The sequence below is a fragment of the Varanus komodoensis genome, unplaced genomic scaffold, assembly GCF_004798865.1.
Source record: "Varanus komodoensis strain SLA01 unplaced genomic scaffold, ASM479886v1 scaffold10, whole genome shotgun sequence".
Classification (NCBI taxonomy): Eukaryota; Metazoa; Chordata; class Lepidosauria; order Squamata; family Varanidae; genus Varanus; species Varanus komodoensis.
In genome coordinates this window covers 18,541,413-18,605,172 of record NW_025335269.1, presented here as the reverse complement: position 1 = coordinate 18,605,172, position 63,760 = coordinate 18,541,413, and the positions used below count along the sequence as shown (strand labels likewise).

General features: G+C 40.7%; 1 protein-coding gene and 1 long non-coding RNA gene across 4 annotated transcripts; one reads left to right on the top strand and one right to left on the bottom strand.

Moving 5' to 3' along the window:
• Positions 1 to 3,552: 3,552 nt before the first annotated feature.
• LOC123036170 lies at positions 3,553 to 12,387 on the bottom strand. Of its 2 annotated transcripts, XR_006417102.1 has the most exons (3): positions 12,267 to 12,387; positions 7,010 to 7,102; positions 3,553 to 6,441 (listed from the first exon to the last, which is right to left on the bottom strand). It is a non-coding gene; the product is annotated as an uncharacterized LOC123036170 (long non-coding RNA). The 2 variants fall into 2 exon arrangements; XR_006417101.1 differs by having other exon boundaries at positions 3,553 to 7,102.
• A 1,894-nt stretch (positions 12,388 to 14,281) lies between these two features.
• On the top strand, positions 14,282 to 45,943 carry LOC123036153 (programmed cell death 6 interacting protein). Of its 2 annotated transcripts, none has more exons than XM_044455181.1 (18): positions 14,282 to 14,609; positions 18,328 to 18,382; positions 19,353 to 19,422; positions 21,437 to 21,564; positions 24,082 to 24,235; positions 25,696 to 25,796; positions 27,554 to 27,670; positions 30,514 to 30,733; positions 31,724 to 31,847; positions 32,607 to 32,784; positions 33,502 to 33,613; positions 35,887 to 36,056; positions 36,899 to 37,147; positions 37,326 to 37,460; positions 38,103 to 38,197; positions 38,933 to 39,065; positions 39,323 to 39,501; positions 40,999 to 45,943. In XM_044455181.1, exons 1-18 carry the CDS (start codon positions 14,401 to 14,403, stop codon positions 41,165 to 41,167), a joined length of 2,598 nt encoding a protein of 865 aa, XP_044311116.1. In that variant the 5' UTR covers positions 14,282 to 14,400; the 3' UTR covers positions 41,168 to 45,943. The 2 variants fall into 2 exon arrangements, with proteins under 2 accessions (XP_044311116.1, XP_044311108.1); XM_044455173.1 differs by having other exon boundaries at positions 27,539 to 27,670.
• The last annotated feature ends 17,817 nt before the right edge of the window (positions 45,944 to 63,760 follow it).

Sequence of the window (63,760 nt, the reverse complement as noted above, 5' to 3'; positions counted from 1 at the left end):
AACAACAACAACAACAACAACAACAACAACAATTGATGGCAAATGAAGAAGGGGATGGCAGAGGATGAGGTGGCTAGATGGAGTGACTGAAGCAGTTGGCATGAGCTTAAGTGGACTCTGGGGGATGGTGGAGGACAGGAAGTCCTGGAGGAATGTTGTCCATGGGGTCGCGATGGGCCAGACAAGACTTTGCGACTAACAACAACAACAATGTATGTTGGTTTCCAGTGGTTTCCAACCTTTTCTATGCCCTGTGTTCACATCCCCTACAAAAGTAATATTACATTTGAAGATGAAGAAGTAAATTTCTTATTTTTGAACCCCAAATTGAACTGCATGCACTACTGAGGATGAACTGAACTTGAAAAATGATTTTAACTCAGATATTCAAATATAATTGAGCAATTAGAAAAATTGCAAACAGCAAAATCAATCCCAATGGTGAACATTAAATTCAATGACTTCGTTCTTGCTTTTCATTCATAATTTTGTCAAAAAGTGGAACTTTCTTGCTGATTGCGATCTGCAAGTCTGCTGGGGGATTCAGGCAATTCCTAGATTTTGTCTTGACAAAAGAGAACTGAATCCCAATGCAAAGAAAATATTATTGGGATAATTTTTGGCAAAAAAAGTCATGATTTGCCAATGTTGGTGATTCATGATACAGCCTTCCTCTTTGTCATACCCCCAGAAATGCCATGGTGCACCCCATGGTGATGTGGACACCCTAGGTAGGGAACCCTGTATTAACATGTATTATTATTTTGTATTACCAATTTTCATAAATTGTACACATCATCAAGAATAGCATGCCAGCCACAAGTACTTTCCTCCATTCCCGCCCCAATGAATGCTCATATAACCACTGGCAATTATGATTCAGTTTTAAAAAGCATTCACTTAGGGAAACTAATACTCCAGAGAATTACTATTGCCCTGAGAATATGGAAAATATACTGGATCTCTGCACTCTGGATAACTGTTAAAACATTATGGAATCAACTAGTCCATCACTCTATTGAATGCTTGCATTGGTAACTGGTGTAGGGGGATGGGGTTCACAGGTAAATTGTATAGGTGGAAAATGAAGCTCAATGGGATGGAAATGGACAAAATGTCCTACTCAGACTGAGCATAGAGTTCTTGTAGTGGGTCTGCTATTACAGTGCAATGCCATGTGTTGGAAGTAGCCTTGATATATTTCATTGCTTTGAGAATCCTACCGGATGGGAATTAAGCACTGGTATGGCCTTGAAATCTTCCCTTCTTTGTGTAGACAGCCACCATATTGTCTGTCTTTCAGCCCAGGGCTCCTCAGAGTGAGGGCTCCTAGCACTACGAATTAGAAGCCAATGTGCACTAATCCATATTTTTATCTTTCACAGGTTTTCTATGGTAAGAAAAAAAAGTTAGAAGAAATTGTGGGAATACATATTAGGGGTTAGAACAGAACTAGAGTTCTCCCTGTAAGTAGTAACTGATGCCTGCTCCAGCTCCGTATGTGGTCATCCATCCAGTTGCAAACCCATGCCTTACCAGCTTGGCAAAAGTGATCTGACAAGCTAACTTGCTGTATAGCTATGCAGGATTACAAGAGGATGGCCAGAATGTTGCAACCAGACCACTGACTGGGGCCAGCTGTGGGGCACATGCGATCCCTTGTCACAGCAGTGGAGAGCAAAGTTCTGGTCTTCACCTATAAAGCCTCATACAGCTTGGGCCGGAAATATTTGAAAGACGACATCCTCTCAGTTGAATCTGTTTGCATTTAAGAGCTTCAGGAGAGTCCTGCCCCATCAAGGCACACTAAACGGAGACAGGAGAGCAGGTTGCCTTTGGAACTCCTGGCAAGGAAGGTCATCTCTGTTATTCCTCTGCCAGCAGGCAAAATATTTTCCCCCTGACCGGCTTTTGGCATCAAAATTGTATTTTATTTGTGTTCTGGAATTCTATTTTAATTACAATGTCATCATTTTTCTGCATTTTATTGTTACCTGTCCTGTGTGCTATTTTGGGGAATGGTGGGATCAAATGTTTTCCATCTCTGTGTCTGTGTCTCTTTAGCTAAGTAGAACTTCTCATTTATTAATAGTTACATACAGTATCACAGCATTGATCAAAGATGCTATTTCTGTAAGTCTTCCTGGAACAAAAATTCTCTTGAATTAAGTTATATTGACTTTCGCTCACTATATGAAGACTATTTAAAAGACTACTTTGCCTAGGAAGAGACATGGAAGTACAGTGCCTTGCAGAAATATTCACATACACATACACATCCCTTTGACTTTTCCACATTTTGTGGTGTTACAAACTGAAAATGAGATACTTTAAATTGGCATTGTCGCCACTTCATGTACACACGATATTCAACTCTACTAAGGTGCAAAAGATTATTGTGGCATTAAATTAAGTTCAGTAAATGAAATTTAAGTTAACAAACTGGCAAAGGCTCTCTCTCATGCACGCGCATGTGCACACGCACCCACACACGCAGAGACAGAAGGTTCAATCCTGTGATGGTTATAAAGGTCTCTGCTTACCATTGACATTCAGCCACAGATTTTCCATGAGAGAATGTAACTCTCAATTTAAAAAAAAAGGCTCTCAGCCCTGATTTAAGAACAACTACTGGATGAGGAATTGTAGTTTTCTTCTGACTAAAAATACATAGATTGCACCTTAAATAGAGGTGGACAATATTTTTTCTGTCAAGGTTCACATTTCTTCATGAGTCATCTGCAGAGGCTGCATGTGAAGAGGGATGAAATGGGCCACCCCCTTTTCTCTTTCTGCCACCATGTTCTCCTGCTTTCTCTGTTGCTGTCTGCCAGGGAAGGGACAGATGGCTGTTGCCAGAGGTCTGTACTGATTGCTTGCAGAAGAGGGCTTTTGAAATAAAGCCAAGGGCCAAATGTACTCTAGGGCCATGGATTGCTGACTCCAGCCTAAATCCCTCCTAGTAATGAATAAACAAAGGAAGGCTTAATTATTTTCCATCCAGATAAGACCATTATTAACTTGCAATTGATGCATGAGTCACAGACATGAGAACTCTGACCTTACAGCCTGGACTTCCTCTTTCTTAGATTGAAAATAACTTTTCAAAAACACACGAACATTTCTTGCAGCGACTTTTCCCAAGACATATGCACCTCTCTCTCCCTGTCATCATTTAAATAGCATTTGAAAACATTTGAAAACATAGGGCATTTGAAAACATAGGGCTTTGCAGTGGCCTGTATTTGCACTGGGACATACTAATGGGCTATGAGAGGGGCTGCAGTATGCCTTCAATACTTAAGCCACCCTGTTGGATGCATCCACCAGTCTCTATCCTATGCATCTTGAAACAGGAAGGATCTTCTTGCATCAATTCCACTTCCCACTTTGCCATTACACAGGCACCAGGATGCTGTTGATCATGTAGGAGTGGGGTGGAACTGAATCCCAGAAACATCCATGATATTACAGTTTTTGTCCTCAGACTGATGGTCTAATTGACACAGCACAAAAGCAAAAGAAATCTGTAGGAAGGATGGGGCAGAGAGCAAACATGGACTTGTGTTTATTTATTTACTTTGAAGTACGTCCAATGTGCCTTATATCAATGGCTGCCAGCACATGAGACAGCAATGGGCTATATCCAATGTTAGCTAAACTTAACTCCCATTCAGTTCAATTGTTCTATTCCAAGTAAAACAAACATCAGACATCATCCATCTATAAAACCATTCAACATCAAAACACAGATCGAAAAAGTAACCCAAGCAATCAAATGAGAACAAATCAGTTAACAAATAGCCAAGTCTTAGCATGGTATGAAATGTGGCCAGCACCCAGACCAGCTCTCCACAATGACCCTTTCTTATATCACAACATAATAAGGCTTTCACTGGTGAGCTTAATACTGGGATAGATGGATACAGGGAGTTTCTAGTTACACATATCTTTCTTAAAAGTGCTCCACCTGGCTGGGAAAAGGGAGGCAAGCTCCCTGAAGTTGCCCCTCCTCTGCCTGATGGATGGGGCCAGGTCGATCTGTCCCTTGGCATTATATTCTTCCTAGGAGGCAAGGAAAATATCCTCCCAGTGGCCCTTGGACCCCTTGCCAACAGCAGAGGCCAGAATACACTTCCTTGCAGCTACGCCTCTGGTTCCAACCCCTATTCCAGATTTGCAAGAAGGCTCATTTTCCGAGAAGTTGTTTGAGAAAACATATAGGCATATTTCAGAAGGAAAGCATGGCTTGCCTCCAATCTTAATCCACAAGAAAACTCAAGCGAGTCAATGGGAAACTAAGCTTACTAATATAATACATAGCTAGGTAAAAATAAATTGGCAAAACCTTTACAACAGCTGGTGGCATTTATTTCTCAAGACTTTTTCTCACTTTTGTTGAATCACATCATATTCTGCACCGCTGGCATTTCGAAAGTGTTTGATCATCAGATGGAATTCACTTTTAAGTGATACAAGGATTGTGTTATGCGATGAAGAAATAATATAAACACATGTAAATATGGAATTTGCATTGGATTCTGCCACAACAGAGGCATCAGTCTCTCATTAACAGTGTATATCAAACAGGTGCCCAACCCCTACTTTTTGTCCAACTGTATAGTCAACTATAAAACTTGCTTCCTTTTTGTAGCTGTGTAATGTGGGAGTTTAAAATAGGTAGCATAGGATTTTGTCCTGCACGTATATATATGGAACACCCAAGGGTATTGAAAAGGCCTCTTGCCTTAATTTGTTGTCACTTTATTGAGTCAGTTTTGTTTAATCCACATGCGAATTATCATTTTATTTTTATTTTTTATTATGTTACGGGGCATGGCTGCAATCTAATGTATCCTATCAAACCCCATGGTGCTTGCTTCTGACTACATAGCTCCAACTTGCAAAACACCTTGAGTTTAACAAAAGATCTTTAGCCAGCCAAAATGCAATCTTTAGCTTTTAGTTTAAAAAAACAACAGCAACAAAAACAATCTTGCAAAGAAATGCCCTATACAGTAAAAGAAAAGTAACGTGCCCAAGCACCTAATACAAGACGAGGTGGGGTCTGAGCACAAAACACAAACTCAACCTAGTGGTGTGCTGGAAGACACTATTTGGCTTTGCACTATGCCTATGACCCTCCCCCAGTTAAAAATAAAATGAATGTCTAAAATAAAATGAGACTCAGGTTGGCAGGCTGAATCTTGGGGTGCACCAAGAATATCCATAGTACCTATAAGCACCATGCTGGGGACCCCACAGTTGGAGAACTGCTCCTTTCTTTCATGGCCTAGCCTGTCATGTAAAACTAAAGACAGTGGGTTGGATTCAAACCAGTTAAGTCATGACCAACATGTCCCATTTCTTTGCATTGGTCCTAAGTTCAGATAAAAATTGCTGTGCTTACCTGGGACTAAGCTCCACTGAATTCATTGGAGGTTTCTTCTAAAGAGATTTGCAAAGAATTGTATAATGATTCAGGATCTAACCCAGTATCTTTTGGCTCTATGTGTGACGAGGTACAAAGGCTCTATGAACAATGAAGCATCCCTGTGCTGAGTTCTTAAGAAAGAACCACCTCCTCTGAAGAGGGCTTGTACTTCTCACACATTGTCATTTAATGACTGATCCAGTTCCAAGATACACATTCAACAAAATTGTCCCTACAGTCTACTACCATTATCCTCTTGCTTAAGAAGGGAATACCTGAATGTGCAGCAATTCATTTTTAAAACATTACTAAGCAATAAGAATTTAGTTTATACCTTTGGAATCACCATGAAAGAGGGCTAAAGAGGGCACCTATTTGCTTAAAATGCATACGTATATAAACAGTTTAGAAACAATGGCAGTTTATATAGAAATACAATATATCCCACCATTGTGTGAAGGGTGACCTTTGCACCTTCTCAGCACTGTCGATGGGAAACTTCAAGGCCCAACTCTTCTTCCTGATGACTCTTTTTATTAAAAACCAGGCTTGAAGTGGAAGGTCCTTCAAACAGAAATTGTCTTCAATATCAAGGCCCATCTTCTCACAGTCCTCCATGTGGACTTTCTGTGAAAAAAACCACATGGCTATCCTAGTTCACAATATTAAATCTTAATTGCAGATCACATGTATTTGCACACATGTTCAGCAAGGAGTACCAGAAACAGAAAATCAGGATTCTGTGCAGAGAGTAGTTTCTAAATACTCTTTAGGAGTAATGCGGGTTGTTTTAACTGAAGAGTCTCCCTTCGGTTGACTTCCCACAGCAGAGTTCATTATTACTAGCCTACATGCTTTGACACACCATCATGAGGTAGCAGTCAATAAAAGGAGCAAGCATGCATTGCAGCAGGGAAATAAATTGCTTCATTGTGATGACTCATCCAGGGCACCTTGCACACACCCTGCTGTTGTGAGAAACTCAAAGGCTTGGAGAGCCTGTGCAACTGAAAAAAACACAGAAAAGTAGACTGGTTTACAGTGCCATGTCATGGTGCTAGGACGTTGAAAACAATTCCGTGTTGTCAAAAAACTATCCTTCTAATAACAAGACGATCACTTAATTTCTACCTGTGGCTTGATTGTAATCTTATGTACCATCTTTATTTGTTCCTTTTCTGGGCTGACAGTCTCTTTAATTGTGACACACACTATGTAATTTAGCATCCTCGCTTTAACATTAGGAAACTCAAAGGCATTGAACCATCAGACAAGTTGCCAAGCAAGCCCCGATTCTGCCCTGATATACAGAGGTGCAGAACCTTGTTCAGCCAGAACATTGGATTCCATTCTTGAAAGACTCTAACAAACTGCATTCCAGAAGTGGGCAGGGCCAAAATACCAGTGCATTTTAGCTTAAAGCTCTTAATAACAATAACTAATGCCTTAGGAATGGCATTTTTATCTTTGAGGAGAGGGGGGACTACAGAAAAAAAGGTAAATAAATCAAACAGTTGGGAGTTCTGAGGCAACTCCTTAAGCCAGTAAGAACTCTGTTGAGGCAGCATCAGTTACCTGGATAACCACATCATTGACAGAAGCAGGTGACAGATACAAATGCGGTGAGTATTCAGATGTGTTGAGGAGAATGAGAGAGGAGAACAACATCTGTAAACAAAAAACCAGAAGATCTGTGGCACAATCCTACATGTTTTCTCAAAGCTGAGCACTATTAAGTTCAAAGGGGCTTATTGTTGAGTAAAATGTGCTGAAGAGCAGTATCAATGGCAGGCATGATTGGGCATTTGCTGAGGGCACTTGCTGACAGCAGTCCCCTGAATTGGCTTCTTGACCACTGCAGTCTGCTTGCTCACCTGCCTCTCACTCTGGTGGTGATGAGAAGGAATGGGGCATGCCACCTCAGACTTGCTCCATGCCTTTCAAGCAAACGTGTGGCAGCAATTATGAGAGAAAAGGATTAAAAGTAATAGCAACTGGCAACAAGTGTGATGAGAAGGTAGATGCACTGAAGGAGGGACGCATGGTGCAAAGGCCCTCACAAACCTAGAGCCAGCTCTGCAATCTCAACATGCTTGAGGACCTCCCAGTCCTAAGAGCAGGACCACTGGCTGAGAGGAACCTTGTCTTCAAAAGATGGAACAAACATTTTAATAATAATACGGATGGTGATAATAAAGGCCAGAAGTCAATACAGAGTTAGGAAAGTCAAGCCCACTGGTCCTGCCACTGTCTCCAAAATACACGCTGTCTAGCCTATCTTGCTGGAGTCCACCAGCAGGGCCTTCAGATCCATACCGCTGACCTGAGTATGTCTGAGCATCCCTGTTTACAGGGCTTGTCCAGGCTTTTGCAGAATGTAATAGTGAGGCCTCCATTTCCATGCCAGGCATTCCTTCTCGCTTTATCAGAGGGAGAGGGGTCATTGAGTTCCCCTCTGTTGGTTTGGTTGGTTGCTTCCCTCTCAGAACTTCCTTTGTTAGCATTCTAGCCTGCTGCATCAATGGGTGCACCTGTGCAACAAACTCCCTGAACTTGCCAATATAAGGAAATACGAAATTCTTATATGGTTATATGCATCTAAAGAAAATACAAAAACCTAAATTGACTTAGAGAAATCCTTTGCCAACATAGCTGGGACAGCTTCCATGTTCAGTCCTTCCAGAACTGCCTCCTGCAGTACGTATTCCACATGAGCATTCTCTAACTTCGTAATGTCACAGTATGGAGGAGTTGGCTCTTTCCTTCCTGTTCCCTTTTCTTTTCTGTTATGTTTGTTAGAGTCCAGGCTGAGCAGCCCTTGTATCCCTGAGAGTCACACGTGGCAATGAGCAGAATATTGGCCAACATATCCAGGTCTGGCAACAGACACACATTGGCCAAGTGGTGGGTGTGTCATCCCCCCATGCACAAACACACACTCAGCTGTCTCCCTATCCACAGATGTAAACACATCTTTCCATGTCCACGTGCAAGACTTCCCCACGTGAGTTGTGCTTCCACAGCCTGCCAAGCAGCCGTTTGGTGGGTTGCAAGCCATGGTGTAGTGGAAGCAGGGATGCACGGAGATGCACGGCTGCACTTTTTTGATTCACAGGGAGCCAGATGCTCCCTACTCTTGCAGGAGCTAGGAGAAAATGAATTTCTTCAACATCATCATATTGCTCCCTGTTCTAATGCCAAGTATTTTGGGTGGTCTGGCTTTAATAGGCAATGAAGAGCCATTAGCTTTACAAGGGACCTGCTCCTGGTAAGATGAAAAATTCTTGGTTGATATGGATCAATACAGGAACCTAAATGTTTGCATTCTCATTAGGGATGTGATAATGAGGACTGTCCCTATGAATGTCTGTGCTTCAACATGTGCCACTACACCATTGGTCACACAAGTGCACACTTCACAGGAAGGATGGCTTTAAAAGATGACCTTCCCAGCATGTCTTTACAACCATGCTCTCCATAGACAAAGGCAGTGACAAAATGTGAGGCTGAGGGAGCAGGAAGTAATTCAGCAGTAGCTTGTGCATATGTGTGGCTGCACTGAAGTCCCTCAAGTACTGCATATGACCCATGGGTCACCCATATAGGTAACCCATTCTTTTAAACTGTAAACTCTCTTGAGTACGTTGACAGAAAGTTGATTGAAACCAGTGGGACTTACTTCCTCACAGGAACGTGCTGCATTTTATGTTTTGTTCCTAAATAGAATTGTATAAAAATTACTTTGATTGAAAACAGTGATGCTTCTTTATGTGTTTAGGACAACTGGAGGATGATGAACATTTTTAGGACAGTGTTTCTACTGCATACCTAGATGAAGCTTCCTAAATTTCATAATGTATTTTCCAAATATAAAAGCTTAACAAGTTGAACAACACAACAAACTGTGCTTTTAGGCTATCTTGTAAAATCAGGTGTTCATGTCTTTGTTGGAAGTCTTTTTTTTTTTAAACCAAATTGTCCTTGGTTCATCTTTTTAAAGGACTACTTTGAATAAAGTGTTGTCATAGGAACTAGATTTTTCTTTTCAAAACTGCATTTCAAAGGCACTGCCACTGAGGTTGTTAAACCTTAGTTGCTTTTATGCTTAACTTGAAAATGAGAAACCTTATGAATATTAAGTGGTCTGACAGTCAGCTTCTCCCTGGAGTCACGGAAAATCTATGCTATTACAATCACATGTAGGTATACAGGAAAAAGGGTTAGGGTAAATATTTAGCACATTTATAAACAAGTTGTTCCTTTAAACTGCTAGAGCACATGTCTTGCAAGGAGAAGATCATAGGTTCAAATTACATAATCTTTTGGCAGGGCTAGAAAATAGCTCCTAATAGAAACACAGGTAGCTACAGCCATTGTATTTTATTTTATTAGATTTCTAGCCCTCCCTATTAGCCACATGGCTCTCTGGGTGGATTACAATACTGATACAATACAATACTGTATAGCATACAACACTGATCTAAATGGACCAATAAGCTGGCAGCTTCCTGTTTGCATCAGGTTGCATACACGGGATTATTATATAGGATGAGCTGAGAGTGCGTCACCCTTTTAAAGCCTTATAGTCTGGGCCTACTTTCTCCTGTACCAAACCTGCCCACACTGTGAGGTCATCAACAGAGCTCCTTCTCATCTGTCTGCCACCAAGAATGTTTAGGCTCATAACTTCCATGTAGTCTTCTCAGTGATGGTTCCACACTTCTGGAATCAACTTATATCAGACATGGGCCATGCCCCTTTCTTTGCTGGTGTTCAGGAAAGTTCCAAAGACCTGCCAGTTCTTACTGGCCTTCCCATAAATCTGGGCTATTGGTTTTTACTGGTAACTTTTGTTTTTATTTATTTAACTGATGAGCTATCTTATGGATCTTATTGAAACATTTTAATGATTTTATAAGGTATTTACTTAGTGTGGTGTTTAGCTTTCACACTTGCTTAAGAGGGTTCTACATTTTAAATGTGGCCTAGAAATAATTTTAGATATCTCAATGGGAAAGAGGGGAAATTTCATAATAGTGTAAACCATTACCTATGAGAAAACTCTAAGCATCTTGACACTTTTTGAATATGGAACTTTTCTGCAACTAAGCTTGTCTAAATTACTCTTGACTCTCAAAGTATGTAGCACCCTCACTACTACTCTACCCTCACTGGATGGATAGCTAATATAGCCTTGTTGACAAAAATAACTCTCCTGAAGAAAAGTATAATATTTAAACCTGTCTAATAAACACAAGAATCGCCATTTGGGTAGAAGAGGTTTCCTTCATTTGCACTGTGTTATTATCTTATTTCATCCTCACAACAACCCTAATAGACATGGCTAAGGCCCATTCCACCATGATCTTAGCTGAAGAGGTTTGATTCTAAGTGTCTCATGTCTAAGCCCAGCTCTCTACCCTCCATTCCATATGAGTGCTTTCTTTCAACTAAAGATTAACCATTTTAGTCCTGCTGAGTGGGAGCTGGGCTAATCCAGCTGCTAAGCTCTGTTCAGCCATAACCAAACTGGGAGGTCTCAGATAAGCCATTCTGTTTCCTTAGCTCCTGTTTTCGTATCAGTAAAATTGGAATAGCATTCATCTATCTGAGGACAAACAACAGGATAGTCTGTCTAAGGACTGCAATCTTCATCAGCAAATTACAGTTTGGGAAAGGAAGAGGAGTCAGAGGAAGAGCACATGGTCCCCTGGGAGACCTGGAGGGCCAGACTGGGAGCACAGGTGGGGAAGATTTGGCCTCCAGGCCTGTTATGCTCCCCTCCCCAATGGGAAGGGTCATAGCAGATAGAGCCTAAAGTCAGAGTGCTTCCAGATAGCAGTGTCCTAACAATACCGATCAAAAGTTGTTGTTGCAGCTGCTGGGTCTCCCCTCCCCAGTTAATGGATTGGAGATGAAAGAAGCCATGGAAAAAACACTCTGGACTACACATGGAAGTCAATTACACCAGGATCCCTGCAATCCCATGAACAAGGCCATGCAATTGCACAAAGTCCCATCTGGAAGTACTTTCAACTTCCAAATAGGGCTGGAAAAGACTCCGTTTCCTGCTGCTAGTGAAGCAATATTGAGGCTACAGTGCTAGTGGGTCCAATTGTCTAGCTTGGTGTAGAGTAGTGTTCTGTTTCAAATCTTAGAAACACACTTTATTTTTATCTGAAATGAGATGACTGCATAACAGAGTATGATTCTCTTATGCACCATGGTGAAGCTTTTGCTGGCAAATGTTGCACAGACATACTCAGGGATTCATCTGAAAAATTGTCTACCAGAGCTACAAAGACTTTTCATTTGCAGCTATTATGCAAAATGAAAAGTTAAAAATTTCCATCATATTTCTCAGCATGTCTGAATGACCACTGACTTCATTTATATGCATGTTTTATGTGTTTTATGTTCCTGCATATCTTCTATTTAGAGGATAGCTATTATCATATCTGAGAAACCACTTACAGTATTTAAAAAAATAAATTATGGCTTTACTTGGTTCATACAATATTAAAGAATTCATTTGATTAAAGACAGTGGTCTGCATTTGGCACAATAAGGGCAATTCTATAGAACAGTCATTCTTCTTATGTTTTGAAATCTACAGTAGATGGAGAATTTGACTAACAAATACTGACAAACATTACTGAAACAATATAATCATGAATCATGCTTGTCCCTGGAGGCCGCTAACACCTGGGACTAGTATTTGAAAACAGGCCAAGAAAAAAATGCAGTACTATTTCTCCACATTCCAAAAGCACAGATCAAATTAGGTGAAACACAACCAATGTTTCTAGAGGAGTATCTCATACCCACTTACCTGGCTCTAATTTCCACTTAATTTATTGAAGATTATGTCTGAGAAGACATATGTAGGATGGTGGTGTAAACCTCACTGAAGATTGTTGTTGTTGTAAGTCGCAAAGTCGTGCCCGACCCATCGCGACCCCATGGACAACATTCCTCCAGGACTTCCTGTCTTCCACCTTCCCTCAGAGTCCACTTAAGTTCACACCGACTGCTTCAGGGACTCCATCTAGCCACCTCATTCTCTGCTGTCCCCTTCTTCTTTTGCCACCTATTGTTCCCAGCATTAGGCTCTTCTCCAGAGAGTCCCTCCTTCTAATTAGGTGGCCAAAGTATTAGAGTTTCATCTTCAGTATCTGGCCTTCTAAAGAGCAGTCATGGTTGATCTCCTCTGGGACTGACCGGTTTGATTGCCTTGCAGTCCAAGGGACTCGCAGGAGTCTTCTCCAGCACCACAATTCAAAGGCCTCAATTCTTCGGCGCTCAGCCTTCCTTATGGTCCAACTTTCACAGCCATTCATTGCAACTGGGAAAACCATAGCCTTGACAAGACACACTTTTGTTGGCAGGGTGATGTCTCTGCTTTTTAGTATGCTGTCTAGATTTGCTATAGCTTTCCTCCCCAGGAGCAAGAGTCTTTTAATTTCTTGGCTGTAGTCACTGTCTGCGGTGATCTTGGAGCCCAGGAAAATAAAATCTGTCACTACCTCCATTTCTTCCCCATCTATTTGCCAGGAAGTGATAGGACCGGATGCCATGATCTTAGTTTTCTTAATGTTGAGTTTCAAGCCAACCTTTGCGCTCTCCTCCTTCACCTGCATCAAGAAGCTCTTTAGTTCCTCTTCACTTTCTGCCATTAGAGTGGTATCATCTGCATATCTGAGGTTGTTATTTCTCACCGGCAATATTAATTCCAACTTGTGGTTCATCTAGTCCCATGGACAGTACCAAAAGGCATTGAAGATTATAGCCCTGCAAAATAATCCTATGCATGTCAAATCAGAAGTGAGCTCCATTATGTTCAATTAGGCTTTCTCACAGGTAAATGTGCATAGGATAGCAGCCTAGGTACGCTGCCTTTCCTATTAGAAATATGTATCCTTTGTTTTCTATGATGGCAGCTAAAGCCATCACACTGCACTGGTTCTCTAGCAGAAAATATCGTGGACCAGTAAAGATTTAACAGGCTCACTATGGCATTAATCTTTTGTGATCTTGAATCCATTTCATCTCAGGTATGCCTGGAGCCCTAACGGTGTATGGTATCCTTTGCCTCAACCTGGTACCCTTCATGTATTTTGGACATGGACAAGTCACAGCATTCCTTGTCTTTGCCCATGCCAGCTGAGCCTGGTAGGAGATGGTTAGGCCATCTTAGTTTAACAAGAGAATTCTACACAATGTACACATCTCCTCAAATGTAAGCCCCATTGCCTTCAGTAGGGCACCGTTGTTATGCATTGGCAAGTTGTTGCATTTATGGCAACCCTATCAATAAACACCTTCCAAAATGCCCTGTCCCTGACAGCCCTGCTCAGTACAGCCACTTAGGCTGTGGCTTCTTTTAGTGAAAGGGGACACACTTGTTCATCTCCCTGAAGGCACAATCCTATGCATGTTTAGACAGGAAAAGTCCAGAACATGCATCGAGTTGCAGTCTAAAACCCTTTCGCTGCTTCTGATACAACAGAGGAAACACAACTACCTTCTGCAAACTTTTGTCTTGCTTCAGTTCCTAACACTCTTGGGAGGCAAGAAGGATGGCCACTGCAACGGAAAGAGTGAGGACACACGGAGCCCTCCTGAAAAAGCTGAGCCCAGTCCAGCGCAGCTAGAGCCATGCATTCTAAAGACCCAGACACCAAAGCCATTAATAAGACCACAACACCACAAACGGCAAATACATAAGCTTGGAAAAGTGGGCGGAGCCGGCTCGCTTATGACTGCAGTCGCGTGACCATGACGCAACGTTCCGAAGGCACCATAGAGAGCTGGAACTTTTACGTAAATCCCGGAAGTGAGTTGGGGAAAGCTAGTCGGGCGGTTTCTTGAGCCGCCTTGAGCCGCCGTATCGAGTAACTACCGGGGGGAGGTGGGAAGGGAAGGAGAGCACGGCCTGAAGCGGGGGCGACGAACCAGCCAAGAAGATGGCGTCCTTGTTCATTACGGTGCAGCTCAAGAAGGCCTCCGAGGTGGACTTGGCCAAGCCTCTCTGCAAGTTCATCCAGCAGACTTACCCGGGCGGCGAGTCTCAGGCCGAGCACTGCCGCGCCGCCGAGGAGCTCAACAAGCTGCGCAAGAGCGCGCTCGGGCGCTCGCTGGACAAGCACGAAAGCTCGCTCGAGACCCTCCTCAGGTGAGGAGGGAGCGAGGTGTGTCGGGGCTACGCTAAGAGGGGAGGCTGCGCGCGGGTCGCACCCCTAGGAGAGGGTGGGGCACGGAGCGAGCTGCGGAGCCTCGGCTCTGGGCGGGCCCCCACCTGGCGGAGGTGGCTGGAAGCTCTCCCTGGGCGCGGAGCGGGGTGGGGGGCGGTTAGGTTCTCGAGAGGGGCGTCTGTGCTCCGTTGTGCCCAAGGGCGGGGATGGGCCGTCTGGCGGATGTTTCGATGTTTTAAAATAGAAGTTCACCAGCGGTACAAAAGGCGCGTGTCGTTAGAGGATTCCGAGCCCCGCAATTCGTTGTGATCATCTCGTTCTACCCAAAAATCCACTTGGTTTAATCGTACTTCTATCCCACGTTTCCGCCAAAAAGGGCTCCAGGGGCACCTTACGTACTATAAGGAAAAGGAAACACTCGTTGCCCTCAAGCTTGCAATGGATCAGCGCGTGACTCACGAAAAACGGAATGGGGAGAGAAGAGGAGAAAAACTGAACTGTTTTACGAGGCTGCTGGAGTGGCCCGTTTCTCCCTGGTCTCCCGTTGTACAGCTTGCAGGAATGGTTTGCTTGCTGAAGGAGGAGGAGCCTTCATGGAGCAGGCCCTACAGCGAGGCTATCCTCATCTTGTTTATCTCAAGCTCTCAGCATTCTCTCTGTGTGTAGGGAATTCATACTGATTTTGTTGATAAATAATTGGAATCAGACACCATTATTGTTCTATTGCAAATCCTACTATTATAGCCTGTGCTCACACCTGTTTTAAGGGGGTCTTTTCCCTTCTCATTGATGCTCGTCATACACTCAAAATGGGGCATGTATAGTCTTGAGAACAGAAGACTGAAGGAAGATATGAAGTATTCAGAAGGTTACCGCAAAGAAGAAGGCCACAATCTCTTTTTGATAATCCCAGAGTTCAGGACACAAAATAACAGACTCAAATTACAGGAAGCCAGATTCCAGCTGTGAATATTAGGAAGGACTTTCTAACTTAGAGCAGTATAACAATGGGCCACTTGCCTAGAGAGATTGTGGGCTCTCCCACACTAGAGGCATTTAAGAGGCAGTGGCACAGCCATCTAAGAGGGGTAGGGTAACGGAGTCCTGAACTGGGCAGGGGGTTGGACCTGATAGCTTTCTTGGCCCTTTCTAAGTCTACTATTTTATGATTCTGTGGAAATCATGCTTATTAGAAGTGACAGCTATGTGGCATGGTTGATCCAAAGCAGCCGCCCAACTGGGTGTCTTTGGATCTGTCACAGACTCTCCTCTGTTCTAATACACTGAATGAGTGGGTCATGAGCGGAGCGCCGGCTAGAATCGGGGGTCAGACTAGATGGCCCGGGAGGGTCCTTCTGACTCATTCTGTTTCTATGTTCTGTTGAGCAGGTTTGTGCAATGTGACAACTTGCTGAGGTTTAATTTGCCCTTGAGAAGATGCAACACTTGCTGGGTGCCATTATCTGGTGTGGCTTGTCCTGCTGGGTAAACTCAGCTGGTGCACATTATTTGATGGCTGAAAATCTTTTGCTTGATCCAAGGTCTTTTGTAGGACTATGGAAGTTTGTTTAATCCTCAGTAATCTTCTCTGCCCAGGTTTGCACAATGCAGGAAGCCAGGCAATCCCCCTCTCCCGGTTTGGGTTGCATATACATCTGACATGCAGACTGTTGCTCCTGAGGGTAAAATAGTGTTCATGAATTGGCCCAGAGTCTGATGTTGTCCTCAGAGAGGTGAAAGGGTAGAAGATTGTTTTGCTGCTTTTGGAAGTCATGAGTCACCCTGTTTTAATTGTACACCTCTTGGGGAGCCCTATGGGCTATAGGGTGGTTTATAACTATAATAAATAAATGAGTCCAAAAGTTCTGAGGGAGAAGGACACCCTCAGTCATCAATATTATGGAGAATCTGGCAGATATCTGAATAGGGCAACCCAATGCATGTTTACGTTGGAATGTTAGAAACCACCTTATTGATTTTATCTAGGACCTTTTGCCTGCAAAGCAAGTGCATTACCACTGAGTTAAAACTTGCATCCTTACTTGGAAATGTCCCAACTCTCTCTAATAGAGCATAGTTTCTAGTAATTGCATTTAGGGTTTGAATCTATTATTCTTGTTACTTTTTCTTAAATCCTGGGCAAAGCATGTTCTTACAGAAGCCAGTTCAAATACCTGTTGGGATGGGTCCTGGAGAAACTAGGTAAGGTTGTGGAAGGACTGAAGGAGGGCTTTAAAAAGGGATAAGTAAGAAGAGGATGGGGTAAAAGTTGGAAATTAGAGGTATTGAAGTAAAGGCTGTTTTAGTTATTGCATAGACTCTGGAACTGGAAAGGCCGTATAATCCATATACGTATATCATTTGATTCAACTCGGTGGATTTAGATTCATTTATCTCAATCGATTTAGAGCTTCATATCAAAAGATTTTGGGTTACACAATCATGCTAGATAAGTAGCTGTCTTCAAAACTGGCCAGAAGCTTCAGCCAGCAGTTACCCAGGGCCAGTTACAGGAAGCATGCTGTTAAAGCAGCTTCACTGGCTACAGGTCTGTTTTCAGGAGGAATTCAAAGTGCTAGTTATGCTCCATAAAGTCCCATATGACTTGGAGCCATGTTGCCTTTCAGACTGCATTCTCCCATGAGCCCTGTCCAGTACATTAAACTTCTGGAGTGGCCTTTATATTGAGACTGTGGCTATCAGAGGTACATTTGATGGTGGCAGAAGAGGGTGCTGCCAAGTTGTGGAACTCCCCCTCAAGGAATGCTAGGTCTGCACCCTTTCTGGTGTCTTTTTGCTAGCAGACAACAGCAGCTTTATTCAAGAAGGCATTTGATTGTAAGTGGGTCTGTCTGAATTGGGTACTTTCTTGTATTTAAATCTGCAACTTTTATTTTTATTGCATTTTAATGCATCATTTCACTGTTAGAATAAGTTTGTTCAAGTTGTACTTCTAAGTTGACCTTCATAGGTTTTTTTTATAGAAAGGTGGGTCTTATAAATAGATGTGTCATAGCTGTGCACACTTTCTTTACTTAGAGTGATTTATTTGCCCTGCTTGAAAACACAGATTCAGAGGGCTACAGAGACATGGTTTTTCACATCTTCCTCCTCTTAGCTTTTTAAACTGATTATGTTTTAAACAATGCAAATTAATTCTGCTTCATTTTGCAAATGAAATGGCATTCCAGTTCTCTTAAACTTTCCAAGCAATTGCTCTTTTGACAACTAGATTAAACATTTTTCTTGAATGAGCTAAAAAGGCTATCACTTCTGTTGTGTCTTTATTTCCATAAGATGTTTTTAAATGAAATCTGAGTTTAGGAAGGAAATGCCATTAAAATTAAGGTGGAGTGATTTGAACTGTATTTTCCAGTTTGAAATTTGTATGCCTAAGCAGTTTTGAAATATATTTTATAAAATACATTTTGATTTGTGTAAATTGTCTCAAAAATTTGGGCTATTGTGTAATATAGAAATGTAGGAAATGAAATGGAAAAATGCATTGGAAATTTCAAAAGTATTTTACTGTAACTGATTTGGGAAGCAATCTTGTTGTTGCCAGACACTTGTCTAGGCAACCATAGGAAAGGTTGGAGCTCTGTTTTCAAGTTCAGGAACATGTGGGGACAGAGCACTGCTAACTTTATGTCTATCTGTATGTACTTACTAATTTAAGCTTGTTTTTATTAAATTCAGATACTACGATCAGCTGTGTTCCATAGAACCAAAATTCCCTTTTTCTGAAAATCAGGTAATACATTATATTTCTTAAATATTGCTTTAATATGCTATAAAAGAAAGTAGCTGAAAGATGGCAGGAGGAAGCAATTTCTGAATGGATTACTGAGTCATACTTTTATAATCATGGGGCTAATTCTATAAGTCGTATACCTTGATTCCTTGAAGAGCAATAACAACATTTTTGTATAGTTGTTGAAATGTAGACTAAGAAAGAGTGGGTATAACTCAGCCAAATATTTGATGATCATTAGTTTCACAAGATATTTAAGTATATTTTTGCATCTGTTCCACAGAAATCAGTGTGTATCCAGTGTGCTTAATTTTGCTTAATATGCCTGTAATTTTTGGTCTGGAGTAAAGGCTCAGATGTGAAAAAGTTCTGATGTGTTTGTGCTGCTAAACAGTTTGTTGTAAATGTAGTTTTTGCTGTGTTCATAGCATTCTGTTTAAAAAAGTATTGCTCTTGTCCTAATACAATTTTCTGTATTAATATATAATTATTTTCTCCATAAGAGTCACACTTTAATCTGTGAGCCAGTTTGCATGTAATGACAGTCTGCTGGTTAAACAATGCATGGGCTGTTACACATGAGCAAGAGAAAGTGGACATGCTGATTAAAAGTGGAAGTTGTAGTCATGCAAAAGGCAGCATCTTATGATCAACTACTCACTGGTTGTTGGGTGTGGCATGTATACCAGGTGCAATAGAGCCATGGTTTGTTGGAGAGTTAACAGTTTCATGCATTGTGCTCAACAACCTACAAAAAGACAAACTGGGGGTTTGTTTGGTTTTTGAAAAATCAGAAATATCATGCATGGAGGGTAGCAGTGTTCTCCCATGTTCATCCCAGATAATAAGTTGTTTAGCCCATGACCTGTTGTTGCATGCAGCCAAATTACTGTATGGCAATATATGAAAACATATTGTCAAACAACTATCTCTAAAATTTGAAATTAACATACTCTTCTTATACGTCTAGATCTGTGTAACTTTTACCTGGAAAGATGCTTTTGACAAAGGCTCACTCTTTGGAGGATCCGTCAAACTTGGTAAGTGGCTGTTACAGGAAAAAAAAAAGATAGAGTAGACTTTGTAGTGCTGAGATGCAGAAAACTAACTGAAATATAAGCAACATCCCAATTTATAATACTTTTGAGCATCCTATAATGAAAATTACATCTGAACAAAGTTTTATCTTTATATTGACAACTTAGGCTTCAGAGTTTGGTAGTAGTTATAGAATATAGTTAATAAAAATTGTTGAACCTTTAGTAAGGTTGTCTGTGGTAATCAGATGTTCTAACCTGTTCAAATCAGATTTTCTAACCTCAAACCAATCATTGATGATAATTCTGCACCCAGAAGTGTTAAAGGATATATCCTTACCCATTTGCTGTTTTATTTCCCATCTCAGTTATCTTAATAGTGTTCCTAATGTCACCGATTACTACTTTCAAAAACGTGGTGACAGAAAAGTTGTCCCAAACCTGATCACAAAAAGGCTTTTGACCTCTTGTTGCTATCTAAGCTGATCTGTGTAGAGGACAGTTAGGGTATCTGAATGGTGATGCCTTCCTGTTCTATAGATCAATGTTAATGCACAGTCTCCAGTATCTGCTCTCTAATGCACACTCTTTGACAGTTTGAATGTGGCTAAAGCCAACATAACACTGAATTGTTCCAGAATGTATAACACCAGTTTGCATCCTAGCAGCCTTATTACTCCCTTTTTATTTCTTCAGTTACCTTGCTGGCCCCAAGTGATATAAAGTGACATTAAGTAGTTAGTTGTATTCCCATAAACAAGCAGAACCTGAAAGGGAGTTTATGGGCACCCGGGGGCCCACACCCATATATGTACTTTCATAAACTTTGAAAGAAGATACCTGTCATGACAAATTGGCTATTTTTTATGCAAGTAGAATCTTTTATTAGCAGTTCAGACATGTCTAATGGAGCAGGGTCTCTGCTAATTATCTAAGAGGACAAGGAAGGCTATGTGGGGAAAGGCTGTTGTAACAAAGCTGTGCCTACAACTAATTTGTGTGGTAAGCCAGTTGTGCATCCTTCCATGTTTCTTCATTAGAAGAAGGCTAGAGCGCCAAGCCAGTTGCCTATCCATTACTGTGGGTAAAGGTAGATTGCTTTTGTTTTATGTCCTTTAGGCCAAAATGTAACTCCAAATGGCTTAGCTTGGTGGAAGGGGTAGGGAGAGTTCTTTGGCCTGCCACCAGCTTATTCAAAAATAAAACACAATGTTATTAAGAGTAAAATTAAAATAGCATTTTATTGAGAATAAAGTAAGGGATAACATGGTAATTTAAGGAAATAAACTAATGTTCAGTAGTTTGCTACATCTCACTAAATCTTTTTACACACATGCACATGGGTTGTCCAGATTGATTCATTGTACAGCATTGTAGATGGTCAGGGGAGAGTAGAAAGGGCTAAGGGGAACATAGCCTATATTATGTTTAGCCAGGGTGTCCAGGCAACGCAGGCAAAGAAGCTCTACCAGTCTGTTGTGAAAGTACTGTATTCCTGATTATGCATTGCTCATCTGTTTGACAGAACCTGTTTGCTCTGTGCCACCTGACAAAATGGTGCTAGCAGATGAAAGGCACTAAGCTGTTAATTAAAACAGACACTTCTCTGGCTGGCTTGATGCCTTCAAGACTTTCCATTTGTGGACGTGGAATTTGGACAAGACATTGGGAGCAATGAATATTAGATCTCTTAATCAAGAATACAGTTTCATTTAAAGGGGCATGCACTGGAATGGCAAGCTTCAGCAGTTCTTTAAATATCCCTATCCAAAATATTTAGGAGCTTTAAGGATGGTCATCAGTGCTGATGTGTGTTTGAAAACAGACCAGAAACCTAAGATAATTGGTTTTGCTTTTCTAAGGGAGATGTTTAATGCTAATTTTACAAAGTTCATGTGTATACAGTCTCATTGGAACATACTTGTTAATTTCTGCTTACAGTTTCCTTAATTTTTACAAACTTCATGACTGTCTCATTTGTTGTTAAGGATGCTCTTTTGTGTGTATTTTGTTTCAGCTTTGGCAAGTCTGGGCTATGAAAAGACATGTGTGTTGTTTAATTGTGGTGCATTGGCTAGCCAGATAGCATCAGAACAGAATCTTGACAATGATGAAGGATTGAAAGCTGCAGCAAAACATTATCAGGTATTACTTTTTTCTCTGTTTAATAGGTTATTGAAATTGCTAGTTATTAGATTGAAATATTGTATCTTAAGTTTGTATACTTGTAAGGTTCTAGGTGTGTTGGAGAATAAACTGTATCACCCCAGGTAGTAGTGGATGTACCGTGGATATTTTTAGATTGGAATCTGGGAAACCTGGATTTGAGTTAAGGTTTAACCATAGATTTATGTTCATTTCAAGCTTGTTTTTGTTGCTCAGATAGTGAACCAAGATACTGTGGTATGTGTTTACCAGAAAGTTCTTTGTACGTCTCATAGAAAGTATAGGGAGAATTGAATGTTCGTATTCATGTAGCAGGAGTTATGCCACAGTACTCCCACACTGTATTTGAAAATTGAGGAAATATGTAGTGGGATCAAACTTGAAATCATTTAGAGAAAGTGAAGGGGAATGTCTTGACATGTTTTTGAAAGGACCAAGCAGTGGAGACTAGTGCATATGTTCTAACATTGAAGTCATTTAGGGATAGTGGAAGAAAATATTTTTGCATCAGTTATCTGAAGTGGAAAACCTTCCAATGCTTAATTTTTCCATGGAAACAGTTCTGTTTCATAAGTTCATTAGCAACAAAGAATGGTTGCCAGTAGCAAAAATGCTATTAGGCAACTTGGCAGTCTCAGAGTTGCAATTGATTTTTTTCAGGTGATTGTTTCTAGCAAGTATTTGAGAAACTACATACATGTCATTGAAACACATATCTCAGTAAGAAATAGAACTGATCAGTAGTAGCCATGGAACTGAAGGAGTCTCAGCCTCAGTGGAAGAGGATTAAACTATATTGAAATAAATGAGTGGTTGTCAACACATCATGCACAGTTCTTTGGGCTCCTAAAATTTTTAGTGCGGAATTTCCCCTTCCTTCCCTTATAAACAATACAAGGGAAGTCCATGCTGTTGTTTTTACATTTTTACAAATACTCCAATAAGATTCCTACTTAATTATGTTTAAATCACAGTAAGTGTTGTTTACTCTCCCCCTCAAATATTTCAGGTTAAATATTTGTGGTGTATTGGGGCAAAAATAACATGGGACACTTATTTTAGCTTTGCTTACTTAAAAGCAAGTAGAATAAACATGCTAAATTATATCACTGTCTAGGCAGGGTGAGCAACATAGAGGTTATATGCAGTAAGGAAAAATTGCCTCTTTAAAAGCCAGAAGCACTGGTTTGCCATTTAAATTTGGTAAAATGGTAGCAAAAATAATATTTTAAATCAAAATGGCCCTTCCCCAGTATACTGCTTTTGGCTTTAAAAGGGAAGCTATTTTTTCTTGCTGCTGTTGCCATGCTAGTAAATGTCAGTGGACAGGGGCAATATGGCTCCGTGTCCCCTGGTAGTTGCCTACCCAGGTTCTAGGACAACAGAAACATCTTGAAACATCTTGAAGCTAATTATAAGTCTGTTGCAAATAGCGCATTGCAGATTCTCCAGTTTATAACTTTCCAGAAAGCCAGGCTCATTTATTGATGTCTTTTCTATTAAATGGTCTCCTGAAATGCTGCATAGCTTTCTTGCCCACTGATACAGACATCTATATGATTTTTAATATTTTGAGCAAACAAGCTTCAAGGATGGCATCCCTTATAAACTCAGGAACAAAAAGGTTCCATGTTAAGGAGCATTATTTTGTTGTGGTCTTTTACAGCATTCTTGGATTCTGTATGTAGCTCCCCAAACTGTAGTTTAAATATGCTGTACAAAGAAATAGTTTGCCAGTTTTCTTAAGGTGCAATCTTATTCTTATCACTAGCAATGTCTTGTTAATACCAACTGTTAAGGTACTTTTCACGTCTGTTCTATTTACATTTTAAGTAGATGCATCCTCTCTGCATGTGTATATAAATACATAAGTTTGAGGTTAACATGCCACAAGAAGTTGTGCTAGCCTTTAACTGTGCACTCCTATGCATGGTCATAGAGCAAAACATCCTACAACTCTGAGCATTCTGCAGCCAGCATTCCTCTAGGGAATTATGGAACTTTTTCCTGTCCAAACACGGAAATATGTATAGTCTTGCACCTTTAAACTATATTTTTATGTGAGGTAAGAGTTCCTTTATGCAGATCAGCTTAGTAGTAAAACAAGATACAACCAGGCCTTATTATATTGTTAAGATAAGTAGCTTGTTTAGCTTCTAACACAGGTCATTACCAAACTGCAAACCAAACGGCATGTCTGTACATAAGATTTTTATACCATTGCTTGTGCTAAACATCTGGCATGATGCACTTTTGTTTAAAACCATGTTGCATATTAAGGAATTCTTTCTCTAAGGGTGCTACCCACAAGACACATGTGATTTGAATGGGAAGTATGCAGCTTAACATGTGCAGACTGGCAGCTTTAGACGTTTATGTTAGTAACTTATTTTTCAGTGTTCAGATTTTTCAGTTATATTAAAATAGTACCAATATGTTCATGCTATTTTTCGTGGTGATATCAGATATGCATCTATAATATATTATTTTCTCAAGTTTGCTAGCGGTGCCTTCCAGCATGTAAAAGATACTGTCCTGTCTTCGCTAAACCGTGAACCTACAGTGGACATTGCCCCAGATACAGTAAGCACTCTGAGTCTAATTATGCTGGCCCAAGCTCAAGAAGTCTTTTTTCTAAAAGCTACCAGAGGTATGTCATGGAATTTACTACTTGGAAATTTTAGATTCTAAAAATTTCTTTTGCTAGTGCTATGGAATACTAATTATTTCTGCTCAAAACATCAAATTCAGCTGAAGAAGACTGGGGGAATATTTTGCAAGTTATAATTTTGTGGCACCAGAGTGAAATCTTTAAATCTAATACCTGTATATTTAATGTAGTTGCTTCTGCAGAGGAAAAATGCTTTGTCAAAACTGGATACCAAACTCCAAGCTTTCATCAGAAACACAGATGGATCCCCTTTACAATTGCCAATATATTTTTAGTAGCTAAGATGACTTAGAGAAGTACTACAGTGATTTTAAAAATGTAGTCTGAAACTGCCCTAATACAAGGTAAATACTTATTCTGTGGTTTTATCCTTAGCCTTCATATTTGAAGGGAGAGAATCATTTATAGGTAGTTTCTTAAAATATCTTAGAGCACTGTGGTTTCCAGATGTAGCCACCAGAGGCTTCTAATGCAGCTACAAAGGCACCAATTGTTTCACTGACTTTCATGGCCCACTTATGTCCAATGTGGCTACAACCATGTATAGTTTGTGGTCTTGCCTGCAGCTGCAGTTAAAAACATTTTGAGAATCACTGACTTCAGTTGTTTCTCCCCCCCCCCCCCAATTTCCTACTTATTTTATGCTTAATATAAAAATTACTTTAGCCACTTGAAATGCATGCTTTTCATTTTTTATTTTTACTTACATATTTATGGCAAGCCCCTCAAAAATAAACTTTTCACCGTGGAAATCTTCAGCTCTCTCTGAAATCCAGTGGATAAAAACAGCAAAACAGATCGATCGCTGTTCAATAATATTATGCTTTTCTGAACAATTAGCAAATTCATGAGGATTAGTAAGTTTCAAAAGCATTGACTCTTATAGCATTTGTTCATATATACATAGAAAGAGGGAAAAGCAATGGTCAGCGTAGGCCTTTCAGAGGTGTAGCTCCCATTTGGCCATCTCCCATGCATATTTGAGGCTCTAGTGCTGCAGTATTTCATTCACATAACAAAATTAGCACATGAATTTAAAGCATGGGATTCAAAACAATGATGTAACTAGAACCTGCAAATCCTCAAGACTTTTCTTCCAAGCTTGCTTTGCAAATGCAGAATGTAATCAGACTTGGGTTTGAAACAGTACTGCTTGAAGGAGATTTTAAGAGTTTTTATTTCTGTGTTTCTGAATAAAAGACATCTTTTATTCTTGACTTCAAAAAGCTTTGAATATGCTGCTTTAGACATTGTGTTCTAATAACTTTTGAAAACATAACACTGTGGCTGCTTTAGCATATAGAAAACATTCAGAACTGAAACACTATAGAATGTGTGGTCTGTCTTAATATGATTTTTTCTTTTTTTAGTTGAATATATGAAACTATCTCAGTTACTGAATAGCTTTGAAAAGTGACACCAACTTTATTTTATTTTAGATAAAATGAAAGATGCCATCATAGCCAAACTTGCAAATCAAGCTGCTGATTACTATGGAGATGCATTCAAGCAGTGTCAGTACAAGGATACCTTACCCAAGGTTGGTAATTCTATAGTAAAGACTGCATAAGAAGACTAAAAGCATGCTATGAATTGAAATGGTTAAATCTTTGAGCTTGCCAGTGGTATTATCAAGTACATGATAATCCTTGCTTGACATTTGGAGGGTGGGCAGAATGGAGACATGTAATTAAATTTTGTATGACAGGATATGAAACCAGTACTTATGGATTCATACCAAGCTTGTTTGCTTTAACAATGAAAATATATCTTTCAGATAGAATTCAATTTTATTTAACATAGGGCATTTATCTCTGTCTCTTTGTTGATTTGCTTGCTAAAAATGATTTCAAACTAACATGCTTGCTAATGAAATTTCTCTTTACTCTTTAATGTTCTCTTCCATAACCTAGGAAACTCACCTTGGGATAGACTTGATAGCAGTATGAGTGCTCTGTTGCTTCATTTCCTGACTTTCTGAAATATAGGGAATGAGAACAGAACTAGAAAAAACACTAAATTAGTAGCGTTTGCCTACTGAATTATTATTTGATAGAAACATCAGCTCTAAAACCTATTTAAGGGACATGGTTTCCCTGTGTAGAATATTCTGTGTAAACATTGTTTTTTTAACTTTGATTTACATTGTTTTTTTAAGGGATAAGATATAACTTTAGACCATACATTGCTTTGGTTAAGGATTGCTGCCAACTTTTCAAGACACACCTGAATCACCCTTGGGAGTAAGTTCTGTGGAAAGCATTATAGAGATTTTAATAACCAGTTAGTTTCTACTTGCAATATATAGCTTCTTGATAGTGTTCTGGGGCCTAGATTATATAGGATTAAGCAAGTTTTGGTTTTTGATACACAATTCAGTAATGATGACTCTTAGTCATTGTTTCTTTTTATCCTGCAATTGCCTGTATGGTAAAGTGACATGGTAATTATACTGTATCACTTTGGATTGCAGGTACAATTTGATTTTTATACAGCTTTCCATCTTGTTAAACAGTTTGATAGAAGAAAAGGCATGTAGCAGCCCATTCCTGTTGTTCTGATTTTTTTCATCAGATTTTTTTATATGTAACTTTTTAAAGAAAAAATACACATAGGGAAGTGTTCTGAAAACTGTTATCTTCCACCTGATGTGGTAGTCTTATTTTATAATCACATGTTGCTGCATATATAGATCAGGCTTAAGACTTGCTTGGAAAGAATAATGATTATGCTTAAGGTTTCAGTTCTTGAACTACAAGCATTTTCAGAAAGTTAGCAAGTGAGTATTATTGCAGGTGAAGTAATTATAAGCTGCTTCAACAATTGCACCCATCTTATTTAAAGGGCTAGTTTATATATGCATCCTATTCCATGTCACCACATACAGTATATCCAGGATGTACACTCTCACCATGCTAACTGGGAGTTCACATAGATACTCAACATGGATTCCATAATTCTTTGTACCAATTTATGTACCAAGAAGATCGCACAGTATCTTTGTGTGCCTGAGCCATTTCAGTAGTTCCATGTATAAAAATAAAGTTGCCTAAATGCAATCAAACTCATAAACTAATTAAAAATGTTTCAAATTTAAATAAACAGCACAGTACTCATACTTGCACCGAACTTAATTCAAAAAAGTCACATGGGTCTCCTTCACTCCTCATGTCTTATCTAAACTATTAATTGGGTGACTAATATCCTGTTCTTCTTCCTCTTTCTTCCTGCATCCCATGTTGTCTGTGATGGTTTATGTGGTTGGACTTTTCCCCTGGTCAGTATTTTTATTTCCAGGAAGTGTTTCCTCTTCTGGCTGCAAAACACTGCATAATGCAGGCCAATGCAGAGTATCATCAGTCCATACTGGCAAAGCAACAAAAGAAATTTGGTGAAGAAATTGCAAGATTACAGGTGGGTAACTTAAATTCCTTTCTTTAAAAAAAGTGGGGCAGGGGAGAGAGAGAGAGTTCAATGAATGTTACCTTTATCTTGAGCATGGGACAGTTTCAGTAAATTAAGAAAGACAGTTATTTTTTTCAGTTTTTTTCTTTGATTTGTTCATGTTTTGCATCAACTGACATTAGACACACATTTCACAATAAAAGCCCAATTTCACAATAAAAGCCCAACAATAGCCTAATTATACCTAATGTTAATTAGTTCATGGTTCATCATGACAGAGTGATGTCTGTAGACAGAATATTAATATTTCTGAATTAGGATTGTTATCTGAAAAATGCCCTTTTAACCTTCTAGACAGCCTTCATTTTATGACTTCTGAGGCAGTGGGTGTGTTCATCATGCTAACCCACACTGCCCATAAGCCACAATGGCTTGGCTTATTTTTTTAAACAGTGCATGGTGTGCTTGGCAGGCAATCAGGCTTACTTTGGGTTGTTCGTTCCCTCCTACCCTCTCAGTTCTCTGATTCTGAAATGTATCCTAGTGCTTTTTGCAGCAGAATCTATCTTGTCTCTCCCTCTCCAACTCTGCCCATTATCCATTTTCATTCTCCCCCATTCTGTTTTCTGTTCCTGAAAATTGTATAGCTGTGTTCATAATATTTTGTCAATCTTCCTCAAGTGTCAAATACATGCCATCTTGTAGGTTAATTTTCTTGTTTCAGCTGTCAAAGGGGACAGGGAAGAGGAGTAGGTAACGGACAAGGAAATTGACTGGGTGAGACTGCATATCGGTTAATGTATGCATAGTTGCCAAATTGCCAAAGGGATAACAGTGGTGAAAGAAATGTGCATCCAAAGGGGTTAACAATAACAATGTAATCCTCTATACTTCAAGTGTTGAAAGGTGTTCTCAGTGCCTCTACCTTTTCAACACTTTTCTGAGTCTCCAGCTAGTCCAGAAACTGGAAATATTATTTCCCTCTCCCTTTTTCTGCCTGCTAGTTGGAGAATTTATTGTGGTTTCCTGGTAGTTCTAAAAGAAAAAAGCCCAGAGGTCTAATAAGTGTAAGCCAGTAGCCAGCATTCTCTCTTCCTGGGCAAGATGCTTGAGTGGGTGGTGGTTGAACAGCTCCAGGTACTCTTCAGTGAATGGATTATCTAGATCCATTTCAATCAGGCTTCAGGTTATACAAAATGCTAGTAACAGATACGGGAAAAGCTGCAATCAGCATGACTCCAAATTGAAATGCGCAGTGGGTTCTATATACTAAGAGCAGACATGAAACAGTTTTTACTCTGGTTTGTTCCAATCACATTTCATCACTACTGTGTGGTATTTAAGCAAACATCCTAAGAATGTTTCAATTTCAAGTATAGGCTGATGGGATCTGTGCTAACTTGACTGATCAGGAAGGGATGTTGGGGTCGTCACTGACAGCTTGATGAAAGTATTGACTCAGTGTACAACTGGTGTGAAAAAGGCAAACTCCATTTTGGGCAAAATTAGGAATGAAATACTAAATAGAACTGTTAAGATCATACACCCATTATACAAATCTTTGCTGTGACTGCACCTAGAATATTGTGTACAATTTTGGTTGCCTTGAAGGAAATACTGATTTGGAAAAAGTGCAAAGGACAACTAAAATTATCAAGGGGCTGGAGCAACTCCTTTGTGAGGGGCAGCTAGAACAACTGGGAACTAGCTTAGATGAATAAGGGAGGCATGGCAGAGGTGTTTAAAATTATGCATGGTATGGAAAAAGTGGAGAAGGAGACATTTTTCTCCTTTTCCCACAGTACTAGAATCCTGGGTCATCCCATGAAGCTGACATAAAATTAAACCATGGAATTCACTGCCTCAGGAAGTGCTGATTGGACAAATTCAGGGGGGAGGAGGCTATAATTGGCTACTAGCCTTGCTGGCCATGTGCTGCCTCCTTTAACAGAGACCGCATACCTGCATACATACATCTCTGAGGTGGAGGTCTTGTACCCAGCCTGCTTGAGAGATCTTGTGGACAGCTGCTTTGCCAACGTGTGAACAAAATACTGGACTGCATGGACCTTCTGTCTGATCCAACATGGCTTTACTTATGGTCTAATGGTGTAGCAGGCAAGGCAGTGGTAACACAGTGATACCTTTTCACCACTGCTTACAGAAATTAAAAAAAATAAAATAAAATAAGCCCCTTGTTTTAAGGAGGGAGTTTTCTTCCGTAAAGTCAAGAAATAATTGCAAATAAAATATCATTGCTTAATTTAGTGGCTTCCAAACTGACAAGAAAGAAAGGCTAATGTGAATGAGTGTGTGTGTACACATACAAACATATCTGAGTATACATGTACGAGTGCATAGGCAGACACATAGACTACATACTTCACATGTAGTTCCTATTCTCATACTTTCTGTACCTTTTTGGCTTGTAGCAAAAGGTGGTGTCTGCTGCTATTTCTGCAGTAGATAATTTTCTTTTAAAAATAACTGTCTTTCCGCCTAATGAACTGTATAGTTTGGGAACAGTATGCATGCTTGAGGGTTCCAAGAAAAATATTTTGTTGAATGTTTTGAGTGGGAAATTTGATTTTGCATGAGGCAGTAATGTATCTTTCATTTCATAATTATCTATCATGTAGACATGCCTTTTAAAATGACTATCAGAATTAGATTAAGTAGATTTGCATATCAGTATTTTTTAAGATTCTTAAAACTTTTGCAAATTATTTTGTACTTGCCTAGCAAACATATTGTGTATTCTTCAGCCAGAGATGTTACCTTTAGCAGATGCTTTCACTTAAAGCAGATGTTATAGAAAGTGGGTGTTAAATTCAACTTTATTTTTCATTTAGCATGCTGCCGATCTAGTAAAAACAGTGGCATCTCGTGATGAATATATAAATGTAAAAGAATTGTCTGACAAAATCAGCCGTGCACTTACAGCTGCTAAGAAGGACAATGACTTCATCTATCATGATAGGATTCCTGATCTTAAAGATTTAGAGCCTATTGGAAAAGCCAGTCTTGTGAAAGCTACTCCAGTGGTTGTTCCTCTGAGTCAGAAATTTACTGGTAAGTGCATTTACTACCACAGTCTAACATTTTGCAGGTAACATGTTATTTCCATTATAATGTTTTGACTGTTTTTAGGCTTATCTTTTCTTTAGATAGCAGGGGGTGGGATATCTTTCCGTGTTAATCTCCTAATGTCTAGTAGGTCAGCCATTTTCCCATTTTGTAAATGGGAAACATACTTCTGATAGAATTAGGCTTGATTGCCCATCCCACTCAGATATTATCACTCAACTTAGATTTGAACCTTACAGGATGCACTTGCAGTAACCCTGTTCTAAACCACATAAGTGCTAACGTTTCCTTACACTTGAAAGGTGGGCTAGGTTCCTCTGTATCTAGAACTTTATGCTGATGGAACATGGAAGTACTGATCTATAATCTTCTCACTTCTGGTCGCCCTTTGTGGAATGAGTAGAAAGGTAAACTTTACATCTGTAGAGTGTTGATGATAACATACGCAAACCTTGCAGACTGCAAAACTTCTTATTCAGCAATAACTATGTAAGATCTAAATTTCTTACAAGTAAATTACTGTATATCTGCCTTGACAAATGTAGGATGGTAGGGTGGCATTGCTTCCATGCTAACGGTGATGAAGCAGTCTGAGTGCTGTAGGCTATGCTCATCTAATGATGTTGCAGTAGTATCATAGGAGTCAAGAAGCATAAGTGCTTCATGGTGCCCAAGTAAGACTAGGCTGTCTTTTAGCAACATATGTGATAGCTGGAGGTAGGAATGGGCTCTGTGCTGTTCTGCATTGATAGAGTCCTCTTTACATGTGCACATATATACTTGCTCTTAAACTGGAGCTCAAGAGAAGCAATAAGCTTAAATACTGATTCTTTGCCTGTGTGGAGGTTACTACTTTGAGATTAAGGCTTTCCTTTCTTGGAAGGCTATGAAGAATATGTGCTGTTGGTTTGGTATTTTTATATAAGTACCTTGGCAGGAGTTAAGGTAGTTATAAGAGTGCTTTTTTCGTTCTAGATTTGTTTGAGAAGATGGTTCCTTTGGCAGTGCAACAAGCTCTTACCCTCTACAACCAAAGAAAGGCAGATTTGGTTAACAGATCAATCGCCCAGATGAGAGAGGCCACCAATCTGGCAAACGGGTGAGATGAATATTCTGGTGTCTGACTTTGTAAAACAGTGGTTTGATTCAAGAGAGATCTTGGACAAGCAGATTTTACTTGGCAAAGGCAGCTCTGCCCAATTCCTTCCATATCTTTTAATTTGCTGTAGTCACCAATTCGACCCTTCTCTGCTGTTCCATAGGGTCTAATGACATTCAGTGCTTGAAGAGGGGCACAAGTGGGCTGCACTGGGAATGGGGACAGGAGCAGGAAAGCCGTGTTGCATGAGTGGAGTGCCACTTGATCATCTTTGGTCCACTGGGTTGGAGCTGGTCTAATTTAGTTACACTTAAATATTATTACAGTCAATGGGAAAACTTAATCACGACTGAATCTCATTAATTGCAGTGGTAACTCCGAGGAACAGACTTTTCCTGCATCTAACTTACTGTAGTGAAGATGCTGATGGGGAAAACTAAGTTCAGTTCCTGTAAAGATCTTGATGACTTTTTAATTTATATATTGCTGACACTGGCTATGGAGTTTGGAGGGTGCAAGAGTACTAAATTAAATCAATTAATGAGTATTCATTAGCAGCAATGCTTTTCAAATGCTTACATGTGACAGAAAGCGCAATCAACATTTTGGCTATTGCTTCTCTATTGTGATGGCAAAGAATGATAGCAAAGCATAATTTTCTCAGAAGTGGGAACGCTAACACCAGTGAAACATGTGACTGGTGTCAAGTGACTTTGAAGCTGGTTGATACAAAATGAAATTGTACCTTGTTCTTCTCAGAGTGCTGGCATCCCTCAATCTCCCTGCTGCTATAGAAGATGTCTCTGGCGATAGTGTTCCCCAATCCATTCTGCAGAAATCTAAGTCTATGATTGAACAGGGAGGTGTCCAGACAATTGATCAGTTGATGAAAGATCTTCCTGAACTACTGCAGAGAAACAGAGAGATTTTAGATGAGGTAAGTGTACAATAGTGATGGACAGCAGCATTGCTCCTTTTTGCCATGGTAGTGGCACAACTTGAGCTGATAAAATCGTAGAAGCAGTTATTTTATTTTTGATTTATTTATTTATTTGATTTATTTATTTATGTTGCAATTTATATCCTGCCTTTTTCCTACAAAGGGCTCAAGGCAGCTTACATCTCCTCCTCCATCTTATCCCCACAACAACAACCCTGTGAGGTAGGTTGGGCTGAGAGTCTGTGACTGGCCCAAAGTCACCCAGTTGGCTCCATGGCTGAGCGGGGACTAGAACCCAGATCGTCTGAGTCCCAGTCCCAGGCTTTTAACCACTACACCACACTGGCTCTCACCATTTTACTGGGTTATAAAACATCAGTGTGCTTGTCTAATTCTCATAAATATTGTTCACATGCACATCCATTCTCTCATTTTAAAGAGGCCGTTAGTCATATTCCTCCTATTGATGAGTTCATTGAAATTTCATTGGGTTCATTGAGCTGGATCTTAGCTTAATTTGGGTCCATTTGAAATCAGTGGGACATGTTAGTTCCGGCTTAAGTTTGTTCCCATTGAAATCAATGGCTTGAAGCCATAATTAATTTAGCTAGTTGATGTTAGTGGAGTCTAAGCCCAGCTAACTTGGGCTGAACCCGGCACTTTGTTATAATGTAAGCCATTTTAATTTGAAATACTTAAAAAAATCACTTTTAGTCTCTAAGGATATTGGATGAAGAAGAAGCAACTGACAATGAACTACGAAACAAGTTCAAGGAACGTTGGCAAAGAACGCCATCAAATGACCTTTACAAGCCTTTGAGAGCAGGTAATATTTACATCACTGTTAATTGTATCTTTGCTGGGATGTGCTCTCTCCCTCCTTTCCTCCATGTGCGTGCACGTGTGTATGTATATATACAGCTACATTATCTGTTGAGCCTTATCTGAAAAGGTACTGGTGTATCATTTTATTCTTTTTATTTATTTAAAACATTTATATGCTGTCCTTTATGACAACGTCTCAGGATGGCTTACAACATTAACATCAAGAACAACGATAAAAAGAATCCATAGGCAATAACAATAAATAGGAATAATAAATAGTTAATAAAATACAGATAAAGTTAAATAAAAGAAATAAAAGAAAGTGACTGTTACCTTCTAAAATCAGTGGTTCTTAAAATAGTGTTCGAATAAAAAGGTTTTCACCTGGTGCCAAAAAGAATATAAATGTGGTGCCTGGCAAACCTCTCTGGTGAGCGTACTCCACAGTCTGGGTGCCACTGCGGAGAAGGCCCTACTCCAAGTAGATAACATCTTTATCTCTTTCAGGGAGGGTTCCCTGAGCAGGGCCTCTCCCACAGATCTTAAGGGGCATGAGGGCATATAAGGAAGGAGATAATTTATTTATTTATTTGGAATTTTTGTATGCCGTCCCATTTGCATAAGCCTCGGGACAGCTTCCAACATCATAAACAAACTATCAGATAAGTACATATAAAATTTGGATTCATCCTGGCTAAAATTTTAAAACCAATAAATAATATTAACAATTATTAAGATATCGTTTAAATAAAAAGGTCTTGGCCTGGCGCTGAAAAACAAATAACAATGGCGCCTGGCATACCTTTCTGGGGAGCGCATTCCATAAGTGGGGCGCCACCGCAGAGAAAGCCCTCCTCTGGGTACTCGCCCTCCTAATATCTTTCACGGAGGGTTCCTGGAGGAGGGCCTCTGCCGCTGATCTCAAGGGGCGGGAGGGCAAATAATACGTTCCTTCAGGTATCCTGGTCCCAAGCCATTTAGGGCTTTATAGGTTAATACCAGCACCTTGAATTGGGCCTGGACTTCAACTGGAAGCCAATGGAGCTGGTAGAGGACTGGCGTTAAATTAGCAACCTGGCTTTGTACCAGTTGAAGTATTCAGACCATGTTTAAGGGCAGCCCCACATAGAGCATGTTACAATAATTCAGTCGGGAAGTTACCAGGGCATGTATCACCATTGCTAGGCAGTGCTCGTCCAGGTAAGGATGCAGCTGATGGACCAGCCAAACCTGGAAGAAGGCACTCCTTGCCACCGCCACCACCTGGGTCTCCAGTGACAGTTCTGAATTAAGGAGCACTCCTAAGCTGCGGACCCTGTCCTTTAGAGGGAGTGCTGCCCCATCCAGGATAGAGTCAAAGTCACTTACCTGAAAGCCTGAACCACCCACCGGCAGGACCTCCGTCTTATCTGGATTAAGGTTCTGTTTATTGGCCCTCATCCAGCCCATTAGCAGGCCATGGTATAGCATTGGAAATAAGGAAATGCACCAGAGAAAGTAACGTAATACTGGTTTCTGAAATATTCATGATCCCTTTGGGGTTTTGATAGTGAAATAATGAAAGATACAGAGAATCTAGAATTCTCAGGCTTTCTTAATTTCTGAAACTCGATACAAGCTAATCTAGAAACATCTGAGACAGCTAGAGATGTGGCATAAGCTAGCTAACTGGAGATGACTTAGTCTATTCTTTCCCATTATAGAAAAATGTGTATTTGAGGAAGCACCTTGATCAGAAATCAAGTGTCTCTGTTTGGACCAGTGGTTATTAATACAGCTTGCAGTATGACTTGCTGAGCAATGCAATCCAAGCAACTTTTCAGTTGGAAGGCATCTCTGTGGTTCAGCAGCTGAGGTACAGGATAAAACCTACTGCTCAGACCCTAAGAACTGATAGAAAATGCAGGGAGCAGCATTCCAGTAGAAAGAAATATTTGGGAATCATCTTACAGACTAAGTCTGTAAGGGATGGAAGCTTAAGTAGTTTACTAGAGTGAACTGTGTTAAACCTTAGCCACATCAATGGAATTGCTCAAGTTTGCACTATTATCGTGATGACGACTAGAGTAATAATAATAATTATTATTAATTTCATTTTTATACTCTAGCAGGAGTTTTCTGAGAAGTTGACCACAAGCACTAAATTAGTAGGTTTTCTGAAATCCAAAGTTAGTATATTGTTATCTTTTGAGATACAGTACAATATTTAATTTGCTTATTAGATTAGGATGGCCTCATTTCACTAACTATTAAACATCTTTGCTGCTTTTGTAGAGGGAGCTAATTACAGAAATGTCTTGGATAAAGCTGTTCAAGCTGACAAACAAGTTAAAGAGCGTTACCAGGCACATCGAGATACTATCTCACTGTTATGCAAACCAGAACCGGAACTGAACGCTGCAATTCCTTCAGCAAATCCAGCAAAAACTATGCAGGGGACTGAGGTAAGAACATGACATTTCATTATTATAGCTCCATTGAACAACTAGGCATTGAGACATTCAATGCTTGAGTAATTAATGCCAGTAAGGGTTTTTTTTGGGGGGGGGCAAATAGCACCTGTATTGCAGACAATGATTGAAACTTGCAGAAATGGAACATATGTTCCTATTGGTCTGTGTCTTGATCCAACTTGAATGCCCTTGATGTGCTTTTTTTTTAAAAAAAAATCAGGATCAGGTCTTCCATGTAGTGTGACTCATGTAGTGTGGCCCCAAATTAGTTGAGAGATCAATCCTTTGGCCTTGGACAGCATCTGAGGGGCCATAGGATATCTCAGGTTTCCAGATCTAGAGGTTGGAGATAGTGGTCTTCCCCTTCTTTTCAGCCAGTACAGGACAAAAAAATGAACTCAGACTGGAGGAAAGGGGGCATTTCAGTGGACTGAGCTGGCAGGAAACTGGAGAGGGCCAGGATACAAGGTATCCTGAGGCCTCCCCACCCACCTTCCCTCCCTGTTTGAAATGTTGCTAGATGGGCATAAAGATAGTCTAGCAAAAAGGCAGGGTGGAAGGACAGGAAAGTGAAGAGTTTGTAATCTTGAGCTTGGTGACTTAAGTTCCTTGTAATAGGATTATATGCTAAGTCTCTTTTGCTATTCAACAATCTTGTTACTCAATTGTGCTTTCTAAGTATGAAGTTTATTTAGGATGCAGACCAGAATGTTGAAGTACTAATTTGTATTTGGCTTATGCTAATCTCCCTTCCATATTTTCTTTCACAATCTTAGAGGGGAAAACAAGTTTGAAAATGGATATAAAGACTGAATTATCTTCTTGTTTACTAGGTGGTTAATGTTCTGAAATCTTTGCTAGCTAGTCTGGATGAAGTGAAAAAGCAGAGAGAGCAACTCGAGAATGATCTTAAAGCAATAAACTTTGACATGACAACTACATTCCTGACAGCGCTTGCAAAGGATGGTGCTTTAAATGAGGAAGCAATTTCTGTAACAGAGTTGGATCGGCTTTATGGTAGTCTCACCCATAAGGTCCAAGAGACCTTGAAAAAACAGGAAGAGCTGCTCAATAGCATTCAGGTATTTTACCTTCCCTGTAATAAGTTTTAAGGGCTAGTTTGGCACAATGGGTGCCTGGTCGTTACTGGCTTCCAAGTCATGACTGTGAATATTTAAATTTGGTCTCCTAGTGGAGATTGCTGTGCTTCCTTTTATGAGCTTAGTGAATTCTTAAATTTATTTTTTTTCCTCATTGTAGAATTCACATCAAGAATTTTCTAAGATGAAGCAATCAAATAATGAATCCAATTTAAGGGACGAAGTTTTAAAGAACTTAGCTGTAGCCAATGACAACTTTGTGGAACTTGTGGCAAACCTGAAAGAAGGCACAAAGGTATAGTAATACATGGTGAGGGACCTGGAATACATACAGTAATTTCACAGGTTTACTTCATCCTTGTTTTTCCCCTTGGATTACTTCACTGAAGAGAAAGCATCAGCTAGTACCAGTAAGTATTCAGGTAAAGGCATTGAAAAAGTTGTCTGAATTTGCTAAGTAGACCATATCTAGAAAGAATGTAGATATTGAATTAGGAATTTTGAAAATGTCAAATAGGCCGACTTTTCCTGAATGTATTCTGATGGAATGTGATCTTGTGAAATGCTTCAAATTTTGTAGTACTAGTAAATGATTGCTTGGGATGGCAATACATTTTAAAAGTAGAGGAAATATATCGGAAAAAACAGGACTTTCTGAAACAGACATCTCCTTGTATGATACATAATTATTAAAGAAGATAAGCTCTTCTCAAACATTTATTTCATTAGAACTGTGGTTCCCTTTCATTAATCTAACCACCTGTTTTCAGCAGTGAAACAGAAGATGGGATATACAAGTATGATGAAAGATAAAGCTACAAGTGATGGAAACTGCAGGGAAAATCAGTTGTCCTCAGTTTTCACACTATAAAAATGTTATATCAGTGTTCAGTGTTTTGTGAGCTTGTTCTTACAGATTATTAACTGTTCTTTCTAGTTTTACAATGAACTGACTGAACTCCTTCTGAAGTTTCAAAACAAGTGTAGTGACATTGTGTTTGCACGTAAAACAGAGAGAGATGAACTTCTGAAGTAAGTCTGTACCTTCAAAAATTAAAGCAAACATCTTCATGATATGACTAAGGCAGGTTGTATTCAGGGACTCGTAAGAGGATTTTCTTCAAGCACAAATGTCTGAATTTACCTTTTATAATTCCTATTGTAGGCATTTCTTTGCATTGGTTATTTATCCTTCTTTACATATAGAAGTGCAGAATGCTCAGAGCCTGGCTTGTATACCTTTTACACAAAGTGAAAGGGAAGCTGCTCATTATATTAGTATTGCCAGTCCAGCATTGGGTTTCTTAAGTGTAGTCCTCACCCAAAACTGGCTGGTGCCCTTGCCATATTGTTTCTTCTGTTCCTTGGATCTTCTTGAGATGAACTGTGATGCATGGGGGATAGGAGAGACTTGATGGCATCCTTTGGTTAACCAGAATGGTCACTTGATATGTAAGACAGTATATCCCAAGTCTGGCGCATAGTCTCAACATTGCAAAATTTTGGATCTCTTGAATACCATTTGATCCAAAAAGTCTCTTTCTTTAATTAGTGCCTAATTACACTAAGCTTTGGCTGCATGAAGGTTATTCTGATTAGAGATCTAGTTTGAAAGTTTGTTGGGTTTTTTAACTTTTTCTGTCAGGCTCAAGGAAGGAAATGATCTGTGTATAAAAGTATTGGGTGCTAATTTTACATTAGACAAAGTGGTAGTGCCGGCAGTCCATGTTTAATGCATCACACTTTATGTGATGCTTTCCTTTTAAGAGATTTGCAGCAGAGTATCGCTAGAGAACCCAGTGCTCCTTCTTTCCCTTCTGTGCCTGCATACCAAACGGGTCCTCCTGGAGGAAACAAACCTCCCTCAACTACTCCAACTCCAGCACCCAGAACCATGGTGGTAAGTAAAGTAACAGTTTAAACCGATCTATGATAATAGTTGTATTCTTGCTTAAAATGGATTTTTCCAACAAGTTATAATGAACCTTATGGTCTGCAGTGCTGACAGCATAGAAATAATTCATTAAATGAGAGTGAATCGGTTGACCAGATTAGGTTTTTACAGAACTCTGTAGTTTTACAGAGTTTTTCAGAACGGTGAGTACCATGGATATAAAACATGGAGAATAATTTATCTGACTCCAGTTTCTTTTTTAGGCTAGCAAACCACAGCCACCAGCACGCCCTCCCCCACCAGTCTTTTCTACCGCCAATACAGTCTCTGCTCCTGTACCAGCATCCACTGGGACGCCAGTTCCTCCAGCTGCTTCTTCAGCTAGCACAGCACCTTCACAGGCTCAGGGGCCACCCTATCCAACATATCCAGGATTCCCTGGGTAAGTTTGCAAATTATGAGCTAAGGGCAGCTTATACTGCTGATAAAACTCTTAACAGTTCAGGTTCAGTGAGGAACAAAAGTGAAGTTGGAGTAACAGTTTCCATGAAACTTAAATGATCATCTCTATTGAAATGGTTTGGTAAAGACTAGTATTTTGGGGCAAGCCTGAAAAAAAATGCTTTCCTTTCTTTCCTTTCTAGAGCAGTACTACTTTTCAGATTTCCAGATCACTGTGCTTTACTTGAGTGCTATCAGCCAGACTTCCCCAACCTGGTCTCCTCCAGATATTTTGGACTTAATCTCCCAGCCAACATAGCCAATGGTCAGGTACACTAGTAATTGTGGTCCAAAGCTTCTAAGGGACACCAGTTCCTGAAGGCTACTATGAGGAACCGAAGTGGAGCATTCTGCTCGCTCTCTCCTTCTTCCAGATTTTGAGTTTATATTTCAGTTGACCTTCAACAATTCTGTGGCTATTAAGTATGCTGCTCCAAATTGTGGAATTCTCAAGCATGCTGTTATCCCTATTTTCTTTGCACCCACCAACTCATTTTGATATTAGAGAGAGGTGCAGTTAAAAGAGTTGTGTCAAGAGTTTAGGTGCTAACCAACTGAGTTTGCTGTTGGAAAGAGTAACTACTGATGTGATAAGTGGAGGTTTAGCTGCTTATCTATTTTAAATGTTTGGTCTTTTAGTTTGTGTTTTCTTGTAAAAGGTCAGTCTGGCCAACACCAAGTTCTTCTAGAACCAGTCTGAATGATTAAATGTTTAAGTTAAACCTGATTTCAAGATGTTTAGCTTTGGCTCAGTTATTCATATAGTATGTTCAAGACTTGAATGACTTGTTCGTACTTAAGCATAAAGTAGTATGTACAGTGATCTTTTTGTAATTAGGGTTGTACATAACTCAGCCTTTCACTTAATTCTTGTGTGATAAATATGGCTTAAAGACATTTGCTGTAAGTTAAGTGTTTGCCTCATAGCGATATAGAAAGACACCATAGCTATGACTCAAAATTTGTTAAGAGTAATAATTTCAAGTGTATATGTATGTTAAAGTACAAAGGAGGAAGATGCTCCATCCATCTCCCGGGCAGCCACCTGCAACTTACAAAAAGCTCCTTGGAGGGGAGGGGTTGGGCATCTAGAATGGGATGCAGGAAAGCTACTGGAGGGAGGAAAGAATGGCAAATTTCCTTTCCATTCATTTCTGGACTTTAGGATTGAAGTGTGAGTGATACACTAGTCCACCAGCCCCCTTGTTTAGGAAGATTGCACCCAACCACTGACATGCTTTTCAAGGAGTGCAGTTTTAGTGTATTCAAGCACTGTGAAAACCAAAGTATACCAAAGATTAGGAAAGCTGCTTTCACAAAGGAAGATTGATTTGGAGATTGTGGAATCCATCATACATAGGACCTGCTTCTGAGATGTATGTGCTCTCAAGTATTTCAACTTCTACCTTCTGTTATTTACAAACTTTTGTTTTTACAGATATTGCCAGATGCCTTTGCCAATGGGCTACAATCCTTATATGTATGGCCAGTTCAATCCTCCATACACAGCTTCACCAATGTACCAAAATCCTGGACAAGCACCATACCCAGCAGCTCAGCAGCCTGGATACCCTTACCCACAACAACCCTATTATCCGCAGCAATAACATATCTACAACAAAGCACTGCTTGTTATAACTAAGATAAACTTGCAATAAGCATACTAAATCTTTAGTTCCAGATAGTGTACCTCGCTGTATTGAAAAAGATCTGTAACTTCTTTCTTTGATTAAATACTCCAGAAGTCCTGTCCTCCCAGCTGAATTCTGACTGCATTAGACCTCTTGAGAAGGTGGCAGGCTGCTGCAATACAGTATGGACAGAATTGGATTACAGCAAAGTTCAGCCGTATGAAAATATTCTTAAACTAGACCAGCCTGTTTCTTTATAAAAGTCATTTCCTATAAATAGCTACTTGGGTACTTGAGATGAAAAGCAAAATGGTATAAGCACAGAGTGGTGTGTGGTCTGCAGGACTAACTAGCATTTTCTTCTATATTATATTGGTTTGTATTTTGGGTTTGAGTTTAGCTACCAATATGTTTTGCTTAATCTCAAGGTATTGTAAATCATAAATGCAAAATAAAGGGTATAGGATGGTTAAAAATGTTAACACTAGATATTTTTATTACCTCTTTGTACGTTTTTGAAGATTGGGCATGTTCCTTCGGGAAGTTGAGGTTTCTGCTAAGTGGACAAGGTTGATTGTATTTAACTTCCTGTACTATAAAAACAATCCCATAAATCAAGATGTCCAGAATGAGAGAGAAAAAATAAATCAACATATTTTTATTGAATTTTCCTAAAGAATAGCTTTTGAGTTTTAACGTGTTCATCTGGTTGTTTAAATTGCTCTAGATCCCTCTGGCTGGCAAGTAAACACTTCACATTCATTTTGATACTTTGCTCCTGGTTTATCAAATGATGTTTGCCTATTTGAAGTGCTATGAATCTAGTAACTGCTTGCAGCATCTCCATCAGACCTCACTGCACATGCCTGTGTATACACGGATAATCTCATTCATCCTTCCATCCCTGGAGGAAACTTGAGCTACAACTGTGATAAATAATAAAAGTTAATATTTAAATTCATGTCATTAAGCATGTGGCTGAATTTGAAAGGTTTGGAGTAGTGTCAGCGCATCTTGCCACAGGTCAGTGTGACTGTTTAGTGATGTAAATTCTTCTGGATGGAGCTTTTCTGTTCCATGCAGTCACATCCAGAATGCATGGCTGGTGCTGCTAGTAAGGACACTCTGTTGAAGGCAGGGACATGTGACAAATGGTTAACAAGGCAGAAATCTTAGTCATAATCTCAGAGATTAGTAAGCTCAGATTGAAAGTACTATTAAGCCTCATACAGGGCATTCAAAAGGGACCTACTTGGAATTTGTCCATATATGCAGATAACGCTGTGCTGTTTAGACGCTTCTTGGTCTTTCAAAAAGTACCTCAAATTTCAGGTACAGCTGGGGATCCTAATTTTTCCTCAAGCAATCAGCTATTTTACATTATTTTTCTAATCAAGTGACATCCTGTAAATTATGTTTTCCCTGGTGGAATAGAGGATAGGACTGAATCTAGGAGACTAGAACTAAAAGAAAACACTCCATTGTCATACATGCAGTTCAGGCTTCCATCATCACTAATGTTAAAATTTGTCACCATTTCATGCATGTCCAGTCCAACATTTGTCCATCCCATGTATAAACACTGTGGGGAGCAGCTGCCTTTTCCGGTGCCATGGGAGAAGACCTGTGGGGAACATGTGTTTGACATGCCTTGTATACCTATGTAGATAAAGCATTGTCTGCATATGTACCTTTGACAGACAAAAGGGGCAAAATTATCCTGTTAGTTTCAGGCATAAAGAGCCCTCTCCTTCATTGAATATCACTCAGTATGACTTAAAAAAATTCTCCAGGTCATACTCTGAACTCAACTGAATTAGACATTTTGCACAAGTAAAGATACCTATGCCTTGATGGTCTTATTTGAAATGGATACAGGGTGTAAAGAACTTTCCACAATTTGGTGGCTTCCAAACATGTTGAAGTTACCACCTGTCCGTCCCAACTGGTACGGTCAGTGGTTGGGAATGAGGAGTATTCTCTTAAACATGTCAAAAGAGGGTGATTGTCTGAGGGTGGATGATGGACCTCCCTTTTCATTTTACAAAAGGCACCAGGAGTGGGGTGTGTACCTCTCAGTTTCTTACTACATTATGTTAATTCCTGAGCATGAAGTAGGTCAAATTTATAAAATGTTTTTAGTATAATGGATTGAAGTTTGAAGTAAATAAGGATTTTTTTTTCTACCCAGTGAAGCATAACGCTTATAAAACAACTTGCAAAATGAAAGTGTTAGTAGGGTGTTCTTATTTGGTAGAATCATATGTAAGGCATCTCATGAAAAAGCTGTCCTTGGTCAAATATCCACCAGTATCTCCTGGACTAGAATTACACATTAAAGTCACCCTGTATAGCAGAATCCTATAAAATGGGGATTGAAGATTGTTGATACTTCTATGTTGTGCATAATGTTAGGGACAGGCTACCTCTGAAAATACATGTTAAGGGCATATTGCCTCTGAACATACTAAAGCTTCAGATTTCTGCAATTTGAATAGTATGTTTTTGAAAAGAATTCTCCAGTAGAGGGCAGTCTCAAATCATTAAATGGACAAAATGACCATGTTATCAAAATCTCTCCCACTGCCAAAAAAGGTTGCTCTTTCGCTGTTGATCATTTTCAGAGCAGTTTGCATATAAAACTTCAAATTGGAGTTCACTATAAAATCATTCAAAGGTACAAAACAGTTAAGCAGAAATTAAAATGAGCTGTGTAAATAAAAAGGCCTTCATCTGGTGTCAAAAGAAAATTTGACTTGGCAGCAGAAAAGCCTTGTTGGGGAAGGCTGCCTACCGTCTGTCTTACTTCTAATGGGGAGACCCAGAGATGGATCTGAGATGGAACTTAAAATACTTGAACAAGTTCCTTGGGACAAGGTTCTTCCACATTTAGGACTTTAGAAGTAACCTGCAGCATTTTGAATTTTGCTAAAATAGGCAGAGTTGCAGTCTAGCTGGATTTAACCTGGTGAGATGTTCCTTACAGCTGATCCCAGTCACCAGTCAAGCTGTTGTGTTTTGAACCAATAACAGTTTCTGAACCCCTTTTAATGGCATGTTTCAGTGTGATGTCTTCAATAGTCCAAATATGAGATCCCAGGAAAAAGGACAATTGTGGCTAGTCGGGAAACAGCTGTTGCCAGGGCACAGTTGCAGGGTACTTGGAGTCACAGAGGCTACTTGAGCATCCTCTGAGGATTCAAGCTCTGATTGCTTAGAGTGCCAACATGGTCCTTCAAAGGCCAAACAGCCCTGCCCAGAACGGGCCGAGTCACCTGGGTCAACCAAACCACCCAGCAACAGTACTTCCATCTTGTCTGAATTGAGTTTCAGTTCATAGCCTTCATACAGCCCGCTACTCAGCTGTCTATCCCAGTTAGCACTTTAGTATTTTTGTAGCTTCACTTGAACATCATAAAAGGGAGTAGGTTTTCTACATATGTATCATATCACATTAATGGATTTTGTATGAATAGTTTTTAATTGTGGCTTCCTTGCTATAAATTAATAATACATTTCTGGAAGGATTTCCTTTTGGATAGTCCTGTAGTATTTTCTATGCACAATGTAAGCAGATTGATCTACCCATTGAAGGCCTACATCTGCTTTTGGGGTTTCAAAAATCTATGTCTCGACTCATAATAAGATGTTTTCATGTATAAGGAACATAGTTGGACAGTTTCCAGAAAATATTGCTTAAGATCAATCTTGGAGATTAAAAAAACCCAGAGGAAGGTGGATATATTGCAGTTTTACTGAATGTTTTTAGCTGGGGGAGGGGGATGTGGCATTTTATCCATGATAAGAATCTTCTTGGTGTGTTTACCTGTCATGGATGAGCAGTGGCTGCAGAACACAGAGCAGAGGGAGTGTGGGTGATACTTTAGGTTCTAAAACATACTAGGCAATTTAGGTACATAGTAGACGTGAGAAGTTTTCCCTTGGAGTCTGCTATTTTAGAATAAAAGGAAGGAATTGCCCTCTAATGTTGAACAAAGCATTCTTTAAGAAGCCTGTTCAAATATTGTGGTCTCCTCGTCTGGCAACTTGATGTTGAACAGCCCAAGATTTTCACTGTTTGTGTTGTATGGATAAATTGGTGGTGATTGGTAGGATTTGAAGAACCACTTGCAGTAGATTGGAACTAAATCTGTCTGGGATGATGCCAGCATTTCATAATTTCACTTTATTTGCTGTACTGTCCTTGCTTCATCTATCCCACCTTTCATATTTACTTGTGATCCCTTGTTTGCATAACCTAGCAAAAGATGATGCTAGGACCAAATGTCTGGACAGCATTTTATAAAGGAAGCAGGGAGTTGAAAGTTAAATATTTGGTATTAGGAAGTAGAACATTGCTCTTGCTTTATACTTCGTCATCTTTCAGATTCTTGTATATTTCAGTCATCCCATTTTTAGTTTTTCTAGTGCTTATCTAGTATATACATTGAGCAAACACATTAGGCTGTCAAATATCACTAATGTCTGATGTAGATATATATTGGATACGTCTTGGGTAAGGAATATGTGTAATACAATTAAATAGCTCAAATAATTAATTACTGTGTGCCACAAGCTACAAAATAATAGTTGGAAAAGAACCAAGCCTGGGCACGACACATCCTGAGATCCAACCAATTTGAGTATTGATTCTGTGCCAAGATAATGCAGAGTTCAAACATGTTCAGTCTCTTCCTGTCCTGGAAACAGTTCCACCAAAATGCAAATAAGCTTTTGTATAGTTATTTCCCTAACAAAAAAGCCAGAAGGTACCAGACTCAGCAAAAACATGCAGTAGGTGTTTTGAGTTGAGGCTCATTTGCTCATGTTGCTTGGGCCAGTTCTGAACAGATGCTGGCAGAGTAACTTTTTTGTCTTCCATTTTCAATGGGCCTTTACAGAACACTTTACTACAAATGTGTTGAAAGTGTCAGAGGCAGAGAATGTGTGAAAGAGGAGAGGCGGATTTTCTAAGTGGCAAGTGAACCATCGACAAGGAAGGTCAACAGCAAAGGAGGTGTGTGTGGACAGCAATTGAAAGTATGAGTGGATAATTTCACACAAGGAAAGGGTGTAAAAAGATTAATAAAATGACTACGAAGCCAAAACAGCAACTCAAAGCTAGGAAAGCAGTAGAAAAGTATTTGACAGAAGGTTGATAAACATTTATTTGGAGAAATAGGTCCTTTCATGAACTTGCTAGCATTTTTTTTTCTTACAAGTAAGTGCTTTAACAGTGCAATCCTTTACATGTCTACTCAGAATTAAGCTCTCAAGGATAATGGGACTTACTGTATATTAAAGTGCACATAGGATTGCAACCTAAAATATTTAAAACATCCATATCCCCTACTCTTTAAGAGGAAAAAAAGCTTCTAAATTGTCTCTCGTGATGGCTGCTAACAGGATTTTCATAGCATTTGTGAATTGTCCTAGCAGAGTTAAAATGAGGAGTGAGGAAAGCAGAGCAAATGGTAAACATGCTTGCTCTTCCTGAAACTCATAACCAGGGTGAAAGTAGATGATGTGTAGGTAAACACACAAGCAGAATGTCACATCAGTGTTACCCACATTCATTGTGTGGGTTTGGCTCACTGACTAATGTAGTAATGCGCAGGCTTCGTATAGGTTGGCACACGGATGCAGGAGATCACGCAGATATTTTCCATGCTATTGAAGGATGACTCACAATGACATTTAAATGCTAGATATTACAGTGAGCAAAAATAGGGTATTTCCTGTGTGATCCTGTTTTCTGTCTGTTTGGACAACATACTAAACTTCTTGGGTGTAGCTCCTAACCCAATAATAGGCCAAATCTGATAATGTCAACCTCTCAACCCCTGCTCCAAACAATAGTCATCATATTTGCTGTGATCAGGAAACTGAAAGAGAAAAGTGGCAAACAACAAAAAAGGAAGGAAATCTTAGGAGTGTCTTCCTGCTGTCCCACATATATCCGTGTGTGTGTGTGTGTGTGTGTGTGTGTGTGTTTGAGAGAGAGAGAGAGAGAGAGAGAGAGAGGCAAAACCCACTAGAAATTGAGCTACATCACATCCAAGCTTCACTCAAGATGGCAGGAATGTCTTCCATGGGTCAAGGAGAACAGGATTCTGCAGTAAGTGATTGCAAATTATCCTGTGACCACAGAGGACAATGCCAGAAGACAGTGAAGCAAGGTCAGCCTATGGTGGGTTGCTAGGCCCCTGGAAGCAGCTCCTCTTTCCAAAGGCAGCATCTGCTGAAAAGGAGTGCCTCACTCTATAGTGCCTTAAGGCTGCCAAGCTTCCCATATTGGGAACTTGGCCATGCTGAACTCAGTTGGTTTCATTTTTGAATAAGTATGTATACGGTTGTACTGCAAATATACAGTGACCATGATTTTCCCTCTGAATAGTTGTCTTGCAGGAATGATCAGATCCTGTGTTTTTATCTGCCCATTGGTTTGTGTTCATGACCCAGCCAGTTTGTGTTTATGTTCACACATCTAACATTTCTTGTGGCTTTCAGCTTGGACATTTGATTTGCTCACACAATTATTGATCTCACCATTAAAAGAAAACTTAAAAAAAAAAAGTCATGGTCTTTCACCTGCTTCTTTCTTCTGGTTTCCTGTGTGTGAGTGACCAACACTAGATGTCAGTAGAGGGAAAGGAAGAAGCTGCTGCTTTGAAAACTGCTGTTTGAGAAAAATCCTCTGTTTCCTAAAGGCATTGCCAGTGGAAATTATGAACAGCAATCAGCAAGGGTCAAAATGAAATGATATCAGCTTACAAAAGGAGACTGAAGTTAAGAGAAGGTATAAAGGGGTGTGATTGGAAGATACTGAAGACACCTGGATGTTACCTGTAAATCAGTTACAAGACATGAGATATTTGGCACTTGTCTCCCCCTCTTCTATGTAAAATATGGACCTATTGAAAAAGAGGGGAGATGGGAAGAAGCCCAGAGGGTCTTTGAGTTGCCCTCAGGTGATGAGCACACAAAAGGGTACTCTGCATAATTCTTTGCCTTCAAATGCAGCTGCTGTCTTTTTTCCTGCATGAGTTTTTAACACCTGCATGCCAGACAGAAAGTCAACAGGTCAAATTTTCCCATGCCTGCAGAAGCAGCATGTTGAGAAAAGCTGCACTTCCGGAGTTCTTGTTTGTCCTGTTAGTTAGTTTGCTTGTTTGTAACATGGATATGCTGTCTGTTCTCCAAGGTGCTCAGGGCGGCATGCATATTACCCTCCCCATTTTGTCCTCACAACAAACTTTGAGGTAGGGTAGAGTTAGAGCAATAGAGAGAACATCCAGTCCAGTCCTTATAAATCAAAACCAGCACCTGCTTAGTAAAAGCTTAATATTACCAAGTCAGAAAATACTTTCTAAGGGCAGTCCCAGGTAGAATGCAATGCAGTAGTCAAGTCTTGGTGGATGTGATTGTTGGGAGTGAGAAGGAGGGTGGTCTTGGGCAATTGTTCTCATGAACTGTTGGCTGAGTCCCAGCCAACATTTGGAATCAGAATGTGAAGCATCTTACAGGGAAATTGGAGAGGATGGGCTAGGTCAAGATTCTGAGATGAGGAGGTGGAGGTGATGATGCAGAGGCGAGGCGCTTTGCTGGGCCAGGCACTTCCTTGGAATGACCAAGATGGACAGCCAGTGGGAGGGGTCTCTGACGATGAGGGATTCTCAGATGCAGGCCAAGCCCACCCCCTCCGCTTGGCCCTGTGGCAAGGTGTCAGCAAAAGCAGGAGGCCCAACTGAACAAGCAGTGTGCAGCGAGGAGGTGTGTTTGCCTTCAGAAAGCCCCACCTAAGGCGATGGATCCCAGGCATATTCATAAGAAGCGTTCTTGAAGGCAAATACTCAATTGATTTCAACAAGCCATTCTGTGCATGCTCAGAGATATGGGAGCAGTAAAAACATTTTGCAAGGAAAATGCTCTGTGGCTTTTAACTGTTTGAATGAGGAACCTCAGCTCACAACAGCGACTTTCATTCCAGGGATGGATGAAGCCAAAGGCAAAGCAGGCATGGCCAAAATGCCAAGATCTTAGCTTAAATCTTACTGCCAACTAAACCCTAGGAGAAGCATTCAACCTTTAAGAAATGAGGAGAGGTTGGAACTTTGCAAAATCTACCAAGTCAAATTATGCTGCATTTTGCTTGTAGACCTTCTGACACCTGGGAAATGGGGAGGGTGCAAGGGATTTATTCATTTATCCTGCTTTTCAGCCAAAAGAAAAGCTTCCACAGCATCTGACAAAGAAAGCCCTTGCCCTCAGGTGTACAACTGAAAAGGCATAACACAAAAGGAGAAGGGATTGGGAAGGAGGAGTATAAAAGCAAACTGGGCTGCCAACTCTTGAAGTTACACGTACTTTTAATGAACAGCTTGAATGGAAACAGTTCCAGGAGAGGAGGAGACAAAGCTTGCCTGTCCTGCTTTCTCCCTCTCCCTCTGTTGCAGCCTGATGGTGTGGCGGCTGCCTTGTGCCAGGTGAAAGAGGGTGCAGCCTGCGGGGCTGGCTTCTCAGCAGAACTGGTGTGGTGTCCTGGCTTCCCTCCTCTCCCTGAGTGCAGCCTGGTGAAAAAAATCTTCAGCTGTCCCTATTCCCGATACCTGTCCTAGCGCTGTCTTTCCAAAAGGCTTTGGAAGTTTATCAGTGTGCACACAGTGCAGTGTGCACAGCTGCATGAGTGTGCTTTCGGGTTCAGCACTCTTCCCTTGAAGTTTAATCTCTGGAGGAGCTGTGGGCATGAGAAGATCCATTTGACTACAGTAAGCTGGCATGCACACAGTTTCCCTGTAGGCTTCCCTAATGGTTAAACCTAAACTTTAAGAATAGAATCATTATGGGTAATTTACTAATGCATCCCAGTTCTAAATCCAGCACAGTGCACATCATTGCTGGGTACATGGATATAGACTGCAAAGAGACTTTGGCAATGTTTATTTTTTATTTTATTTTATTTTTTTGTGGAGGGGTGTTTGGGAAGAGGAAGTTCAGGCTGTAATCTTTAGGCTGAGAATAAGGGTGTGACAAGTCTGCTACAGTGTCCCAGTTTCCATCTGTGAAATACTGGAGGATATGAAATAAGCCTTAGACCCCAAAAGAGAAAGTTTTGGGGAGCAACAAAAAGGGTATTTTCAATTTGCATCTAATCAAGATTCTGCACTTCAGAAAAATCTCACATTTTATTTCATAAACATAGGCATCTGCTGCTAATTAAAGCTGCAGCATATAATTACACCCTTTCTTATTAGTAGATATGGAGTCTGACAGTTGCTTAGATACAAAATAAGCAACTACAGATTGTCTCCTGCACTTTAACAAGCGCAGGGAGTTTGAACAACAGGATTCTAAAGTTCTATATTATCTCCAGTAAATGCGCTGGGAGGTGGCAGAGTGCTGGTGGGGATGTGAATCCCATTGGTGGTATGTAATTTTAGAAGAAATGGCATTCGGTTGCCGCCTCCTCAGTCTATCCAACAAGATATCCTTGCAGATAGAGATAAGTGAGCCTTTTCTTTTGGAGATGCACTTCACCGGGAAAGAGCAGAACATAGAATTACCTAAGTAGTTATGGGTAGTATATTGTGATTTTGCCAGGACCATATGCATCCTCAAATTGCATAGTTAAAACAGCATTCTTTTTCCCTTACTTTTCAAACCAGACAGCTCCTCCAAGCAGGGGATCCTGCAAAAGTTCACATACAGATATACAAACTAGGCACAACCCTTCAAAATTGCTTGTATTTTAAATTCCAATGAAATAAACTGAGTTCTGCCTGGAGCCAATGAAGTGAGGCAGGTATCCATTAAGAAGAGTGACTTTTCTGCAGTGGTCCCCTGGTTGTGGAGTATGGTCTGCAGAGAGGCTCACCTGGTGCCTACTTTGTAGACATTTCAATGCTAGGTGAAGACTGTTCTCTTGAACATTTTGTACATTCAGTTTCTGCGGTCAGTTGCTGCACTTTAAGTCTTTGCAGTGCTTTTTATTTTTTATTTTATTTTATTTTTAATAAAAAAGTTTTATTTTGCTTTTTATTTTTAAACTCCTAATGTTTTATGTTTTGTCATATTGTATTTTATGGTTTTAGGGGCCAGTTCTAGATGCTGGCAGAGAATGGAGCCAGTGCTCTGACCTCAGAGGAGAGAATCCATGATCCAACTCCCTCCACTTGGTAGTAGGTCCATAAAGGCCTGCTGTGTTTCTGAGGCTGGGCATATGACCTTGACTTCAGAGAGGGGGCGGGAAGAGGGTGTTTTGGCTTTGTATTGGCTGAACTGTACAGATTGCTCCAATGCTCTGAGGGATACCCACCTGCAGAAGCATGGCAGGGTGGCCTGCTTTACAGAGGACAGTCCTCTGTTGGAAGGGCAGATAGAGTACTATTTTCTATTTCAAGGGCTACCCAGTCCAAATCCAGTTTACAGCTAAAGAACCATCAGAAGGCGGAGCTGGGCCTCGAAGTTGCCCATCAGCAGTTATTACCTGGATAGCAGGCTGTGCAAGGTACGTGACTCACCTGGTCACAGTCTTCCCCACTATGGCAAAATGTACTGTATTTCTATTTAAATTACAACAATTATCTCTGACTTTGCACCTATACATATACATTAACATACATTTTTATTTGCAAATTGGTATCGTCTTTTCATCCCCCTTCATTGGTGCTGCATGCCATCTTTTTTTAGAAATGTACAGGTGGACACCTTAAAAAGTAGAAGCATGACCCTTGCTTCCTGCCCCCAAATTACAACTCTTATGGGAAGTCAACTGAACAGGCTAGACAAGTGTTTTGGTCTTGCAGAGATGCACATCTCTCTTCAGAATGAGCATAAATAAGTGCACACACAAACATAGATTTCTAGGCCATAACAAGTCTTGTTTGTCTCTTCTGTACCTATTTCCCAACTATCCAACTTTTTCCTGAAAATCTGGGCAAACGAATGATGCAGGTGAGGGATTTGGGGAGATGGCATTAGCTCAGAACTTCACAGTACAGGGACCAATCAGATTTTGGCCCAAGCCATTTCCAGGTCTGATACTTTGAATGTATCATTTAAAGGGATGTAAGTACTTGAAAAGAGTCACTTCTACCTTTTGAGACTGCTGAGGCCTTGGAATAGTGCTGGCAGTCATCACGATTCTCCACTTGCTAAGATTACGTAAGACAATTTCTTCTTTTGTATTCTTTGAAGGAATGTGATATCAATAGCTTTAATAAAACCTAGTTGCATTTATTAAGTGCCTATGCTGTTTAATTCAGGAAAGTGGGAAGAAACCCAAGAACCAAGGTTTCTCCTATGGGGTGAAGTTTGTATGCACTTTAAAAACAGGCCTGTGTCTTTTGCACTGTCTCCAAAAGTCTGCCGTTGTGTAACTTTATAACCACTCTGATCTTTGGCAGACCCCAAAAGTGGGCTACTTCCATGGTGGTGCCCACCTTGTGGAATGCCCCCCTCAGGTATTTGGGAGCTATCAGTGGGGTGCCTCAAGCCCTGTTGAGGTTGGACATCTTCACCCAGCCTTTCCCTGACTTAACTGCACTGCCCAGTTTGTTGTTTGTTTTCTGATCGTAAGAGAGCCAGTGTGGTATCGTGGTTAAGAGTACAGGACTGGGACTCAGGAGATCTGGGTTCTACTCCCCATGGAGCTCACTGGATGACCTTGGGCCCCTACCTCACAGGGTTGTTGTTGTGAGGACAATATTGAGAGGAGCAGAATGGTATACGCTGCCTTGAGTTCCTTGAAAAGGAAAAAAAGGCAAATTATAAATATAATAATATAACAAATATGTTTTTAAATTTTTATTTTAATTAGCAAATGCAGAGCACCTTGAGAGATTTGCTAGGCACTCCATACATTGGTTCAATCTTCAGTTGTTTTTGTGGTAGAAGGTAAAGCAGAAAGACTTTGCTCATTTTTGCCATCTACTTCATTTCAGTTCTAAATGTCTAAGACAGACACTATCTTTCCAAGATGGAAAATAACGGCATCTTCTTGACATAGCAACTGTTTGCGCACGAAGCTTCTGATGTGCATCGCACGTCATTTAAGGAAGTCTGTCACTTTGGTTTGATGCAGACCTACATCCAGCTAATGATGGAACTTTCCTCTTTCCCTTTTGGCTAATAAGCTTTTGTTTTCATTGCTCACAGGTATCTGAAGTTCTGCTGTTACACCTATAAGCACAGGCTCCTTGTTATTAAAACTGCAGGGGATGCAATCAGAGTTGTTAATGCTATGGTAATCCCCCTGATCTGTTTTGTTGTACTCCGAAATATTTTGAGGAGGATGCTGAGTCCCTGAGGAATGTTGTACGCAGTGGTTACGCCACTTCACAAGATACCTGTGAGACTGAATGCTTAGGGATGACGTTATTACTAAACATTTCAAAATGAGTGAGGCCATTCCCGCTTGCTGAAAAGAGCTCCAATGAATCAATAAAATCAGGCAAGGGAAATAGGAAATGACGACTTTTGTCTGAATTTTATACTAGCCGGCCACAAGAGGTTGAAAATGCTAGGAAGGTGATGATCTCGGCATGGTCGGTAGGGGGCGCTGAATGAGCACGTAGCTCCAAGATACAGAATAATGTCTTTCCCTCTCTAGGTTGGAGGAAATAAGGAGAAGTCTCCCAACTTTCTTCCTCAGCTGGATATCACCGTTTAAGAAAAATTGAACGATGTTTTAGGAAAAGTCTGAAGACAAAAAGGAAGGAAAGGAATGATTTAATCTGTCCTCTTCTGAGACAGAGAACAGTTTTTGGAAGCTCTTTCTGTGGCGTTTCTGTGGAACTCAACTGAACTGTCACATGTCAAGTGCTTCAGGGGTGATTAGATGTAATTTTTGTCAATCAGTTTGACATAGATTTTTTCCCCCAGGAATGAAAAGCTGGTAAGTTCGACTTGATGAGAATGTTCTGCTTCGCAAAATAAGTCCTAAGGAAAGGTGGGACTTGGGCTTGACATCAGGCAATGGGTTCACCTTTTAGATTTTTTTTGGACTACAGTTTCCATGCCCCCTGACCAGTGGCTGTGCTGGCTAATGAGAGTTAGGCCCCAGGCTGGGGAAGTCTGTGATCTCTCTCTCTCACCCCCCTTCCCCCGGGTGTGTGTGCACATCCCTTTGACAAAACCAAGACAATTTGGAATATAGCCCAAATTCATCTCTAATGCCATGATATTAATGCATTCTAAATGTGGTATCTTAAAAGTATGCTCCATTTATGAGTTGCGCTTAATGCAACTTAGATTGTGGAGCATATTTTAATGTATTGTTTCAGCTCACACTATAAAATTTCCTCTTCTTTATGTGAAAGGTCTGCAGATTTTCCAAACACAGCTATGAAGTGGAGCCAGATGTATCTCCGTGCATGCTTCTCACAAAGGATTGATGACAAACATAAGGAGCTCCTACCTTGAGATAATGATTTCTCACAAGCAAAGCCCAAGCCTTATCTGGGGTGGGAGAGGAGCCAAACAAAGTTCTACACACACACACACACACACACACACACACACACACACACACCATGATTTCCTCCCATTTCTCATGAAAGCAGTGCTTCTGTTTTAATTCTGAAATTTCATTTTATCTGTATCTGAGTTGCACCATCGTCCATACTGGGATTTTACAACATCCCCCAGATTGCTTCCCTGCTTTTGCTATTTTTGCTTAATGCTTAATCCAGCCTGAATGAGTCCTACAAAGCTTGCTGGCCATTATACAGCTTTTGGACTGGTCCTAATAAAGATGCCACCTTACCATTTTTAAGGTATGTTATTTACTCTGATAGATCAACTTGGGTGTAAGCATTTTGTTAACAGATACATTAATGTCAAAACTTTATTTTTTGGTGTCCCTTTCACTGAAACATTGTGAATTTTCTTTGTAAAGTAGGGTTGTGCAAGAATTTCATTTCACGTTGTTAAACTTCATAAGTTGCCCTGTTTGCAACTCCTCCCCCACTTGGAACACAAGCACAAGTGTAATTGGGGGTAAAGATTGCAGTCAGTATGATCTATGTATGCATGCAGTCAGTATGTATGCAGTCAGTATGATCTATATCTGATTCCTTCTTCCACCTCCAAGAGAGGCTTAGAGAATAGTAACAAAGAGGAGGGCCTTCTCAGTGGTGTCCTTCTGATTATGGAATTATCTCCCCACTGAAGCCTGCCTTAAAGCAACATGGCCATATTGTTTGGTGACAGGTTAAGACCATCTTCTGTTCCCAGGAAGTCTAGTTGAACAGGTCTAATTGCATCTATTAAAATTGTTAGGTGTTTAAATAGCTTTAAATTTTGTACTGGTAAATGTTGTGCTGTTTTTAATTATTGTATATGTGTTTTGTGAATTGTTCAGAGAGCTTTTGCTATCGGGCAGTATAGCAGTGAAATAAAAATCAGTAAGTGGTTGCATAATTGGTTGTTCAAGGGTAATGCACAACTGGTTGTTCAAACATAATGCATAGTACATAACCGTGTATTATGCTTATGCAAGGATAACTGTACTTAGAGTCTCCACTTGTGCACAGTTGAAATCTAATTTCCATCAATGCAATGTCATTTGCACTAGCAGAATGGCATAACTGAATAGTGGTCATATGTGCATGTATTTGAGGGAATATAAATTCCAGCAGATCCTGCTGCCACTGGGATGAATATCCCTGACTATGATGCTGCTTCCTGACTATGATCCTACTTCCTGCCTATGCACAAAGGATACTGGGACCAGTAGTTCTTAGGAGCGCTTGTTTCTGAGAGAAATGCACATCTCTGTGCCTAACTGGGGAAACTCCAGCTGTTTGACAGAATGGCCTGCCAGCAACTCATCGCTCATCTTCTGATCAGCCCCATGAGTTCCAAAGGTCTGGATAATAGTTTCACAGATATTCACAGGGATAAGTCTCCATAAATATTGGAGGTGTGCAGAAATGGCCTTATAATGGCTCTCCCCTATTAGCAGACAGAGAAATGAGGAAGACAATTTCCAGGGGAAGGATAAATTCTCTGGCAGTTTCTCACAGGTAGGCCTCACCATTGGCGGGGTTTATTGTAGTGTAGCTCTTTTCACAAGGACTTTTGGGATGGGTGGGGTGGTGGGGTTGTGCTTCCCCTGCAAGTAGCAACAACTCCAGCTGGATTTGGAAGCTGGCCCCATTGTGCATTGAGCACAATGTTGGTGTGTGGGGGACAGTGTTGTGTGTAGCTCCAGGGAAGAACCAAAATGATGTGCAGCCTAAAGGTGGCATAGTGTGTTTTGAAAAGCTCAGGCTGCTGCTTCCTGAAACTTCTTTTGCAGTTGAGAAATGGCTGGAGATCTGAACTAGTTCTGGCTGTGAATCTATTTAGTGTAGGGCTGTCAGAACCTGTCTATTCATTAATCTTCCCACAACTGCTGAACATTCGATCTTACTTTATTCAGAAAAACTAAGCCTGAGAAATGTTCTCCATAACTTCCTCAGAATCCATCTATAAAATTGATGTAATAGGAATGAACTATGAAGAAAACCATTGAGTCTGTAGTTCTCGCTTGGTGTGCTTCTACCATGTGAACAGAATCATGTGCATTTACAGCTGCAGATCTATCCATTGAGCTCAGAAGGACCTACACCTTAGAATACTGGCCTAGGATGGGGCAATAGGACTGACGATGGAGAATTGCTCTGATCTTTCATGGTAGCAAAGCCATTACTACCACCTCTTGCCATATCTGGCACCACTACATAGTGCATGATGACTCACAGTGCAGCTGGAAGTTTCTGATATCATGATGAGGTGATTGCTCATTCACACATGGACATTGCCGCTTGATGAACACACATGTGTTAACTGGCTCACTGAAGGAGCACCAGGCCAAGGGTAGGAATCACATATATGCTGTCTCATGTACACTTTTAATACAAAGTTTTCCACCACTCCTGTACACGATCTCATCAACACGTGAGAAGTAGATTTGGCTTGGCAAGATGCTAGAGAACTTGACTGCTAGAGAAGCTAGACCCTGACTGCAAATGGCAACATGTGTGGAGATAATTGGTTCTCACAAATAGCAAATATATCACTGGTCATTTAGCACTGATGCTGATGGGAATTTTCCCATGCATTTCAGTAGGCAGAGATTTCAAAGGAATAAGATGCATTTGTAGAAAAGTAGTTCATCGTGTTAGTCTTAGAAAACAGGGGACTTGGTTGTGGCTCCCAGTGTGGGATCCTGCCTCAGCCTCCAATGTGGGTTCTGACTCAGAGGGAGAAGTTGTATTGTCAGGCCCAGCCATGGGTAACCAGAGGTCTGAGGATGCAATTCCATCAGGCTTCCTGCTGCCAACTGAATAGGGAGGGCTTGTGAGACTGTGGAGACTGATACGGCCAGTCTTCTACAGCTGGAAGACTTGGCCTTGGTGGGGGAGGGGTCTTGCTTATTATGCTTAAAAGCATCATCCCTGGGAACTGGGCAGCAACTGGAGTTCTCTGTGGGGATGGGTGCTTCAGGGTCCATCATTGGTGGAAGGACAAATGCCCAGTCAAGTGTAGGATCCAGAGTTTTCCTTACTAGGATCAATTGTCCAATGGCGATCGTTTGCAGGTGTTCTCATGTGTAGCTTCTAGGAGCTGGACACTTGGAAAGCTGCCCAGCTTTGTTGGAACCAGAAGCTTAGTGAGGTTTACTTGGGGAGCTACACGTTGGGGGTTGTATTCTGTTCATGATCTCTCTGACTGGACTTGTTGCAGGGACTTGTCAATTTCTTCCTGTTGATCTTTCATAATCCATGAATCCCAGCAACCAGCAAGTACTTCCTGGTCTACCAGACAGTTGCCACTGGTCCACCATTGTTGTGCATGCATCTGTGTTTTTCAGTGAATGTAACCATGATGGTAAAGAACCAATAAACACAAATACTGACCCACCAATGGACTCTGACAAGGAGCTACCATCTCTTTGGGATCATGAACACCTTCAGCATTTTAAGATTGTGTCATGGGCACTGTCTCAAAATGGCATCTGGAGGAGGTTTGCCAGGTTTGGCATGTCTGGGCACCCACCAGTCATTTCCCAGAAGGTGAGATGAACAGAGAAACAACTTGCCCAAGAACCTGAGCTCAAAGCAGAGGTGGAACTTGAGCTTTGAAACACAAAATGTTCTTTTGAACCCAAATAAAGAAGATACAGGAAGGCAGCCATTCACTTTGCAGCATGCCGGACTGCCACTTATTTATTTTTATTTATTTAGGAGACTTCTATGCCGCCCCATTCGCCGAAGCCTCAGGGCGGCTCACATCCATACACTTAATGTTTATTAGCTATAAAAATCAAAGCCAGGAGAGGCAGGGAGTCTAGTGGGGACCAGCGGTGATGTTGGCAGGCATGTTGGTACCCATGGACTCTCTGCTGGGGCCTCTAGGGCTAGGATCTACCCCTTCCCTGCTGTCCATCTCCTGTGATCATACATAACCACACAACAGTGCACACAGGAAATAGCAAGTGTTAAATAAAGACTAGTTTAACATAGTGAATTCTTTTTGTGCAGAGGCGTTCAGCAAATATGAACCTTGGTGTGGAACACTTAGGACAGATGCAACTTACACTACCCAGGGATTTCGGTTCAGATATTTTCACAGCTCTGGAAGCCCTTATCGAGCTGTTCTAAATTTAGAAATACTTAACTGACCTTGCAAGTCCCTCAATGAGGAGCTTTGCAGCCTACAGGATCTGCTGGAAGAATGGAAGCATTTTTACAAGTGGAGAGAGGCAGCTTACAAAGATGATAAATGCCATAAACTGTGCCCCTATGTGAATTCCCATAAAAGCAGCAGGTTCATGAACCACTGAAAATAAGGCAGCATGAATACTCAGCCAGAAGAAGATGCTATGTAGAACATTCAGCATATGCACCAGTTTTGCAAGCTTCTGTATAACACTGAACTCCTGGACTTGGATGCAAGCTGGCTCTCTTTTTCATTCTTGTTACTGCAGTTGCCCACTTGGTTGTTCAGTGTGAGTTTCCTATTGCCTGCTTTTGGTGTATATTGAGTGCCATTTACTTCTTTGACGTATCTTTCTCCATTCTAATGAACCTGTTTTATTGATGGTCTATATAGTCCCACTGAAGGACATGGCACTGTACAGCAGGCCTGATTACACGTGATGTACAGTGGGGTAATCGTAAATTCTGAAGAGCAGGTGCCCATCATGGTAGTTCCCATAGCCACTTCCCCAAAGGTAGTTCAAAAATGCAGGTGTCTCTGTATATTCTTACTGCTCTGTGTGTGAGAGTGATGAGTGTGTGGGATACCTCATAACCGTGTGTTATTGCCGGGTAAAATCCATTTTCCTTCCAATTACTGTGATGATAGCAGCTCAGTAGAAGCAGGGAGGTTTGAGGGGCATAGCAGGGTACCTTATCATCCCTCCTAATCCAAAAAGTCCCGGTACTTTGAACCTGTGAGCCCTGGCTCTACTACACCACTGCTGATCTACACTACACCACATTCAAGTCACCACATCCCACCTTATAATCTAAAGTATAAGAAAACAAGAGCAGCCATGGAGAGTCCATGACTGGGCTCACTGGGACAACTGCTCCGATGCAGGTTTTTTAAAAAACCCTTTCTTCTTCTATTGCAGCCTTAATTGAAATCACCCTCCGAAGCCATTCTTTGCTCTGCTGGGGAAGATGGACAACATCATACAGCTTTCTGGGGAACAAGGGCAAGAGTGTTCTTTTCATGTCCTGCTTGTTGGGCTTCTCACAGCCACCTGTTTGGTGATGGTCTGGAAGGACACTGGTCCAGACAGGCATTTGGTCCGATGCAGCTGAGCTGCACTTAAGCTCCCTCAGAGCACCATCAGGCAAAGGAGACAGCACCTCCAAGGAGCAAATAGTACAATTGGACTGTGCCACTGGCTCCTTAAAGGCAGGGGAGCACTGATCAAGAATCTCTGCATTACATCTAGTTCAACCCAGAGTGATCTAAGGATGCGTAAGGAGCTTACAATTTAAATTTCAACGGAGAATCAACTGGAGAGAGGGGGAGACAAAGTTGATGAGATACACAAATATATTTACATAGTCTTAAGTTCAGTTTCTGAAGTGGTGGGAATTATAAGGAAGGGCCATAGTTCAGCGGTAGACCACAAGCTTTGCAAGTCCTGGCATCTCCTGATTGCTCCAGGGAACATATCTACTGGAAAGCCTGCAGAGAAATTGCCAGGTAGAATGGACAGCACTGAGCATAATAAATAAAAATCTGGCTTGGTATAAGACAGGTTCCTATGTTCTAGCTATATTATGCTTGTTGTGATATTACTAGTTTGGCCTATTTCAGATCAATTTGTTCCAGTACTTTGTTCCTTCATATAAAGGACTGCAGGACGAATTTCATGAATTTCTTGGAAATTCCCCTCTCCAAAACAAATCCACAAATGTGAGTTTGAAGACTTTTCCAGCACTTCACAGGAAGCTACAAATGGAAGGAGGACCCACCAAATACCACACTTGAGGCACACTCAAGGGGGTGTTTGGATGTTGGACACTGCCTCCCATACCGCCTGCCTGGTCTTGGCAGAGATCTGCCACAACTTATCAGAAGCACCCCTTGGATTTTCTGATGAAAATTTCTGATGAAACTGGATCAACTACTTAATTTTAGCACTAGGCAAAGGATGTCCGTATGGAGACAAATCGTATAAAACTAGAATCATGTGATGCTGAATCTCCTGAACTCATCAAGTTGCAATGGGCACCTAGGCTGAGAATGTCTTGGGTTATTAAGGCATCTATGCTGAAGTCATCATATATAGCAGAGATCTTCTGACATACCACATTTTCCAGTAATGGACTACTGGACATCCCAGAGCACAATTGTGACATAATTCTACAGCAACTGTGCAAGAATGTAGTTTTTTTCTAATTTTGTGACAAATACAATGCTCAATAAGTATTCCTAGGGCTGTCTACTTATACAATCCACTGAAACCAGTGTTTTCTGAACCTGCAACATGGATGCCTGTCTGAAGAACAGATATGAACATTCAAAATTAGTTTATCCTATGGGTTAAGAGAACTCTGCTCTACCTTATAGCCACCCTTGATCACAGTAAGTAGAGCTTTGTTTATGAGAAGTTTTTGGTGTGTCACATTTACACATTTGAAAAATGTGTCTCTGCAGTCTTGGCTAAAGATGTAACCGGGACTTGCATCCACAAACAAATGATTGTTTTTGCTTCTATTGGCTTTTGGCAAAGCAATCTGAGTTTGATTTGTGGATGCTCGTGTAACATATACAACATCTTTGTAGGCTGTGTGGACCTGTATCACCAAGCAAATCCTTCAACATCATTAATAATCTAACCGGCAAAGGTGCAGGCTTGTGGAAATAGAGCATAAATGTAGCTAGAAGCTAATTTTGAATCTTGTCTAAGGTTATGTGTGACAGGTGGCCTGTGCATTACTCAAAATTATTACAGAATTGATATTGCCTGTTATGAGTACACGAGTTGTTTGGAATTACAATCTGTAGAAGCTGCAAAGGAGTTTTGATTTTTCAACCAGATCAAAGGGATCATTAACAGTGTCAGCCCTGTCCCAGGTTTGCATTTAGCATCCTTCTCTGTGGAGTGATGCTCAAAAAGCAATCTCCTTCCTACTGTTTGGCTGTACTTCTTTTCTCCATGAATCTTTCTGCCAGCAGCCCCATGAATAGCTGCAAACCCACTCACTTCCGGTCTGCTGCTGCTTGAAAGACAGGGTGACGTGGTTGCACCTTACAAAAGTTTTGCTCCAAGCCTTCAAATAAGAATCAGGATGTGCATGTTGCACACATGTGAGAAAAACAAATTGAGTTGGGAGTTCTGAGTGTTAAGTCTGTGGCTTCCCAGGTCTGTTTTCACTTGTGATAGGCATGTGCCAATATAACATAAATTATCTGGTAGATAGACAGTCAGGCAGACACACACACACACACATGCGTGCACGCACACGCGAAAACAGTCTTCTTGCTGTTTGGGTAACGTTCAGTAGAATCATACTTCATAGCCACCACTGGAAAATAGCTACAACAAAGGCTGTTGATGCCTTCTCAAATAAATTAGGTAAGGATGTAATGTCCCTTTCTTCTTCATCAACTGTTTAGGCATTAGCACAGAGAAAATTTGGAGAAGTGCCTGGGATGGGATGGTGGCAGGGTACCGAGTAAAAACACATGTCACTTCCATTATAGTAATTGTGAAGGATTGTTCCAGTCTCTCAGCCTTCCAAGTCCCTTGAGAGCCTTATCTTTGTGAACAGAACAAATGTATCATTCAGAGATAACAGAGCAAGTGCGGCTTTTGGTTACTTGCACATCAGGTATTTCAGGGGGAAATTTCAGCTTGGCACTGACATAGCCAATTGTTCCCAAAGAATGATGAATTTGGGGTGTTGAAACCATCGCTAGGCTTGGCAGGGAAACGGCCTCACTCTTCTCTGTGATGATAAATAGCCTTTGGATCAAGAGGGGTTATTTGTTTCCATGACCGTGGCTGCTTTACTAGAGCTTGATCACCCTTCCTTAGATTAGATCATATCATTTGGTGTCCCCTCATCTATTTAATCATCTTTTTCAGTCTCTCCTGTGCCAATCTGTCCTGACACCACATTGCACAAAACGAGGTAAGTCAACTTGTTGATAAGTTTTGGGTGCACGGTGGGAAGTGAGAAGCTGATTCTAACCCAAATGGGATATCCAACCTTCAGTTTATGCACTGGGAGAGTAACAGATGTGGAAAACAGCGATCCAAAATTGCTGCTGGGTTCAGCCGTTCTGCTTTGCTAACAAGATGAGAAGTCCTTGGCCAGAAAGAACAGGATGGTGCCTTCACTGGAAAGGCTTGGGAAAACAGAACTTGCTCCCAAGGTAACAGGAGCACTGCTTCTGAATGTGCCATTCCCAGCACCTGGTGTCCCAGCTGCAGAGGTGGGCAAGTGAGGTGGACCATCCCTTCCATTGCTCCAGTATGGGCGACTGGGCGTTCATATTCCTTCCTCATCTGCACATTACAGAAGGAACCAAAACTCAGGGAGGTTTTTGAGTTTACATGTCCCTATCATGGCCTTTATCCCTCTGTGCAAAGCTTTTAAAAATGGACATCTGATCCAATACAGTGGCAGAGTAACGGTAATGATGGCAACAAGAACAATGGCACCATCTGGCTTTTATTAAAACGTAGGATGGACGGGTTTACATCAAAGGTCTGAGCGAATGGAGACGAAGCACAGCAGATGGTGGAAGGCTCCAAAGTTGGCTCCTGGAGAACCAAAGTTGTCAGGTGTTTTGCCCCTTTGCCTCTCTGAAACCAGAAAGGTGACAGAATAAGAGGCCTACTTGTTGGCGATGGGGTTCCAGTGTCTCGGCTCCGCCTGGTGATCAGAAAAAACCCAAACGCAGTAGGAAATTCACTCTGCTCAGATTCGCTCACTCAAGCCAGACCATCAAATTGCTGGAGCATTTTAAAGCATGGAGCAAATGCAACCCCTGTTTATAAGCTTGCTGTTTGCAGGCAGTTTCACAAGTATTGGTTTGGTTGCCTTC

Excerpts from the sequence above, each read along its gene's own strand:
- LOC123036153 (XM_044455173.1), top strand. The coding sequence starts at position 14,401 with ATGGCGTCCTTGTTCATTACGGTGCAGCTCAAGAAGGCCTCCGAGGTG. Across the intron at positions 24,236-25,695 it reads TTTTCTAAAAGCTACCAGAG|ATAAAATGAAAGATGCCATC; the intron begins GTATGTCATGGA and ends ATTTTATTTTAG. Across the intron at positions 36,057-36,898 it reads AAACTATGCAGGGGACTGAG|GTGGTTAATGTTCTGAAATC; the intron begins GTAAGAACATGA and ends CTTGTTTACTAG.